General features: G+C 34.7%; 1 protein-coding gene and 2 long non-coding RNA genes across 3 annotated transcripts in view; 2 read left to right on the top strand and 1 right to left on the bottom strand.

Annotated features, from left to right (window-relative positions):
- The first annotated feature begins 25,741 nt into the window (after window positions 1-25,741).
- On the top strand, window positions 25,742-41,811 carry LOC137655121 (uncharacterized). Its single transcript, XR_011046823.1, has 7 exons — window positions 25,742-25,790; window positions 31,653-31,793; window positions 33,339-33,490; window positions 35,034-35,215; window positions 40,231-40,339; window positions 40,937-41,007; window positions 41,660-41,811. It is a non-coding gene; the product is annotated as an uncharacterized lncRNA (long non-coding RNA).
- Window positions 41,812-42,073: 262 nt separating this feature from the next.
- On the bottom strand, window positions 42,074-42,472 carry LOC137655535 (uncharacterized). Its single transcript, XM_068389431.1, has one exon. The coding sequence runs from the start codon at window positions 42,470-42,472 to the stop codon at window positions 42,074-42,076; it is 399 nt and encodes a 132-aa protein (XP_068245532.1).
- A 14,463-nt stretch (window positions 42,473-56,935) lies between these two features.
- LOC137655119 (uncharacterized) overlaps window positions 56,936-72,089 on the top strand; it is a 16,071-nt gene continuing 917 nt past the window's right edge. The window contains exons 1-5 of the long non-coding RNA XR_011046822.1: window positions 56,936-56,984; window positions 62,847-62,987; window positions 64,533-64,684; window positions 66,228-66,409; window positions 71,426-71,534. This is a non-coding gene — a long non-coding RNA (uncharacterized lncRNA). The remainder of the gene's footprint in view (window positions 56,985-62,846; window positions 62,988-64,532; window positions 64,685-66,227; window positions 66,410-71,425; window positions 71,535-72,089) is intronic.

The following is a 72,089-nucleotide window of genomic DNA, read 5'->3' as shown; positions in this document are numbered from 1 at the left end:
CGGCGACATCTCTCCGCCGTGGCTGAATACAATTGGACCTTCCAATACGTCCCTGGAAAAATGAGTCCCGTTGCCGATGCCCTGTCAAGAAACACGTTGGCTGCCGTTCAACTGGGATTGGATTACAACGCCCTGGCTGAAGCCCAACGACAGGATCCAGAGTATCAAGCTTGCAGGACATACTGCACGTCCCTCCGTTGGGAAGATTTTCCCCTCGAAGACTCCAACACCACCCTCCTCTGTGACGTCAGTACTGGTAGACCGCGACCTTGGATTCTTGCTCCCATGCACCGACAGGTGTTTGATTTCATTCACGGCCTTTCACATCCCTCGTGCCATTCTACTACACAGCTGCTGAAGGCAAAGTTCATTTGGCACGGCATTTCTAAGGATGCTAAGGATTGGGTCCACGCCTGTACTTCTTGCCAAACTTCCAAAGTACATCGACACACGGATTCAGGAGTGGGCACCTTTCCTCAACCTCAGCGTTGTTTCACACACATTCACGTCGACGTTGTAGCCCCCCTACCCACATCACAAGGACATCATTATCTGTTTACTGTCATCGACCGCTCCACTCGTTGGCCTGAAGCCATTCCCATGGAAACTGCAACGTCCGCCTCATGTACATCTGCCTTACTCTCTGGATGGATTTCAAGATTCGGTATCCCTGAGCATATCACTTCTGACAGGGGAACCACTTTCACCTCTCAATTGTGGACGTCATTAGCGAATCTCCTGGGCATCACCCTACATCAGACAACGGCCTGCAACCCCGCTGCCAATGGAATGGTTGAACGTTTTCATCGCACCCTCGAAGCAGCTTTGATGTCCCGCTGCAAGGATTGCAACTGGTTTACTCAGCTTGCCTGGGTCCTCCTGGGACTAAGGACCACTCCTAAAGACGTCCTCGACGTCTCGGCAGCTGAAATGGTGTATGGCAACCCGTTGGTCGTCCCTGCCGAATTTTTTCCTTCTACAACCTCCTCCGACGATCTCCAGTGCATACGTCACGTCGTGGGAAAATTTACTCCGTGCTGCCAGACTTACAAGCCCCCAGCGTAGCATCACATACCAACGGATTTGCACTCTGCAACGCACGTCTTCCTGCGCAACGACACTACCAAGCCACCACTAACGCCCCCTTACACGGGCCCTTTCTTTGTGATCCGACGCAGTCCGAAAGCATTCCTACTAAACATTCAGGGCAAAGAAGACTGGGTCTCCATTGATCGTCTAAATCCTGCTTATCTTCTGCCAGATGACCTGCCTACAGTACGCCTCTCCAGATCAGGGCGCCCTATTTAACATGTACAGTATGTCATTTTTAGTGGGGGAGCCATGTACCAACCGTGTCACACAATTGTACATAATTCCTTTTGCATATATTATGCTTGTATCTTTGCTCTTCCCTCGCACTAAACGAACATGAAAATTCATGTCTGCTGTTTCCTCTGTAACATGGTCTGTCTTGTTAACTTGTTATGTCCTGTTGCCTTGAGGTTTTGTATATAAAGGAGAGTGTTCTATAACAATATAACTCAGTTGATTGCATCCTGTCTTTGAGTTCACAGCCCCTCACTCAGCTCGTCACAGTATCTTTACCTTTGTAAGTTTTTTAATATTAAGTCAATAAAGTATAAATAATAATATAACGTACTATGCACACTCCTTACTCTACTCTTCTCTGCTTCTGTTTTCTCAAGGTCTATAGCTCTTACTGTTGAAATATATACTTTTATTTTATCTATTATATTACCACGATAGTTCTTGATTTGTTTCCCCTAACAGCTACGATAATTCCCATAGCAAGATGTGTTTTCATTGCTCCAGAAGTCTCTATGTAATGAAGTGGCTTCTGTATTCCAACCTTGATTATGCAGACCTTTTCGATCCTTACTCCGATGAGATGAAAGATTTCAAGAATGCAATAGATTTGAGGGACAGGAAATATTGAACAAAGAGAACACCACTTTTATATAGCGTAATTCAATGCTTACTCTTAAAAAAAGACTTAAATTTCTATCAATCTATAGGATATTTGGAGCTATTCGATGGCACTAATTCGAATTAGCAGAATAATTATATATTAATATGATATTTTTAATTTCATTGCTAGGTATCTATCCATTTGCTTATGGTTTAGAGATTTCCTTTTCTCTCTATCTAGGTTTGTAAATCCATAATAAGTTGAACTTATTTCCATATATCACTTTGGGTTGTGATGGCCTATATGGTAACGTTCCTGACTGGTAAACACATCTGGGTTCGAGTCACGTTCAATTCATTAGTTTATTTGGTCGCTGCAACCTTACCATCCTTGGGAGCTAAGGATTGGGGGTTTAGAGAAGCCTATAGGTCTATCTGCTGATCCATCAGCAGCCGTTGCCTGGCCATCCTTGGTCATAGCTTACTTGGAGAGGGGGTTTGGGCGCTGATCATTTGTATATGTGGTTAGTATTTAGGGCATTGTCCTGCTTGCTAGGGCAATGTCATTGTCCCTTGCCTCTGCCATTCATGAGTGGACTTTAAACCTTTAAACCGACTCTTTTGAATATGATAGATTCGTAACAAAAAGCGAAACTAATAACTAAATTTTAAAGAAATTGTTGATTCGAATAAATATTGTTTTACCAATTTAGGCTTGAATATCATACAGTAATAATGCTAATAATACCAATAGTAAAAACAAGAAAAATAACAATAATCATAGTAATAATAATTTACTAAAGCAATGAAACTCTACAAATATCTATTTTAGATTGAAGTCATGCATAGTCGTATTCAAATTGAGTAGTGCCGTTATATATCAACAGCGAATAGATAACTATTTTTTCTTTTTGAATTTCATAAATCTCGGGAGATTTGAATGCTAAGCAAAAACCTCTTTGCCAGTAATTCTTTTTTCCACTCCTTCCCCTTGAGTTTTCTTCCCCCGTGCATATTCTATTTCTCCGATGTCACATCTATTATTTCCGAAGTATTATACACTCAAAAGAACTTGACATATAGAAATGTGAAAAACAAAATCAGAAACTAATGGATTTTTATCTATGTGGGAAGGAGATATATTGCCTCATGCTAGCATCTCTCTCTCTCTCTCTCTCTCTCTCTCTCTCTCTCTCTCTCTCTCTCTCTCTCTCTCTCATATATCCTGTACATAAGTATTATGTTTGATATATAGATACAGGCCTAATTTTGTCTATTTTAGTAATTCTTTCTCTAAATTCATAAAAATAAATTTGAGACATGCAGTGAATAACTTAGGAAAGATTGGGTCTCCCTGTTTAACTACTTTCTCAATCGGAATTTTCTCATTATAATAATAAATCTAATAACCATAATAGTATTAATAATTTCAATTCAACCAATAATGATTATTTTACTATCAATAATAATTTAGATAATCACTGTATACACTAGAAAAACTATACTCTTCTAGAATAGATTTTTTATCTTTTTTCTGTACATTTTAGTTTTTTTAAATCATAAATACAAGGGGATTAAACTTTTTTTGCTTTTTAGATTAGACCCACAGCTTTGATAAAGTAATTTTCATCAGAAATTCGTTTTGCAGTATTTTATTATTTTCCATTATACATGTGTTCTTTGATCTTTGCTACATGTATTTGATGCTTTGTACTTAACACAAAGCATCCATGATTTTTTAAAAGTTATTACAGCGTTAAGATCTGAGCGTTTTAATTGTTAATAATATGCGTTATTGCAAATCTCTCTAACACAGTCTATGATTGAATTATATATCAACTGAATCATAAATAATATCAACCAAATCATAAATAATATTCCATTAGTTTTGTCTCTTGCAATATTATATGATTTCTTTCCTCCTTCATCTAAGAGCTTTTGACGGTGAGTTGCAAAGACATTAACAAAGTGTCTTATTAGAATATTGCAATATGCCAATATATCATTATTTAAAGAATAACAAACAGGTAGTATGCTCGCATACACAAAACTACTTTGACTTCTTGGGGAGGCTGAATCAGGCAGAAGATAGGTGAATCTTCCTTAACCGCATAGAAATTAGTTGTAATTACTAAGCCAGTCACTGACGAAAGAAAACTTAGTATCACCCTTTGCTTTATCATTTAATCTTTCAAATTAAGGAAAAACATCACATAGATATCTGGTCTGTAGGCTCCACATGATACTCAAGTGAAATGAGATGTAAACTGGAAGTTTCATTACTAACTGATACAACATCAGACTAATGAGGAAGACTACTATCGCCATAATAGTAAGGCAGCTGCCACTGAACACATTTAGGCTATTGTGATTGTGTAGGAGTGTATGGAACCTTTTTTTCTGCTTGATAGGTACTAATGGTCAGTCAATGGTAGTACAGTAGTATGCAAGACCCAAGTAACCTCTTTTTGTAGTAACTCTTTACTGTTTAGAATTGATAGCTCTCGTCCTCACCTTAGGCTTGTGAACAAACCTCACTGATCTTTATACAACACTAATTAAGTGTAATCTCTTGTGGGACTCCAAATTTGTACTTCTGTGTAATCCACCCCAGAAATGTAAGGAAGCCCATTCAGTAAACCAAGAAAAAGAGGTCATCAAACACGATGTCTTTGCATAGTTTTGAAATATATGCTCAAAAAGAAAAAATCCTGCAAACTTGACTATCCACAGCTTGATGGAAGAGAAATTGATATAAAATTCCCTCTACAAGATATATATCCTAATTGGTTAGAGGAATGGCATTCAGTATAGTAAGCATTGCACGCATTACTGACAATATCTGTTGAGATCCAGAGATTGACTATCAAATTTTGACTTTTCCTCTGTACCAATGATTTGCAAAAGGATATTTGAAGAGTACGTTTAAACAGTGTCTTTGATGGTCAAAAATTTTGTATCCTCGTTTTTTTTTATATATATAATTGTAAGCTCTGCCATAAATGTTTAATTATCAGAGCACTCTTTTACCAACAACTAGACTTTTATTGGCACTCTTTGGACTACACAAGACCAAGGATACACTGATCTGCTGACAATGATGCCTCCAACCTAGCCATCGTTCAATACAATCCTTAATATCTTGTGTTTATTGTAAGGAAGCAGTATGCAATCAGTATTCTTTATCTCTGCTTCATATGTCAATGGATGCAGATAGCTTTTATAACCTTCCATCACATCATGCAGCATCTAAATAGAGTAGACTTTGGTATATAACACTGGCAGATGAAACCATGGACAAGGAATTCGTCTATCTGTTCCCTTAATGGTATGGGAGTAGAAAATAGCCATATTTTCTGTTTTCATCCTTTTTACGCTGTAAAATGTCTGGTCCATTGCCAGACGAAAGATTATATTATTTAGAAGCTTCCTTGTAAACTGAGAAGGCAATTTCGCCAACGCATAAATAAACAGAATTTTCTTATCTCGACCATAGCGACGACTGAAATCAAAACTTCATGAGAGAGCTCGTCAATACTTGTGTTTATTTTCATATTTTATTGCTTTCATTACGATACCTTAGGCAACAATAACATTGTGTATGAGAGTACGTGTTCCGATTAGTAAACAACCTTTTCTGTTCAGTGCATTACATGTTGCAAGCACAATAATATTGCTAGCTCATTGATACCGTACATTATGGACCCTGCATGATATGGGTATAAAATTATCCATAACAAAGAAAAACAGAGAAGAAGGATGTCTGGATATCAGTCAAAAAAAAAAAAAATGAATAAATACATTACGATCAGATAGGGACACTACATACCAGGTGTCTTCTAAAGCAACTGAACCTGGCAACAATGAGTAGTTGGCAACTATGAAATCCCCCCAACCCCCATAAGGTTTTATCATTAATTTTAGCGTGCCATAAGTGGGGATATTATATCTTTAGAAAGATAGGGTACCAGGAGCCTTGTAGCGATCATCTAAGAGCTCTATCAGTGAAGGTAAGTAAAAAGAAAAAAAAATTATGAATGAGCTTTTTTCAAAACATTATGGTTTTTCATTTCAAATTCTATCTACTTCGTTAGTTTTGAAGATATTGTAAGGATTCAAAAACCTTATAATCCCTGATTATGGTGTATTTCAAGCAATAACTTTTGAATTTATTCCTCGGTTTTTTCTCAATTCGTGTATTACTGTGAAATTTTGATTAAAAAAAGAATTCAAAAAATGAAAAATAAAAAATGCATTTCAGTGCTTTGTAAAGTTATTGTTTGAATCCATATATCTTATGCTCGCTAGAGAATAGTGATATATTTATTTATTTACTCATTTTCAAATGCGGAAGATAGATTCAGAAATATGGAATAAAACAAGAAAAAAATTACCGAAAAAAAATCCATTAAAAAAAACTATTCACCCGATTCGAGTAAAATTTGGGAAAATGGCTTATGTTATAAGCACAATCAAACTATGTGAATCGCAAAACTGTAGCTCAAAAAATAATTTCCGTGCAATTTGTGGCAATTGTATCGTCGTTGGGGTGTCAAAGGTACCTTTATTTGGCAAAATTTTCCATTGCCCCATTCGGTATATCAATTAGACTCAGCCATGATGACTTTACTTTATGGGGATGAACGCTATCTGATATTTCATGAAATATAATATCAGTCTCCATAAATCTATTCTTTTCATCTCATTATCATCTGTAATTGTTCAGTGGCTACTTTCCACTTGGTAAGGGTAGAAGAGACTCTTTAGCTATTGTAAGCAGCTCTTCTAGGAGAAGGACTCCAAAATCAAACCATTGTTCTCTAGTCTTGGATGGTGACATAGCCTCTGTACCATGGTCTTCCACTGTCTTGAATTAGAGTTTTCTTGCTTGAGGGTACACTCGGGCACACTACCCTATCTAATTTCTCTTCCTCTTGTTTTGTTAAAGTATTTATAGTTTATATAGGAAATATTCATTTTAATTTTGTTACTATCCTTGAAATATTTAAATTTTCCTTGTTCCCTTTCCTTAATGGGTTATTTTCCCTGTTGGGGCCCCTGGGCTTATAGCATCCTTCTTTTCCAACTAAGCTTGTAGCTTAGCAATTAATAATAATAATAATAATAATAATAATAATATTTTCACGTTCCTTCTGTTTTTTTCCTTCTTGAAATAATTGTTCAGGACCATTTGTTAAATAGCGTGCTATATCTTATTGATTCCATCTCATGACATATTCCACACTATTTCTTTGTATGAATAATGATTACCTATCCAAGTGACTCGGTTTATATTAGCATGAATGGTGTCTTTCTTACCACTTCCATATTGTAATTCCATGTACTTTGAAAGTTTTTATTTTTCTATTATAGCTAATGTGTAAAGTATTGTCATTTTATTTAAAGAACTCCTTTCTTTAATAAAAGGTGATTGATTTTTAAAGTAATGTTTTAAACTACGGTATATGTCCTAAAATACTTTAAAACAGCCAGAGAGATATCAAATTTGAGTCAAGACACCATCTTCCCAATGTAACAATGACAAACTTGAAGTGTTATGAAAAATATTTTCCTGGTGAAAAATCTCATTTTGAAGATTAATAAACCTTCCTATCTTTTTTATCATGGTGTAGAGAGGAAGATTGTTTTTATTAGTGTTCTAATTTAGTCGCTATGGAAGATATTAGTTTTGTAATAGACACGATGCCATAAATTCTACAATGTTCAGTTGAATAATTCTGCTAAATAATTTATATATTCTGAAATATCCATGTTTCAAATGAAAGAAAACGTCATGCTATGAATAATAACTATATGGTAACGAAAGTATTTTTTACAGCAAATAAAGTAAAGAAAAATAATATAGGAAAAACTATAAATATTAATGGTTGAATTCTAAAGAACATAATATCCAGGATACTGCAAGCGACATGCTTTGAGTAATAAATCTTGAATACCCTTTTAACATTTGAATTCATGCATCAATTTCCATCGTCCTTTCTATATATATATATATATATATATATATATATATATATATATATATATATATATATATATATATATATATATATGTGTGTTACGTAGTGTTACAAAAGTGTAGTGTACGGAACGTGTTGCCGTCAAGTCTCTCTCCTCCCCTTTCTCTCTCCCTCCTCCTCCCACACCGCCGTTAGCCGATACAATCTGTCACAAATAAGAACTCCATAATAATGTCACATTTTATTGCAGATCATAACCAGTACATAGGTATTTGTTATTTTGTGAGCGTAGGTTGTGAATTAGAGCGATGAAAAACATGTTTTTCAGAGGGTGGGAACGGATTAATTTTTTTTTTTAGTTTTTTTATATGGGAAAAATTGATCCGAGATACGCGTGAATTGACATACGAGCTCGGGTCCCAGAATGCATCAAGCTCGTATCTCAAGGTATTTCTGTATATATATATATATATATATATATATATATATATATATATATATATATATATATATATATATATATATATATATATATATATATATATACACAGATGGACAGTTAGATAGATAGATAGTACTTTAAGATCTCTCTCAAAACATGCTCATTCACAATATATATTCTTTTTTTAACAATATATTTCTTTTTTTAAAGATCCGGAAATATTTTCTGTTAAACAGTAAACACAATATCTACTGTGTTACCTTTTCAAATTCCTAACTTGCCATATTTCAACATTGTTGCAGTTTTTATCTTTTCCTGAATTATAACTGAAGTTATGCTTATCATCCAATGTATTTTTATCTTTGATTTCCAGAAACAACCAATTCATAGTATCGTAATTGTATTTATCAAATATCATCATCCCAATTATAAACTTTGCATGTATCATATTATCTTTATTTAAAACCATTTTAATACTTGAAAAGGCGATTAACCTTTTTTTGACATCCAAAAACCTATTTTTTGCGTTAACCTTTCCATCGAATCAATGATGTGAAAAAAAATAATCTTTCTTGAGATTTATTGGCAATGATTTGAACTGACTTTGAAATCGTTACAAAAAAAAAAAAAGAAAAAAAATAAATAAAACCACCATCTTTGAAAAAAAAATTCTATAGAGCAAAACTTTATTCATATTATGTTTAATCCCGGAGACATTATAATCATGGATGCTTACAGTTCGTCTCTCCAAACTACCATCTTTAACTCTATGCCCAGCACCAAATTCCTTAAAACCATCACGATCAATATTCGTGCTAATAAAAATGAATGTTGAAATATAATCAGGCCTTCTCCACAATGAGGCTCAATACTATAAAGTATCCTAAAAGTTTTATTTCAGCTATGACCAAGTTGTTGAATTACCTTAATCGGGTAGTAGAATCAGTAGAACTTAAAAAGTTCAAACTTACAGCAAATGTTATCATGTTGAACAGGCTGACATATCTCTTTTTGTAGTTTATATATGAATTATCTGTTTTAATGTTCTTGAAATATTCTATTTTTTTTCAGTGTTGTTACTGTTCTCAAGGAATTTTTTTTTTTTTAATTTGATGCTACTTTTCATATACTTTATTTCCTTACTCCCTTTCCTCACTGGGCTATTTTTCCTTGTTTGAGCCCTTGAGCTCATAGCATCCTGCTTTTTAAACTAGGGTTGTAGCTTAGTAAGCAATAATAAATAACATTAATACAAATAATTGTCATATATCTTTAATAGCTTAATGCAACAGCCACACTTGGCTCTTCTTGTTATAATTATACTTAGTCTCTTCTGAATCATTTGCTGAGATCATCAGCCTCCTTAATTTGTAAGTGGCATATTTTCTCCTGCTCTCTCTCTCTCTCTCTCTCTCTCTCTCTCTCTCTCTCTCTCTCTCTCTCTCTCTCTCTCTCTCTCTCTCTCTCCACGATCTTTCAGAATCAACTTCTTTTTATATTCAAGTTTGGCCTATCATTGATTTACGATGACCGTAGCCGTTACTGATAAGGGAAGTCATTGATGATTTATATATATATATATATATATATATATATATATATATATATATATATATATATATATATATATATATATATATATATATATATATATATATGTGTGTGTGTGTGTGTGTGTGTGTGTGTGTGTATAGATTTACGCATATCTATATACTCTTAATGGATTCGTTTAATCTATAGCGAACCAAGAAACAGCTTTTCTGACATGCATACATTTACTAAGGAAATGATGATAAGGTTTATTTTCTAACGGATTTACACTCTGGAACGCCCTTATCAACAAACACAACTTCGCGGGTGTATGACGCAACAGTCAGGCGTTGGCGAAGACACAGAAATATGACTGTTTTCTTTTTCCTTATTCGATTTGTCTATGTTTATTACGCTGATTATAAGAACCTCAAGTTACATCATAGTCATACATCTTCTGGCATACATTTATTACTCTTTAAATGATTTGAATCTGTTATGAATAAAGATATTCTCCATTCACGGACATTCTATTTGGCACGCTGTCCTAAACTCGTCCCACCAACCATAAATATGCTAATGATTGTTATTTTGGTCACTGGTACAGCAACATGACTTAGAATCCATGTGTTCCGATGACGAAAATAAATACTAAACAAATTCATAAGTAAACTTAGGTTACTTCCGATAGTATATGCAAAATTCACACCATTTCCTAATAAAATTATCCATATCTAATAAGGAAACGATCGTTGGACTATTTACCAACTACCAATTCTCTAGCCTCATCCTTCCTACCACACTTTTTTGACCCACGTGGTCGTCAAATAATTGACTATTTTAGTTAGGACAAGGTGCCTCTGATGCCATATATTGGGGGTAAAGTAAAATTCGTTACGACATGACGACGAGTGTGCGTTATGCCTTTTGAAATGTAACAATGTTGTTATTTTGCGTATTTTATCTAGTAATACATATCATACCATAAACCATATTACTTATATTATGGTTTAATAAAAATTTTATTAAAAATTAGGTCAAATAACTGGGTGATTACCTAATCGTCTTACTGAATTCAGTAAATGTGGCAACAATCTAGCGAACCCGCCCTGACCCCCAAATGTAATTGAACAAACGATTGTTTGCTGGGGAAGTATTTCTGTGACATTTAGTGTGAAATTTGTAATTTTACAAGAATTAGTTTGTGGCCTAACATCAAGGAAAATCATGGTCAAATGCGTCTGTTTTATAGCAATTTTGTGCTCAAATAGCAACAGAAATCTAGTAATGAAAATTATATAATGCGGGGGTGTGGGGATAACTAGCTATTTGATACTTCACTGCTAATACCATCTATTGGCCATGAAAATAAACAATATGTAGAGCTCTTTAATCCTTGCAGACTAGAACCTTCCATGACGTCATTTTGGTTTAAAAGTAGACAAAAATAGCCTACGTAAATGGAGCTAAATATAATTTATACCTGTCATACATACAGAATTTCTACATCTGTCAATCCATCACCAATTTCCAATTGGATAGAATTATTCACATGATTGGATCAAGGGACGTGTGCTGCCATCTATTGATAAAAAGTAGAAACACTCTGATTCTATTCAAATTTGAAGTGTGTGTTTACTCTCTTTTTTTAAATTAATTCATGAAAAATTTATAATTGCAATAATAGGCTCCAAGCTATGGTAATTATATGTAAAATACAGATGTGTATTGCCAAAATATATAGAGCAGATTCCTATATTGGAGCAAAGCGTTGAAACTGAGCCATAGCATTAAAACCCCCAAATTCAATTCAAATATATTCATATCCGCAGCAAATACGATGTTAGCTAATCATAAGTTCAATTATAGATATCAATCCTCTATGAAGTGGGTCTCGTTTCATGTACCAGAGTCGTAGGAGCGTTTTTTTTTTTTTTTTTTTTTTTTTTTTTTTTTTTTTTTTTTTTTTTTTGAAGGGGATAAATTTTGAAGAGGCACTGACGGGGGGGGGGGGGGGGTGTGTGTGTGGGGGGGGGGCCTCCCCGAAATTCATTTTTTAGAGGTAACACCCTTAGATGCAATTTCCTATCACCTAACAGCAGATTGTAGCAACAACAAAATCATATATTTTGGTCGATTTTTATGTGACTAATTACAATCTCTACACATTGCCTATAATGATATACCGGTTTGAAGAGGCACTGACGGTGGGGGGTGTGGGGGGAGCCTCCCCCAAATTCATTTTTTTAGAGGTAACACCCTTAGATGCAATTTCCTATCATCTAACAGCAGATTGTAGTAACAACAGAATCCTATTTTTTGTACGATTTTCATCTGACTAATTACAGTCTGTACACATTGCCTTTAATGATATACCGGTACCCCTACTTAATGAATTTACCAAAAAACATGCTAATAATGTTGATTCTTTCTTATAAACTCATTCCAAATATCGATAAAGTTAGAGCTATTAGTTTTCCAAGCATACTATATTTTTACTTATGATTTATTACATTCATCATTTCTTTTTAGTTCCATCTCTATCTTTAAATATTTAATGGTTTTTATGTTTTTAATTTCGTCTGATTTTTATTTCACATATGATAAATATCTAATGTTTTAATTAATGTTTATGTTAATTGTCTTAGGTTTTAAACGGTGATGATAAGGTATGAAGATAAAAACCTCACAAACAGAAAAGTACTTGATAATACTCCATTGGCCATAAGAAAAAAAAGGTTTTTAAAATGACTCCCTAATGCCAAAACAATATATATATATATATATATATATATATATATATATATATATATATATATATATATATATACATATACATATATATATATATATATATATATATATATATATATATATATATATATATGTATATATATATATATATATATATATATATATATATATATATATATATATATATATATATACACACACATTGTGATTTCACCAAACTTTCAAAAGGACTCCATAAGGCACTAAAAGTGTTAGAAGACCCAGGCCTACATGGCTGAAAACTATGAAACGTAAAGTAGGAGAGGAGGAATGGAGGAGTATTGATTTAAAAGCTTAAGATAGAGACGACTGTCGAAATCTAATTGGGGCCCTTTGCGTCAATAGGTATGAGAGGAGATGATGATGATGATGATGATGATGATGATATGGACTAGAACAGACCCCCTTTGGAAACTGTACTTCCAACGTACATGCCAGAACCCTGTCTAGAGAAGAATAATCTTTCTGTGTTACTAGACAAGGTGAAATAAATAAATTTGGATATGATAGGATTGAGTAAAATTAGAAGAACTGTGAATCTTACATAGTTAAAAAAATGAGTTTCTTGTTGATAAAAAATGTGCAGATAACATAAAAGAATTTTTATAGAATTAGTGATAGAATTTCAGGATCGGTTATCAAACTATATAAAAAGTATAAGACGAAGAGCATTCAAAAGTATACCGTAACAACAGAGTAAGAAAGAGAAACCTTTCAAGGAAGACCTGGAGATATCTTGAAAAACATAGAACTCTTTTTGTATTTATTTATGGCGAAGTAAGTCAAAATAAGTGAGTAAAATCAACTGTAGGCAAATTAGAAGTAGGCTCAAGGAATGACAGAGGAGACATGCTAGTATAATATGCTTAAAAAACAACCTAAAGACCATGAACATCTTTATTTTATAAAAAGAAAAAAAAATATATTAAGATAGAAAATGGGCATGGAGAAGCCCATATGATGAAACAGAAAACGAAATAAGTTTTTTTCTTAGTGAAAAAGTTATTTAGTTGAAGATGTAATAGTGTTAAACAAGTTGAAGTCAAGTGCCCATGGAATATTGCAAAGTCTAGAACTAAGAAAAGAAAGAAAAACTAATATTGAGAAAGAAAACTTAAACTCCTAAATTAAGAGAAAAATATATCTTAGTTCTATTAACTGAATCATGGAAGAATTTGCGAAAGGTAATAAAAGATTTGAATAGAGAAAACAAAAATGTGAGACTGAAAATGAATATGAGCAAATCTAAGATAATACCCAATGAAGATACAGAAAGACAACAAATAAAAAAAAACAGGTACTCTTAGCTACATGACGGAATGGAAGCAAATAAAGACGTGATGAATAGTAATTTAACCAAATTTGTATTGGAATCAGTGCAGAAGATAGGTGGAGAAGTTTCTAAACAAGTTCAAGAAAAACTACCAGAAAGCACCAACAAATCCAATGAAGTAAAAATTGGAAATAAAGGTGAAAGCCAAGTAAGATTAAATAGAATTAGCAGACAATCCAAAACAACTTCTTTTTTTGCCTTCATCTTTCCCCACTTCTATGTGGGGTCGATGTTTCTGGTCAGCTTTCTCCATTTACTTCTGTCCCACAACTCATCACCGGCTAATCCCTTTGATCGAAGGTCATCCTTGATACAGTCCAAAACAACAAACAAACTAAAAACACAAGACATTCGGAAAAAGAAACAGACCAATATTGGGGATGAAGTAAAGAAAGAAAGAAACATCAAGTTAATGAAAATAAGACTTGAAATAGGGTGCCAACAGATATTATCTTTAACGGATGAAAATGGATATAACAGCAAAAGAGACGGAGTGAAAAAAATTGCCCAGAGGATTCTTATACAATGCTATACAATATAAGAAATAACGATTTCCAATAGAAAGAGTGAAACATCTGAGCCGGTACCCATAGTACCATTATAGGTGAAAAATCATTAAAAGGCCCGGCAGGAGAAAAAAAAACAGAAAAAAAAAAACAGAAGAAAATGGACTAACAAAGGATTTAATAATAGATGGATGTATTTCACGATAGTAAATATCGCTGAACTACGTACAAAATGTTTGCAAGACTCCTCTACACTTTCAGCTTGAAAAAAATTTTTTTTATTCTATTTTGGAAAAAGAAAGACACAAACTATCTGAAAAATTTCCGTCCAATAAGTTTACTCTCAGAAATGTATGATTGATTGATTGACGAGGTGTTATATGGCATCCTGACAGCTGTCATTGATGCCAATCAGTAATATATGAAATATTTATAATGATGCGAATATTCAACAACCGACTGTATCAATGTAATTGATCAGCTAATGGAACAAACAAAAGTGTATGACACACCACCATGGATCGCTTTTAAAGATTCAGAAAAGCGTTTGATTCTGTCAAAACTTTAACAGTCATGAAACCCCTTCAATCACAAGGAATAGATGATACTTATGTTAAAACACTTGAAGATATCTATATGGGTAGTACAGCAGTCCTAGCAATACATAAATCTAGTGGGAAAATTATAATTGAGAAGAGGAGTTATACTAAGGGACTATATCTCTCCTAAATTATTCACAGAGTACCTCGAAGTTTTTAAGAATTTAGATTGGGAAAATATAGAAATTTACAATAATGGGGAATGCATTAACAACTTAAGATTTGACTTGGTTCTATTTAGTAAATTATGGAAGGAATTGTAAAAGATGATAGAAGGTTTTAGTAGGTAAAGCATAAATCTATGACTGAAAATGAATATGAGTAAATCTAGGACAATATTCAATGAAAATACAAAGACAATAAATAAGAGTTAAAAATAAACCTACAGAATATTTTAATGAATATATATACTTATGGTAGACAGTAAGTGTTTCCAAAAGACATGAGACCAAAGTTAAAGCATTGATAAGCATGGGAAGAAGAACAGTTGATGAACAATAGATTATGAAATGTAAAATGCTACTTTCTCTGAAAAGAAATGTATTCAATCATATGGTCCTTGAAGTATTAACTTATGTATTCGAAACTTGGAACATTACTAAAGCCTTAAGACATGAGCTACTTACAACTCATGGACCTATGGAAAGATTTGATAATGGGAATAATACTAAGAAACAGAAAAAGAGCTTCATAGATGCAAGAACAAACGAAGTATAGCATATTTTAACTACGAGTAAGAAAAAGAATATGCGTGTGCAGCACATATAAGGAGGACTTAATTATGATATATGGACTAAAAGACTAACACAATTGGTCCCGAGATATTACAAATAAAGAAGGGGAATGATGTGACGACAATGAATTCACGACCTAAGAAAATTTGCTGATATAAACACACACACACACACACACACACACACACACACACACACACACACACACACACACACACACATATATATATATATATATATATATATATATATATATATATATATATATATATATATATATATATATATATATGGACATACATAATATATAAACATACATAGAGTATATACATATATGCATGTGTATACACAAGAATATATACATATATATGTATATATATATATATATATATATATATATATATATATATATATATATATATATATATATATATATGTGTGTGTGTGTGTGTGTGTGTGTGTGTGTCTGTGTCTGTATGTATAATCACACACACATATACATACATATATGTATATATATATATATATATATATATATATATATATATATATATATATATATGGATATAATTTATATAGTATATATATATATATATATATATATATATATATATATATATCTATATATATATATATATATATATATATATATATATATCTATACATATATATATATATATGTTTATATATATTATATATATACATATATATATGAATATATATATATATATATATATATATATATATATATATATATATATGAATATATATATATATATATATATATATATATATATATATATATATATATATGTATATATATATATATGTATAAATATATATATATATATATATATATATATATATATAAATATATATATATATATATATATATATATATATATACATAAATATATATATATATATATATATATATATATATATATATATATATATGTTTATATATTTCTTATAAATGCATATTTACAATTATATACATATATATGTATATGAATAGAATCATATACATATATATGTACATGAATAGAATTATATACATATATATGTACATTGATAATTACTTCAATATTTTTATATATAAAATCATATTCATACATGTATATATAAAATTGTATACTTATATATAATTTATATAAACATGCAGTATATATATACATATATATATATATATATATATATATATATATATATATATATATATATATATATATATATATATATATATATATATATGTGTGTGTGTGTATATAGATACATATATATATATATATATATATATATATATATATATATATATATATATATATATATATATATATATATATATATATATATATATACATATATATATATATGTATATATATATATATATATATATATATATATATATATATATATATATATCTATATATATATATATATATATATATATATATATATATATATATATATATATATATATATATATATATATGTGTGTGTGTGTGTGTGTGTGTGTGTGTGTGTGTGTGTGTGAGAAAAAAAAGGAGACCTGACTGATTGCAATAATTACAGAGGCATCACACTTACGTCAGTTGTTATGAAAATATATTCTATGTTTATTATAAGGAGACTGGAGAGAAAAACTGATGAAAAGCTGAGAGATGAACTAGCAGGATAGGTAAAAGTTTTACCGACCAAATTTCCATTTTAAAACATGATATACAGCAATGAGTAGAATATAGAAATCCAGCTTTGATGGCATTTGTGGACTATGAAAAAGCCTTTGATAGAGTGCACTGGCCAATTTTGTGCGAGGCCTACATTATTATGGAATTCCTCTTTAATATGTGAATTTGATTAAGTCTATTCATAAGCAAAGCAAGAGCAAAGTTAATGTTAATGGAGTCCTATCAAATGAATTTCCATTGAACAACGAGTACTCCAAGGGAATGTATTGTCACCTATGTTGTTTATACTCCTCATGAATTCTGTAATGCACAGAACAGACGGAGATGGTGGAGAAGTATTGGACTGGGTTGGTAATAGAAAATTAGCAGACCTAGAATATGCTGATGATGCTCTCTCTCTCTCTCTCTCTCTCTCTCTCTCTCTCTCTCTCTCTCTCTCTCTCTCTCTCTCTCTCTCTCTCTTTGGTGATAGAAATATGTTCTTTTTGCCATCTTCTTTTTATCGAATACCTTATGATTATACATTATTGCATACTTCTTGTGTCAAAGGAAACAAATGAATAATTTCATTACATTTCTGTATAATGTAAAGTCCACAGTGTTTTACCATTATTTAAAGAAAACAATATAAAACAAATCTCTGAAAAATTATTATATTATCACTTCGCAATGAGCAGAAATATATTTTGGATGTTTAGAGTGAAATAGAATAGAAAATTAAAGCAAACTTTTGAAAATTTTATTCCGTAGTCAGCTGTAAAACAAATAAACATGGAAATGTAGAACTTTGGATGTCACGTAAATGAAGCAGCATTGGATAACCTTCGGCCAGATACTTGCACAATTAACTCGTTGTATCCATTATTTTTTTTTTCTATTGAAAACCCAATTAGTTCTATCAGGCAATCGAGGAAGTGTTTAAAATAGAAGCTGGCTAAAAGGCCAATGGAAAGAGACTACAGAAATTCAGGGTCTGGTGAAAGTCCGTGAATCCGTGAATGAAGACATTTCTTATTTAAAACTCCCATTAAAAAAACGAAGAGCCACTTTTCTGGCTTTCCTACTCCCGATGCTGAGCCACTCTGATACTTTTAAGGCTGCTTTCAAACTGTGATGTTTTTTTTTTTTTTTTTTTTTTTTTTTTTTTTTTTTTTTTTTTTTTTTTTTCGCACTAGAGGCGGTTTCCGCGCGACGTAGTTACCGTGGGGAACACCACTTATTTACGTGGTCTCCACCTACAAAGATCAACGATCCTTTTAAATATGGAAAACAATATGCAGTGTGATACAGGAGGTATCTGTTTTGTCTATATCGATTATATTTTAAAAAAGGAAGAGAAAGAGGCGTTCAAAAATCCATTATGTGCATCCATTAAATGCCCTAAGAGACATGCATGGTGCATATGCTCTTCTGTTTAGGGAACTGATGAAGAATGATAATAATTTTCCTAATAACTTAAGATGTCTAAAATAACATTTAAAGAACATTGGGGTGTATTGGAAAGACTCAGATTCAGCCACTTTCAAAAAATACATCTTTCTAGATACATTATGACCCCCTCTACCCCAACTAAAACCATAAAACGGTTTTCAAAATCCATGTGTGTCTTTTGCATTTTTAGGGGATGAAGCATTTCGCATGCATGAAAACTTAATGCTGCCAGGAGGAATTCTATTAAGCGTAAAAAGGATTGTATTCAGTTATCGTTAAATAGAGGAAGAAGGTACGTTGAAAGTGCATTTGGAATTTTAGGTAACAAATGGAGGGTATTCCATCGTCCCTCCAACTTTTTAGAAATATTATCAAAAAGAACTTTGTTCTTCATAACTTCGTAAGAGAACTTCATGGCTTTTATTTTGAAACCACTTTAACAATATATAGATTATTATTATTATTATTATTATTATTATTATTATTATTATTATTATTATTATTAGTACTCACTAAACTACAACCGTAGTTGGAAAAGCAGGATGCTATAAACCCAGGGGCTCCAACAGGGAAAATAGCCCAGTGAGAAATATTATCAAAAAGAACTTTGTTCTTCATAACTTCGTAAGAGAACTTCATGGCTTTTATTTTGAAAACACTTTAACAATATATAGATTATTATTATTATTATTATTATTATTATTACTCACTAAGCTACAACCGTAGTTGGAAAAGCAGGATGCTATAAACCCAGGGGCTCCAACAGGGAAAATAGCCCAGTGAGGAAAGGAAATTAGGAAAAATGATATATTTCAACAACAGTAACAACAATAAAATAAATATTTCCTATATAAACTATAAAAACTTTAACAAAACATGATGAAGGGAAATAAGATAGAATAGTGAGCTTGAACATTCAATAAATTTACGAGCTGGACCAGCAGCAGATGACATCAGAAACACATTTCTGAACATTTTGTAACTGAAGTAGAGGCTTTGAGTTGGCAGCATATCAAAACATGACCCTGAGAATATAAAGAAACTCTCTCCTATTTTTTGGGCTCAGGCCATGTCGTCCTGATGGAATTTCCTATAAGGTAGCTTTCTAGGCTATATATGACTACAGTGATATTCCCAGAGAATTTTACCATAAGGTATCCAGAATTCTAACTCCTGGAGTGAATATCCCTAAATAATCTCACAGGGATATCGCATAGGATCAGAGGACGTATTCTTGACACGTCACATAGCTATCTTTGCCCCGAACATTATTAACGCTTTGAGGGGGAATAGTGACAAGAATCTGAAACGGGAATGAAAAGAGAGCCGCTGATAATGCATCTCTCCTATTCCGTTTCCAGTGTGTATCTGATGAAGGTGGTAGCGCCCTCTTCATTCCTTTTCGTGTAGCTCAACTACTCGGTGTTTTCCCTTGTGTTCTCTCGTTATTTTGGATTTAATTCAACTTTTTGATGACTTCTCCGGCCTCTTCTGCCTCTGGAAAATTGAGTATTATCTTTACTATGTATAAATGTAAGCTCTTGTCGTTTTGAATTAAATCAAAAGTGATTTTAACGTAAACAAGAGCTGTTGCCTACCGGAGGCATCCTGGATGCTGTCGCTCGCTCTTATGGGTCAGTTAGTTAGCTAGAGCGATGTTCCCGGTTTGTTACGCTTTTATAATTTTGCTATTTAGCTACTCTAGAAATGCTTATATTGTTCGGTCAGTGTTAGCTCGGTGAATTCGACATGGGTCGAGGTACCGATCCTGCCTTTTGCGAGGCTCGTAGCCTAGACGTCTGGCACTAGTACTTTCATGGATGGTGTAAGTTTTTCTGAGTGTTATTTTATTGAAGCAAATATTTTATACATGTAAGATATTGTTGAATGTTTTTTTCCAAGATTATATGCAAGAGAGTTTCGGTGATTTAGGTAATTGATTCTCATCTTACCTTGTCTAGTATTCTAGGTACAGTAGTATATTTTCGCACATCCCCGATTGTTCTTTTTCTCCTCCGGAGGCTAAGTTCAATCCCTCTCTCCCTCTGTAAGCCTTCGGCTTAATCCTAATGGTTCTATCTGTATAATAATTCAGGTATAACTATTCTAGGATATGTCTGTCCTGACCTGATAACCAGAGGGACTGGTTTTTTGGGTTAGGGCAGAACATCAGAGTTTCTAGTCTGTGATCTGCTTCTTCCTAGCATAGAGAAAGAGTCTCCTTTGCCAGGTTAGGGGCGGACACAGGAAGATTTGCTTCCCTAGTCCATGTTGGAAGGAGTCTGTACGAGATGATTCCTTCCTCTAGTGGCCTAGCAGACTGTCCTGTGTTGTTTTTCTTGGGCTGGAGAATGAGTTTTCTCTGTTGCCCGGCGAAATAACTTCACCTAACTTTGTTCTGGTTGGGAGGAGGTTAGCAAGTATTGCCATTCTTCCTCCCTAATAGACAACTCTTGCTTAGGATTAGCTTCCCTAACGGCTGAGTGTGTCTTCTGCTAGAACGAAGTCTATAGGACCCTTATCCCTTCCCCACCTCTTTTTCTTTTATTTTCTTTTAGCCGTAGTCCTACTTCCGTACCTAGTATAGGTTAGGATGGAGGACAGGCTCAGCTCTCTGCCGCAGAGACCCTTTAGTCTTTGCAGAGTGAACCCAGACCTCCCTTGGTCTCCCTTCCATGTCCGTCGGTAGAGCCCGGCAGACTATGGATTCTTTGGAAGCCTGAATGTTACATTCTCCCCTTCCATAAGTTCACTCTTTCTGAATGGAAGGTCGTATGGCATGCCGCCCTATAACCTTACATCCATACTTTTTCTCTGACTATTGTGTTGCACCCGAATCCCGGCCGACAGCCGGGAAGGTAGAGGTTCTCTGATTCTTGGCTACTGTCGGCAGCATGGTTTTATTACCTTTGCCGTCCGGCAGTGGAATCACAGTCCGAATTCGCTGGCCGCTATGATTAGCGGCCGGCAGCCGGGTTTTAGTGGTTTCAGCCGTCGGCTGGCAATGATTGCCGGCCGGCACACAGTCGCGAATCAGTGGGCTGCCGCCTATTAGTTAAAGATAGTATATCTTTGATCTATAAAGGGGTAGTTGCCGGCCGGCACAATAACATGCGATGTACAGTAGTTGCTATATTCGTAGTGTAGTACACACTGCATTAGTAGAAACTGCTGTACAGAGTAACACTAATGTTCTTCATCATACTTGATGTTATCTTGTACAGCCTTTTGTTGAGACAGTTCTTTATATAGAAAGTGAGTTCTTTCCGTATTCTTTCAATCCCCTATATTAAAATTACACATTAAATTTCCGTTTAGGAAATTACATAAGGTATTCTAGTATAGAATTAACTTTAGTTTTAATATTTTGGGAGGTTACAGCAATTGACTGAACAAGAAATATAAGTATGTGTCTTTCCTTCTTACTTTTATAGCTTTTTTATATAAGCTAAATGTTTCAATATAAGTGAAAAGCCTTCACTTGATACTCATGAATTTTTCATCTCTTTACAGGAGGACCATCCGCAGTGCGGCAGTGTGTTCTGTAATGTCCCCAGTAAGAACTTCTGTGGACATCATTATTGCCGGAGGCACGCAGCATGCAGAGCCTCCAGAGGTGTTCTCCGCTATTGGGACGCTCAGGTTTGTACAGTTTGTTTGAACCTGATTACTTAGGCTTTTGCCGACCCTAAGTCAACGGAGTCAAGGGATGCTGCCAGGGAAACGTTACGATCCTGGGTGAGGGGTTTTCAGAAAAACACCTCAGGTCCCTACCTTCCAAATGAGAAGATGAGGGCCTACCTTTTCCCTAAAGCATCGGCTGATGCAATCATCCCCCAGCCTCAGGTGGAGATACCAATTGCCCTGAATCCGGTAGATTCTGAAGTCTCAGCCGCCCTTCAAGACATCCAAATGGACGATAGGATGTCGGAGGTGTCGGATTCTACTGAGAAGGACCTTCTAGGAGAAGGTCAGGAGGAGGAGCTGTTTCAGACTCCTCAAGTAGAAGAGCAAGAAATCGACAAAGTGTCGGTTACGTCGGTTCCGGATCCAGAACCGGTTCCTTCTACATCGCCTGCTATCCCAGATGAACTGGGAAGGACTCTTTCTTCCATTGTTGAGAGGATCCAACAAATTCAAAGGAAGAATGATGAGAAGGAAGCTGCAATGAAACTGGAGTTACGTAGACTTGCAGCATCACGTGGGCCCCAGAAGCGGCTCACCGTGAAGGATCTTTCCTTGTGCTCGAATACCAATCCTTGGAGGTATGCCGAACACATGCCAATGACAACCGGGGAGATCGTGATCTCAGAAAAGTTGGGAGCAATTCTCCTGGAAGAAGTGGAATTTAGCCCAGCAAAGATTTTTATCCGTGCTGCTATGGCCGTCTTAGGAAGGAGCCAGTCTTAAAGGAGGAGACGGAGCCGGAGGTCATAGTTTTTGACCATAGTAAAGCTCAGACGTTACTATCGAGCTCGATGAAAGAGAGGGGCTTCACTAACTCAAAGGTGCCCGCCTTGAGTAGAAGCTTCCCTCCTTTGTGGCCTCTCCTACCAGAGCCTTTCCCTTCTTGGAATAGGGATATAAGGCTGCCGTAAATGCAGTGGAGGCAGGGAAACCATGCCCCTCCTTGGTGGAGTGCAAGCCGTTATCTCTGACCTTGCCCGTGGACCAAGAAGACTGGAAGGACGTACACCTTACCTTCTCAGTCAGGAAACTAGAAGCTGATATTGCTGAACGCCAGTTTGGTGAGGCGCTTCCAAAACTGTCGGAGGTTCTCTTGCGTAGAGAGCAAGAGACAAAGGAAAGACTTGCGGCATCGATGTCGTTGCAAACAACACTAGAAACGATGGCAAGTGACCCCAAGAACCAGGACATATTCATGGTTGTGGCCAAAACCCATCTGGCCACAGATACGAAGGATTTCTATAGCTTTACAGTAAATTTACTTTTGAGAAACATATAAGGTCTGTGTCTTCTTCAATTTCACAAAAAATAGGCTTATTGAGAAAGTCTTTCAAGATTTTCGGTGATCAATCTATTCTGAAGAAGTGTTTTAATTCTTTCATTCTACCTTGTTTTGAGTATTGTTCTCCTGTCTGGTCTTCAGCTGCTGATTCTCATCTTAATTTGTTGGACAGAAACTTACGGTCTATTAAATTTCTTATTCCTGATCTAGATATTAATCTCTGGCACCGTCGTTCAATTAGTTCATTATGCATGTTGCATAAGATTTTTCACAACTCTGACCATCCTTTACATTCAGATCTCCCTGGACAATTCTATCCTGTTCGTAATACTAGGCAGGCAGTTAATTCTCCATCACGAGGCTCAATACTACGCAGTACTCTAGAAGTTTTATTCCAGCTGTGACCAAGTTGTGGAATGATCTTCCTAATCGGCTGGTTGAATCAGTAGAACTTCAAAAGTTCAAAGTTGGAGCAAATGCTTTTTTGTTGACCAGGCGGACATAGTCTTTTTATAGTTTATTTATGACATATTTGTTTTTGATGTTGTTGATAGTTTATTATATGACATGTCTGTTTTGACGTTGTTTCTTATTTTAGAATGATTTATTGTTAATTTGTTCTCTTCATTTATTTATTTCCTTATTTCCTTTCCTCACTGGGCTATTTTTCCCTGTTGGAGCCCCTGGGCTTATAGAATCTTGCTTTTCCAACTAGGGTTGTAGCTTGGATAGTAATAATAATAATAATAATAATAAAGCTAGGAGAGCCTGTAGAGAGTTCGTGTTCGCCTCGGTTGCGGTGAGGCACGAACCGAGGAAACTGATCTCCTCTCGTATTTGGGGTAAGGACCTCTTTCCCAATGAAGTGGTTAAAGAGGTAGGAGACAAAAGGCCTAGGCCATCCTCTCGGCCGGCTAAACCCTACCGACATCAACATCAACAACAACTTCCTGTGACTGTGGTGCCTCAGAAGGTGGCACAACCTCCAACCACGTACCAGCTGGTACCTCAACAAACAGCGACACTGTCGCCAGTTCTTAACCAACCTCCGAAAGGCAGACTTCTTCCTTTCGTTCGAGAGCCAGAGGAACAGCCAGAGGTTCTTCTAGACGCCCTTCAAGAGGAATGGGATCCAGGGGAGGACGCGATCAGTTGTCTGACTGAAAATCGATAATGATTTAAGATAAACATTTATTATTCCCAATCTACAATGCAATTTAGTGTTATCTGGCTATTCACAATACAATGTAGAAAATGCTTAAGATTTGATAATCTTCTGTCACAGGTAGGAAGCAGACATTTTTTTTTAATAATTCAATTAGAGGTGAAATTTTTTTATAAGTTTGATAAAGTCATGTTCTTCAGTATCAATCAAATTGATTTCCAATAAAGTTTAAAAACAAAAATAAGTTAGGATTTGCGTAAGCAATAATGGTCATTAGAGGAGAAATTTTGCTATGATTTTGATAAAACTATGTTCTTCAGTATCAGTCAAATGGATTTCTAATGAACTGTTTAAAAACAAAAACAAAAAAGTTAGGATTTGCGTAAGCAATAATGGCCATTAGAGGAGAAATTTTGTTATAATTTTAATAAAACCATATTCTTCAGTATCTGTCAAATTGATTTCCAATGAACAGTTTAAAAAAAAAAAAAGAAGTTAGGATTTGCGTAAGCAATAATGGTCACGAAGACCAAATACAGATGGAGCCACCAGTCTCCCCAAGGACGACAAAACAAGTATTTCTGCCTCCTTGATTTTCAAAGTTCTACCTTCTCAACTCTCTCACTCTTCAGAGCCATTTATATCTTGTTGCTGAAGAAGTGAACGTCGAATGTTGGATATTACATGTAAGTATTCTTTTTCAAGATGTATTGACTTTATTCATGGTATTTTGTTCCCATATTTCAAGTTTTACGCTAAAATTATAGTACTGGTGTAGCGAATTTGATCATTATGCAGACATCCCCATGTTAAACTAGAATTCAATGCTTTTCACAGTTTCTCATAATTCGTAAATGAGTCATCCATACACAAGTATTTTAAAGTTCTTTTATATTGTACAAATAATTGTTCTCTTGTGTATTGTTCAATTATTCTATGACTGCTTAGCTGGGGTTTGGCTAGATATTTCAGATTGTGTACTTTCACGTGCAGAGCAACAAATTAAATAGTTATAAAACTTTAAATTTTCTATTTTGAAGCTTTGTATATCCGCGAAACTGTATAAAGGTAACAGTCGTTATAGTGGAAAACTTAGGAAAACATTTTCAAGCCATCGGGAGAAGTTTTTGAAGTGAAATTTATTGGACATCTTTGAAAACTAAGTTTAATTTTGCAGCAATTTACTTTGAAGTTTTGGGTAAAGTAATTTTGATGTATCGGTGATGGATTTTTTAAAAGCTTAGTGTCTTTGCTTACACATTTACAAGTCTAATGACTTTGGTTACACGTTTGTTAAAGATTAGTGACTGTTTACTCGTATGTAAAAATTTAGTGACTTTGGTTACACATTTTTAAGTTGTAGTCATTTTGGTTACACTTGTGAAAGTTTAGTGACTGGTTACACATTTGTGAACGTTTAGTGACTATGGTTATACATTTGTGAAAGTTTAGTGACTATGGTTACACATTAGTGGAAGTTTGTTACACACTTGTGAAAGTTTAGTGACTGGTTACACATTTGTGAAAGTTTAGTGACTGGTTACACATTTGTGAAAGTTTAGGGACTGGTTACATTTGTGAAAGATTCATGACCAAGGTTACATATTTGTGAAAGTTTCATGACCACGGTTACATTTTTGTGAAAGTTTAATGACTGTTTACACATTTGTGATACTTTCGTGACCACGGTTACATTTGTGAAAGTTTCGTGACCACGGTTACATTTGTGAAAGTTTCGTGACCACGGTTACATTTGTGAAAGTTTCGTGACCACGGTTACATTTGTGAAAGTTTCGTGACCACGGTTACACTTGTGAAAGTTTCGTGACCACGGTTACACTTGTGAAAGTTTCGTGACCACGGTTACACTTGTGAAAGTTTCGTGACCACGGTTACACTTGTGAAAGTTTCGTGACCACGGTTACACTTGTGAAAGTTTCGTGACCACGGTTACACTTGTGAAAGTTTCGTGACCACGGTTACACATTTGTGAAAGTTTCGTGACCACGGTTACACATTTGTGAAAGTTTCGTGACCACGGTTACACATTTGTGAAAGTTTCGTGACCACGGTTACACATTTGTGAAAGTTTCGTGACCACGGTTACACATTTGTGAAAGTTTCGTGACCACGGTTACACATTTGTGAAAGTTTCGTGACCACGGTTACACATTTATGAAAGTTTAGTGGCTCTGGTTACACAGTTGTTCAAGTTTAGTGGCTCTGGTTACACAATTATTCAAGTTTAGTGGCTTATGTCTCTTGAATGTTTTACCGGGCACTTAACAGATGGAGCCAATCATTCTGGGTTACACAATTGTTCAAGTTTATTGGTTCTGGTTACACAGTTCAAGTTTAGTGGCTCTGGTTCCACAATTGTTCAAGTTTAGTGGCTCTGGTTACACATTGGGAAAGTCTCGTGGCTTATGGCTCTTGAATGTTTAACCGGGCACTTAACACATGGAGCCAATCATTCCAGATGAGTGTCTTGCATCTTTTCATAGGACACTGATTTGAGTGATATTAGGCTCAGCCTTCCTATTTTCTTTCAGTATATAGTCTTTGATTTATTGACGTTGGTTACACACTTGTGAAGGTTTAATGAGTTTGGTTACACTAATGGAAGGTATAAGGAATTTGGTTGCGCTAGTGAAGGTATAATAAATTTGGTTGCACTAGTGAAGGTATAATAAATTTGGTTGCACTAGTGAAGGTTTAATAAATTTGGTTACACTAGTGAAGGCTTTGTGAATTTGGTTACACTAGTGAGGTATTTGTGAAATCGGTTACACTTGTAAAGGTTTAGTGACTTTGGTAACACAATTGTGAGTTGTTACACTTGTATAAGTTTTATGAATTTGGTTAAGCTCTTATGAAGGTTTTTATGAAATTGGTTAAGCTATTGTGAAGGTTTAGTGAATTTTGTTAAACTAGTGAAAGTTTAGTGAATTTGTTACACTAGCAGTGAAGGTTTAGTGAATTTGGTTAAACAGTTGTGAAGGTTTAGTGAATTTGGTTAAACAGTTGTGAAGGTTTAGTGAATTTGGTTAAACAGTTGTGAAGGTTTAGTGAATTTGGTTAAACAGTTGTGAAGGTTTAGTGAATTTGGTTAAACAGTTGTGAAGGTTTAGTGAATTTGGTTAAACAGTTGTGAAGGTTTAGTGAATTTGGTTAAACAGTAGTGAAGGTTTAGTGAATTTGGTCAAACAGTAGTGAAGGTTTAGTGAATTTGGTCAAACAGTAGTGAAGGTTTAGTGAATTTGGTCAAACAGTAGTGAAGGTTTAGTGAATTTGGTCAAACAGTAGTGAAGGTTTAGTGAATTTGGTCAAACAGTAGTGAAGGTTTAGTGAATTTGGTCAAACAGTAGTGAAGGTTTAGTGAATTTGGTCAAACAGTAGTGAAGGTTTAGTGAATTTGGTGACAGTAGTGAAGGTTTAGTGAATTTGGTGACAGTAGTAAAGGTTTAGTTTATTTGACAGTAGTGAAGGTTAAGTGAATTTGGTGACACAGTAGTGAAGGTTAAGTGAATTTGGTGACACAGTAGTGAAGGTTAAGTGAATTTGGTGACACAGTAGTGAAGGTTAAGTGAATTTGGTGACACAGTAGTGAAGGTTAAGTGAATTTGGTAACACAGTAGTGAAGGTATAGTGAATTTGGTTAAGCAGTAGTGAAGGTATAGTGAATTTGGTTAAGCAGTAGAGAAGGTATAGTGAATTTGGTTACGCAGTAGTGAAGGTTTGGTGAATTTGGTTAGGCAGTAGTGAAGGTATAGTGAATTTGGTTACGCATTAGTGTAGGTATAGTGAATTTGGTTACGCATTAGTGAAGGTATAGTGAATTTGGTTATGCAGTCGTGAAGGATCGGTGAATTTGGTTACGCAGTAGTGATGAAGGATCGGTGAATTTGGTTACGCAGTAGTGATGAAGGATCGGTGAATTTGGTTACGCAGTAGCGATGAAGGATCGGTGAATTTGGTTACGCAGTAGTGATGAAGGATCGGTGAATTTGGTTACGCAGTAGTGAAGGGTCGGTGAATTTGGTTACGCAGTAGTGATGAGGGATCAGTGAATTTGGTTGCGCAGTAGTGAAGGGTCGGTGAATTTGGTTGCGCAGTAGTGATGAAGGATCGGTGAATTTGGTTACGCAGTAGTGATGAAGGGTCGGTGAATTTGGTTACGCAGTAGTGATGAAGGGTCGGTGAATTTGGTTACACAGTAGTGATGAAGGGTCGGTGAATTTGGATGCGCAGTAGTGATGAAGGGTCGGTGAATTTGGTTGCGCAGTAGTGAAGGGTCGGTGAATTTGGTTGCGCAGTAGTGATGAAGGGTCGGTGAATTTGGTTGCGCAGTAGTGATGAAGGGTCGGTGAATTTAGTTGCGCAGTAGTGATGAAGGGTCGGTGAATTTGGTTGCGCAGTAGTGATGAAGGGTCGGTGAATTTGATTAAGCAGTAGTGAAGGTATAGTAAATTTGGTTAAGCAGTAGTGAAGGTATAGTGAATTTGGTTACGCAGTAACGAAGGGTCGGTGCATTTGGTTGCGCAGTAACGAAGGGTCGGTGCATTTGGTTACGCAGTAGTGAAGGGTCGGTGAATTTGGTTACTCAGTAGTGAAGGGTCGGTGAATTTGGTTACGCAGTAGTGAATGTTCGGTGAATTTGGTTACACATTTGTGAAGGCTTAGTGACTTTGGTTACATACTAGTGAACCTTTAGTGAATTACACTAGTGAACGTTTAGTGACTTTGGATAAGTGTTAAGGTCTAGTGAATTTTATGGACTTGGAATTAGGTTTCAAGCTTTTGAAGGTTTAGTATATTTGGTCACTTGTGAAGGCTTAGTGAATTTAGTTGCACTTGTGAAGGTTTAGTGATTTTAGTTGCACTTGTGAAGGTTTAGTGAATTTAGTTTCACATTTGTGAAGGTTTAGTGGATTTAGTTACACATTTGTGAAGGGTTAGTGAATTTAGTTACACATTTGTGAAGGTTTAGTGAATTTAGCTACACATATGTGAAGGTTTAGTTAGTTTGGGCACTTGTTTAATGAATTTGGTTACACTCTTGGAGTTTTAGTGAATTTGGGTACATTTGTTAAGGCTTTGTGAATTTGGTTACACACTTGTGAAGGCTTAGCGAAACTGGTTACGCACGTGAAGGTTTAGATACTTTGGTTACACACTTCTGAAGTTCTGAAGGGTTTTTAGGCTTTTGGTACATGTTTGGTCACTCCTGTGAAGGTTTTGACCTAAGTTGCAAATACAAACGTCAGTTAATTTATGATAGTTTTATTGCTTGCAAAAATTAAATTCGCTATAAGAAATGGAAGAGTGCTGGCTAGCTTGTTGTTTTTCTGTTTAATGGGGGCTGGGGCAGAATAACTTACGTATCGGTAGCTTTACATGTGAATTATGCTTTTTACTCAAGTCCATTGTTTACAATTGAGACTGAAGGGAACTAACTACGCATGTTTTTTTAATGGATTGCGTAGCTTTCTGTGCACTTACAATGACTTTTCTGTCAGTGTTTTAAACCAACTAACAGCTTGCAAGTAGTTCCTAAGTTACTGGATGTTCTTTTAAAACCTCTATTCCCACCCCCTTTTCTCTTCACTTTCATCATGGCTTCCATATGTCAAGGTTGTCCTGAGGGAGTGGGCGATACATTCCCTCTTTTTCAGAGAAAATAAACGGCCAAATGAGTTCCTACAGAGCCATGGAGTCATCCCTTCAGACGTTCAATGCCCTTCCTGCCAATAACTGTCTTTAGATCTCAAGTTAATCAGTGGGCTTGTAATTGGTCAGTCAAGGTTTTTAAGAAGGGAGTCGTGCATGCGGTTTTTCCATAACCGCAATTGGGGGCACTTTCTTGGAAAAGGCTCACGTTCAATCATGGGAAATACTGCTGTTCGTGAATTATTTCCTTTCAAAGAGCCTTTTCGCACAGCAATGTCACCTATAACCTTGGCTGGACATTAAAAACTGTTTAACTAGAGGTTTTATTGTTAGGAAGTAGCGGAAAATTACTGCCAGAACTTGCCTGCTATTTTGTGCCTGCCATTGTCGTCGAAGTGGATGAATCAAAGTTTGGGAGGTCGAAATATAAGAGATAGGCCTTTGTCTGGTGGGTGGGTGTTCAGTGGCATGGAGCGGGAAAGCAAAATAATAGTTTGTGGTCCCTTTGGTGGACCAGCCAAGAAATGCAGACACCCTTGAGCCTGTGATACATTATATCGAGGCAGGGAGCGTAATCCACAGTAATTCATGTTAAGGATACAAAGATCTTGCCACTGTGGGGTATGTGCACCTCACTGTGAATCATTCAGAAAATTGTGAATCATTCAGAAAATTTTGTGGATCCGAAGACAGGTGCAGATACTCAAAAATTGAAAGGCTGTGGTGGGATATAGTGTGTTACGTTCTCCGTGGCGTAATTCAAAAAGAATATTTTACTCAATATGAATGTCTTTATTCTCCAGGTAAAAATTATGTATTTTGATGTTCAGTTTTGGTTTTTTAGTAACTAGCAAACTAATGTGTACTTATTTTTCCAGCACAAGAGGTCAGAGCGCTTCATAATTTCCTGCTTCAAGCCTCCAAACTGTATCCCCACCTGTCTACGTCTACGACAGGGCGAGTGAAATTTCTTCCTTTGTCAACGGAAGACCCTCAGCCTTCGACCTCCCAAACTTAAGGTAAGGATTTATTTGTGAATTGTGATTTATCTTTAGTTTGTAAACTGGGAAGGGGGTCTAGTGGTTGTGACCTGGAAATGGGGTCCGGGGTCTTGGCCCCGGCTAGGTGTTGTGACCTGGGAAGGTTTGTGACCTGGGAAGGGGGTCCAGTGGCTTGCCCCCGGCTAGGGGTTGTGACCTTGTAAGGTTTGTGACCTGGAAAATGGGTCTAGGGGTTGGCCCTTGGCTAGATGTTGTGATTTGGGAACTACTAGGTTAGGTTAGGTGGTTTTTTTATGTTCTGTACCCTTTTACAAATCTCAAATGTGTTAAATAATAATGTTTGGCCCATGTTCAGCCACTTACATGATACATGTATTTTTCCCACTGGTTATCTTGTTCTTATTTTGAATTTCTGACAATTATTATTGCTATAAATCACTTTTGACATTTCCCCACTGGGTCCCCCATAATTGTCTTCATATAAAGGGGTCCAGAAACTCATGAACGGGTGGTTTGCTCCAATAATCAAGGTCAGAAATGCATGGAACACAAGATAATGAGTAGGAAAAATTTATGGTTCATTTATTTGGCTAGAAATTAAAGTATATATTTACCCAAACTTGTGAAGGTTTTGACTTTAGGTACAATTTGTGAAGGTTTTTATAATCTAAGTAATCTCGTTCAGGGCAAAATAATCTCATCATTTAAGGGTTAAATTACTAGTGCAACTGGAATTTGGCAAGAAATTGAAGTATCATACATTTAGGCTTATGCGTTTAAGAAAGCAAATTTTCTGCAAAAAGAACTTGACGTTTAGCTCATTTTTTAATCACTTCCTTGAAATGCTAATTTTTTAACCTACATATCTTGGAATTTAAGTCAAATCATTTAACCAGGAATACTTTCTGCTTCAGTTACTGTGAAGTGTTTTAGTTACTTATTGAATTTTTTTTTTCTCTTTTTTTTTTTTTTTTTTTTTTAATAAAATGGCTTCTGGAAAAGTTTAGTTATAATACGTGACGATGTTTACTCAAACTTCTCCGGTCTTATTTTGCTTTCCTGGCGAATTTGACTTCACGTGATGTCATGTTACTGATAATAATTATTTGAATATGTAAAATAGGTTAAATTTGATATGTCTTCAAATTGGGAATAGTTAGGATGTTCTGAAAGAACTTTTTAGAAATTTTATGCAAGAAGTTTATGCAATTGGAATTAATGTACTGTGTTCCTGTTTTAATTTTATAAATATAACTTCTGGCTATTTAGATGCTACAATTTTGTTAGAGAATTATTTCAGCAGCTTTATACACAAGTAGTTAGGTGTTTTTTTACCAGGTGTTTTAGTCATGCAGTTCAAGTTGGTAAGCAAATTAAGATTCTTTCAAAGTGATATAGCCAGCCTAAGTTCTAGTAAAAATGCAGTAAGTTGATACTGCTATTACTTTAAAAGAAACATGTCTCAGTAGACATAATTAGTATATTCTCGCTGGTAATGAATGTATTCAAATTGTCTTATAGTGGCAGAAATATTCGCACACATTAATTAAATGTCTTTTCCAGATTTTTTATGACCATGCTAAGGTGCTGAATCTTAGACGATGAACTCATTGCATACGAACCAGATTTTAAAATTTCATCCATCTGAAGTGGAGTTAATTTAATAAAAGAATATTTACCTTGAAATTTTCTCACAAAAATAACCTTCAGTGCTGGTAGGTGGATAAAACTTTACTTGGCCTTTGCTTAGTTTCATGGTTATTATGCAATAAAAGATTTTGAAAAAAAGGCAGCGCAAATTAATCTTCAAAACATGAAAAAAATAGTCATCGTTTATATTCGGTATCAGAAATGTGCTGGATTTTTTTAAGTAGGATTAGTCATTAATGGTGATATTTTTTCTAATATTTTTAAGCTACTTGACCGCAGCTTTATCAAAAGTGGTGCAGTAAAAGGGAAATTAATACATTCGAAATGGAAAAAAATATCAAACGTTCATTAGCTATCCGGCTCAATTAAAAAGAAATGTTGTAGACTTTTAAAAGCTTTTATGTATTTTTGGTGTTGGTTACCAGTTCGCAATTCTCGAATATAGCAAGTTTTGATGGGCAGACATGTTGCTGATAAATGTAAATGAACCCGAAATCTATACCTAAGTTGTCTACTATTTAAGAGAAAATCATAGAATGTAAACTGAAAATAAGCGACTTGGTGAAACATTTACCATCGATTGGTTTCCTGTTAACGATCAAAATAGTCTCCATCACCAATCCGTACTAGCCAGCATGGTGATGAAAACTGGCCAAACCCCAGATATGAATAAGAACATGTCTGAGGCCTTTGTGTAGCACTGGGCTAGAAAAGGCTGAATTTGTTGTATATTTTAGATTTAATAAGCTACTTTAGTGTTTTATTCTTAATTTTAGAATCTTTAAAAAAAATTTTACCAATTATTCGAGGAAACGTTTATCATATAACTGTCCTTACTGTAAAAGCTAAGATTTAAGTGCTTGCGTAAGATGGTGAATTTGTGCAACTTATATAGTTGTGAATGTGTGACTTGAAAGGTTGTGAATGTGTGACTTGAAAGGTTGTGAATGTGTGACTTGAAAGGTTGTGAACGTGTGACTTGAAAGGTTGTGAATGTGTGACTTGAAAGGTTGTGAATATGTTACTTGAAAGTTTTTGATGTGCTACTTGAAAGGTGGTGAATGTGTATAAATTGTAAGGTTGCAAATGTGTAAATTGTAAGAATGTGTGTTTATAACTTGTAAGGTTGTGACTGTGTATAACTTGTGACTGTGTATAACTTGTGACTGTGTATAACTTGTGACTGTGTATAACTTGCGAGATTATGCATGTGTATAACTTAGGAATGTATATAACTTGCAAAGCTGTGAATTTGTATAACTTAGGAATGTGTATAACTTGCAAAGTTGTGAATTTGTATAACTTAAGATTGCGAAAATATAGAATTTTTTTTTTTTGAGTGTTCAGATGTAAGAAAAATGGAAACTAGTTTCGCAATAAGGCATTTAATTTCAAAGGTAAGAGGAATTAGAAATTTGCTTTTCGTAAAATACATGAGTATTGTTTTTATTAAAATCTTTAATCTGATCCAAAGTGAAATAAGATATTTTGATTTAATACAGTTTAACAAATATTGCTTGTTACTTCCTAGGTAGTAAGCCGCCTACTGACAAAGATATGACTATTCATAACGTTAATATGTACACAATATGCTTTGATTTCTTTCAGGTGTATTTGAAACTCGTGTTTGAAACTAGGAAAGAAAGGAATCTCAAACAGGCTGAACGTTGAAACTCCAACAATAAAACGGATTTAACAAGAATTCAAGAACGAATTGACTGAGGAAAAAAAACAAATCGTGCATATTTTATTAATAAACGACTGTGGCAAAAATACTTTTAATTAACATTGTAAGTTACTGTAGGTGTTAAATATTAGAATGTATTTAATAACCTTTTTCAGATTTTTTTCTATTGGATTTTCTCATACCCAATTCTCTTCAGTTTTTTTTTATAACGATTTTCAAGCAGCGATTTTTATTCTAGTCTCTAATCTGCTATACTTAGGTCTTCTACCTCCTGCGTTGTCTAACGATCTTTTTATTGTTTTTTTTATTGGATTTTCTTAGGTTACTACTTTTACGTTATTAGGTTTCTTCTTGGTTTTAGATGACCCACTTTGATTCCAATTTTTCCTTGGAAAGATATTGGCATCCCAAGTATGAACTTTTGCAGAAAACGATGGTTGAAGGTTTGCAAACCTAAACCATGGCGTTTTATAAGGTGTTTGGAAATTTTTGCATTTTTTCTATACATTTTTATTTTATATTTTCTGTACGTTCGATGTTAATACTAAATTTTTATTTTAAACTTTTATTTCAAACTTATAGTGTGGGAAACCCAAATATTCTGCTTCCAAAGAATAACGAGAACATTTTTAAAGAAAACTTCATTTTTTCAAGTGACAGATGACAAAAAAATATATAGGAATTTTGTACAATGTGCTTCCTATGATGCTACTTTAAAATTTCACTACACAATTAGATAACAAACTTTTCTTGGTTGTCATTCATCTGATTCTGATTGAGAATCTTCGACTTCCGTATGAAGGACGGTGAATTAATTCTCAAATTTGATATGCCTCCTTAGTGTTCTCTAGCCTGAGGGTACACTTGGGCACTCTTGTATGTAATTTCCATTCCTCTTCTTTTGTTAAAGTATTTATAGTTTATATAGAAATTTATTTTAATGTTACTGTTCTTAAATATCTTTTTTTCCTTTCCTCACTGAGCTGTTTTCCCTGTTGGGGCCCCTTGGTCAGTAAATGGGTGCCATCTATTGGATCATCATCTGGAGATCGCTTCCACATACTGTGTAGTTTGTCGTTTTCATTTTGCGTAGACAGTCATGCCAGTGCGGTAACATTGAGCATCTAGGCCACTAATGCTGGAGAGCAGCAACTCATTTTTCTATGGCTTTTAGGTTTCATAAAAAGAAATATACAATGTTGTGGCCTTTGGCATTCCATGAACAGCACAAACAAATTATCCTATGATTTTGCTGCTGCCAAGGCCTGGTGTTTTTTTCTCTTCCCAGAACAGAAAGTCCTTTGAGAAAGTCAAACCTTTCTTCTGTAATCTGCAGTTATCTTACTTTGCCCTTTCTGGATTCATAATCATACCGCTGTATAGCACGTAAGCCATGCAAGCTTTAGCGTACCAGACTAAGTTTGCCACGTTATTAATATGTCTGTATCGCCTTATCTGATGACCAGCTAATTTCTGACCATATCATCAGATCTACCTGTTGAAGGAACAAAAGGATCATGTTTTTGCTTGTGCTCCCAGCAACATTGCTACCACATCTGATTTGGTATAGGTGTGTGTAGATTCTTGTATCTGCTTCTATATGGCCATAACAATATATGGGAACTTTTGCATCATGCACTGTATCCACTTTTTTTTTTTTTTTTTTTTTTTTTTTTTTTTTTTTTTTTTTTTTTTTAGCTCTGCTGCTTTTGAATGGGTCGCTATTACCCTCACCTTTTATCACTTCGGCATATTTGTTATAATTCTTGAATCAACTTTGATTAGGGATGTTTAGTAGGTCTTAAATTTAAGGCTGGTTTTAATGTATTGAAGTCGAATTTGTGCACTTGAAATTACACTACAACCCCTTGATTCTACTTTTAGTCTCTGTTCAATGTCTTTGTTCCTTTCATATGCATAGAAAACTGCATGAACTTCACCGGTATGTCTTGAACATAATGATCAAAATAATCTCTGCCAGGCCATCATATACATTTGGGATTTCTGAAGGTAAAGCTTGCATAATTGCCATCATATCATGACATCAATTTCATCTGGGACATCCAATCATTCAGAAGATTGGCTAAGGGTAACATGAGTGTTTTATTCATTGAACCATCAATACTTGCTAAAGACGGAGGCAAAGATATCAGAAATTATTCAGGAACCCTTGTCAAATCTATGTACTGATTGTAGGTTAGGTATAAAAGTCGACCAAGCAAATCACTGATTTTTCAGTATAAATGCTTTGTCATGTTTCCCCTCAAATTTTCTTGTAACTGTTGCACTGACTAGATTCTTCTCTACTGAGTTTTTCGTATTGCCAGGGTCTTTGTTGCAGACCCACATATCTTAATTAGCATGCCTCACCAGTCTGTATAAACTAAGATTCTCTTATGCATCAGCCTTACTTCAGTTAATATTAACTCAAGACTCAAAAGACAGTGGTACATAATGTAGAAAGCACCAAACACAACAAATGCATAATCACTCAGGATTAAAACTTTTAATCCTGTCTCACAATAGAAGTGCAGGCTTGGCAACGTCTAGAATGTGTCTTAGGGATTTACCTTCTCTCCCACGTTCACCTATAACCTGAGACTTTGGGTTAAGGTTTGACTAAATATATTTTTGGGGTAAGACTGTTTTGCACAAACACCACTGAGGTGGTATGAGGCCTGGTAAAAAGATTTAAATCCTTACCACATTGCCATTTATTGATAATTTCTCAATGACGTATGATTGTGGTCCAATTTCAGTAATGTTAAATTCAAAAGTGCCTAATTTTAACCTTTTAAGCACTGACTCCAAGTCAGGTTCATTTGCTACCAATGTTCTTTCATTTGCCATCTGCGTTTTTCAAGGAAATATTTTGTTCCCCTTGTCAAAAGATGAGGTACAATTTTTTTTTTTTTTTTTTTTTTTTAGTTCTGATATTGATTGTTCTTAGGGTACTTGAGCTTTTTCAAAATTCGAGAATATTTTTGTATCATAACCCTTGTATATCATGGTGAGAACCTTTTACAGGCAACTTGTCAGTGTGTTCATCATGACTGTCCATGCAAGTGATTTTCAACAAAACTAACTGGCAAGGAATTAAGTTTTCCAGGATATTTTTTGCTGATGCTGCTTATTACTTTTCAGCATTATGGTATCCAATGAAATGACCACAATTTTTTATACCACCTTAAATTTTCCTGGATCCTAGCATTGACTTCAGTCCTAGAACCATATGCTTATAGTTTTCACTTGACTCCTGGTGGTTTTGTATATATGTAGTTTCATATGTATGTCATCTTACAAAACTTCCTTTCGCCCCAGTATTGATTGAGTCTTTTGTAAAAGTGAAGCAGCTCTTCAGGATTATTTTTTTTTCCCACAAGGGCAAAAGTAATAATTTTTAAAGATGTTTTATTCAAGCTCAAATATCTAGACTTCAGTACAAAGCAACGTATGTTATTTTTTTGTTATTTTTTTCTTCGCATCTGCATTAAATTTCTTTCTAAAAGGAGAAATAAGGTTTTCCAGCAAATATTAGCATTTTGAAGATGGAATTTACGTCTTTTTTTTTTTTATCCCCCAAGTTCCAATTACTTCTTCCAACAACACAAGGGGGAAAAACGACTTTTGTATGAATATTTTAGGCCCAATAAATCTCTGCAATTCATAAGTTGTATTTTTTTTAAGAACTTCTTGCATCCCATCATCACTAACTTCACTGAAACTTTTCGTCTCAAACATATCTTCTTTTGCTGGAATTATGATGCACTCTTGGTATGGAAATCAACGTGATCATATTCATTTCCGTTTAAGACTTGGATCCCATTGGAAAGGTTTTCCTATGGTTTCTTGTTTTTTTTTTAACCCCTTTTTTTATTAGCATTACTCACACGGCTTTTGAGAGAGAATGCATTTGTTTCAAAACATCAGTACTTGCTACATTTTTTGACGACCTAGTGTTAGCACACCAAACATCAGTCGGTCTTTATATGTATTATCGGGTCTACTCATAGAAAAAACTATCATTGGTTCAGGGTACCATGGTTCATGAAAAACATCTGTGATCAATCTGGAACTTAATTTTCTACCTTTGGCAGCAGACATGACCTGAACAATATAGATTCCTCAATGAGATTACATGAAATGATTACATGAAATAATTTCTCCCAATCTTTCAATATATCTCAACTTTCTTTAATTTTATTTTACTTGTAAGCTGCTAAAGATATCAGTATCGACAGTGCTTGTTACAAAATGTGACGTGCTTACAAATTAAGAAATAAGTGTTGAATTTGTAGGTGGGTTGACTTGAAAATAACTTGCAATTTGAAATCAATAGACCCCAAAAATCCTGCAATATTTCTTTCTACAGATGACAACTGGTATTTGTAGATCTTTAGATTAAAGTTTTGGCTCTAAATTGGTTGATCTCTACATAATCTTGGTTTTCGTGACTTAAGTGTTTAGTTTTTTCTTATTTCCAAAAGTATATTCTTGGGCAAATGGATCTTATGCCTTTGAGGCTGATTTGGGCTTTAACACGTGAGGTTATTTACATAAGACCTTTCGTGGTGTATTTAGATTGCTGGTTAGTTTGATAAGTGCTTTTAATAAAATAAGTAAATAAATCATTCTTGCTAATGACTTCTAAAGGAACGAAATAAATTAATGTTTTGCATTTTAGCTTGCGAGGCTTTAACACGCTTGAAATAGTTTAATAGGTAGCTTAATGTGAATGAAAGTGTACTTTGTGTTCTTTTAAGATTTTATGTAAAACTATTGAAAATCCTTTTCAACCTACCTCATTGTTGTCTATTGATGTGTAAATTTAGGCTAAATAGTTACGAAATAAGTTGGTTTTTATTGGGTACTTTACTAATAAAGTTTAGGAGTGAAAGGAAGTTGAATAGAAATGCTTGAAAGGGGTTAAATTGCAATATTTAGACATGCTAGTAATCGCCATTTAATATTTTAAGTTTAAGACATCTTTGCCAATGTGAAAATTTTATGTAATTTTGCCCTTGCTGGAAATAATCTTAAAAAAAACTAATTTCAATTAAACTTACACGGGAGATTTTTCTTAGTATTCGCACACTCAATGTTAAATTTCGTTTCCAGGTTTTAAGGCGACCTTGATGACAGAGGAGGTTGAAAGGATGTAAGCTCAGTGTTTTGTACCAGATAAATATTTAAGATTTTCATCCAATAAGAGAGGACTATTATTCAGGTATTGTAGAGTGATGTTAAGTATTAATTTGCTGCCATTTCACCGGTGGCAGCGAACATTGGTATTCGATGTCTGTAAAAGCTATTTGCAAATAATTTTATTCCAACGTTCATTCTGTATTACAAAATAGAATACTAAATGTAGCATATGCATATAAATTAGGAAATCAATACATATTCTGTGTACCAATATGTGGGGAGCTGTGTACATTATTTTTGAAAGATTCATTGCTGTAACTTTAAATGTTTAATAATTAGACTATAGCAAATAATACCAAATCTGCAAAAGGAAAATGTTATAGAAACTTAACGTTTTATGTGAATAGGTAGTTACTGAAATATGAAGCATAACCTGTTAAATTCTTTTTGTAAATTTCCTTGAAAAATTAAACTTAGATTGATAGAATTGTTGGATCAGGTTGAGGGGGGAATAGTGTTGTCAAATATTTACTGGTAATTGGCAACTTTTAGGTCCTTTTGGGTGTATAATATGTATGTATGCCAGGTATTTCTAAGATTTTTTTTTCTCTTGAAATTAAACAAGGTAAGCAACGAGATAATCGGAAAATAGCCTTTTAAAAATACTGTATCATTTCAGATTGCAGTTTAGTGCAAGTTAAATTTGGCCTTCAATGGATGAGAAGAAAGGATCTATTTAGTAAAGATAAGGTAAATTTTACTTTTCGATCTTCTTAAATATTTGTATATTTTGTTTTTTAAGATAATTCCCTTACGCAAAATGTAATTTCGAACGAAGATAAGAGGGAATGATAAAATTAGCATTTTATGAAAATTGAGAAAAGGGATTAAAGTTTATTTTAAAAAGAAACGGTGTTGGTTCTATATTAAGTATAAACTCTTAATGCTTATATAATGGGAAAAATGCATAGACCAAGTAGAACCTCAAAACAGTTTAGGATTGTTGATAACCAAGTTTTAATATCATAACAAAAGAGGAACGAAAATAAATATGGTTATATCTAAACCTAAATTTTTATTGTCATGTAGTATCACATATTTTGTGTATCTGTTGAGATACAGATGGGGTTATTCAAAGCAGGTTTTATATTGTCATGTAGTATCACACATTTTGTGTATCTGTTGAGATACAGATGGGGTTATTCAAAGCAGGTTTTATATTGTCATGTAGTATCACACATTTTGTGTATCTGTTGAGATACAGATGGGGTTATTCAAAGCAGGTTTTATATTGTCATGTAGTATAACATATTTTGTGTATCTGTTGAGATACAGATGGGGTTATTCAAAGCAGGGTTTATATATTTAGGTGAAATTTATGCTTGATTTTCTTTACTTTCAGATACTGTGTACACTACTAATTTGGATGGAGGATAAGAGTAATACCAAATTCAACCTTAGTTTTCTAGCAGAAAGTGTGGTTAATCGATGTAAACTAAGTTCATCTTGGTTTATCTATTAGAAAATAATAAAAGACAGTTGGACGATTAGTAAAACAAGAATGAGAAAATTAGGCATAGTGTAGTTAACAAATAAAAGAGAAGTTTAACTTTAAGCTTTTTATTAATACCAAACAGTATACTAAACAGTATATACGTAAAATTAAATAAAGCTCTTTATTTAATACCAAACAGTATATACGTAAAATTAAATAATAATAAGCGCGTTCTCTTCTGCTGCATTCTCCCTTTCTCGTTCTCTTCTGCTGCATTCTCCCTTTCTCGTTCTCTTCTGCTTTTTTTTTTTCCTTTCTCGTTCACTTCTGCTGCATTCTTTTTCTTTTCTCGTTATCTTCTGCTGCATTCTTTTTCCTTTCTCGTTCTCTTCTGCTGCATTCTTTTTCCTTTCTCGTTCTCTTCTGCTGCATTCTTTTTCCTTTCTCATTCTCTTCTGCTGCATTCTTTTTCCTTTCTCGTTCTCTTCTGCTGCATTCTTTTTCCTTTCTCGTTCTCTTCTGCTGCATTCTTTTTCCTTTCTCGTTCTCTTCTGCTGCATTCTTTTTCCTTTCTCGTTCTCTTCTGCTGCATTCTTTTTCCTTTCTCGTTCTCTTCTGCTGCATTCTTTTTCCTTTCTCGTTCTCTTCTGCTGCATTCTTTTTCCTTTCTCGTTCTCTTCTGCTGCATTCTTTTTCCTTTCTCGTTCTCTTCTGCTGCATTCTTTTTCCTTTCTCGTTCTCTTCTGCTGCATTCTTTTTCCTTTCTCGTTCTCTTCTGCTGCATTCTTTTTCCTTTCTCGTTCTCTTCTGCTGCATTCTCCCTTTCTCGTTCTCTTCTGCTGCATTCTCCCTTTCTCGTTCTCTTCTGCTGCATTCTCCCTTTCTCGTTCTCTTCTGCTAGATCTTAAGTCATCTGGATTCGTAGCCGGAGCAAATAAATCTTATCTCCAGAATCATAGAATCATGGGTATGAATAACACGCAACATACTTAGAGATCTCCAGATAAGTTCTCATAACTTTCTTAATTAAAGAACAAAAGAACGTAGGATGCAAGAACCTAAAGATCTTTTCTGTGCTTCGTTATTAAAAAGCTGAGAACTTATTGGAGATCTATGTAGAAGAGTTGCGATTAATTCACTACACCCTGAAAAGAAATAAAAAAATAGTTTTGTACCATGTGTGTGTGATTTCATTAACATTTCAAAAGGTATTGAACATTTTACAAGCTAAAAAATAATGAGTTACACCTAAAGAGGATTTGACTGATTTTTAACGAGGTTAATTTAAAAATAACGAATAAAATATTGAAAGTTTTAGCAACATACAAAATTATCACCATTGTAATAAGCAAATTTGACTTTAAAAAGTTGAATTTCAAAATGAACAATATCCGACTTTTGAAGAAAGTAATTTCAAAATGCACAATCTGACTTTAGAAGAAAGTTTAATTTCAAAAGGTAAAATTTCCAAATGTTCAAAGATGACAAGACTCAAATTTATTTAAATCGGAGAGACTAGTGAAAAACAATGGTTTGAAAAACTTGCTAAAACCCGGCCAATATAACTCAAAGCTGAGAAAACACTTTACTAAAGAACACTATCCAAAACGTTCAATCAACACTATCCAAAACGTTCAATCATCAGTATACAACGTAGCTACGCTTAAATCATGTCACAGTAGCATTAAAAAAAAAAAACTTTTAGAAGTTATATTAGAATATACTGCTAAGTCTTATATCCAATCACTTGCTAATGCAATGTGGTAGAGACCATGAAAAACTAACTTAATCAGCTTGACTTTAAGGCTCAACTTTTCATTCAAGTTTAATGAAACTCAGGACAATATTCCACAAAAGCTCAAACTCAATAGCTTCAGACTTGTTAACTTCATGCTTCATAAGTTTTGAATATTAAATTTTTTGACTAGCAACCGCAATTTTATAACAGTTTATCCAGACTAAGTTTCTGTTTTTTTCCTGTAAACCTTACAGCTTAAAAAGACACTAGAAATTTAGAGAGACTTGCCTATGAAAGACTACCGAATTCATGCTAAATTTACTTTGACCCAAGTGTTTTAAAACTTAGACATCAAAATATTCCAGAGAAAAAACCAATAGCTGTAAAACTGACGAGACACCGGCATAAATGAGATCTAAATAACACTATCACGCTATTCTTTCAAGCACCATTGTTAAAACTGTTAGCTTTAACATCTCAACTTTATATACTTAAACTTATTAATTCATTTATATATCTATTCTACTCATCAAATACGCTTTCATTGGAGTACATATGAAACTAAATACACCCTAACCAGCTTACTATCAGGGAAAACTTACTTATCAACTAAAGTTATATGTATCAACTAGTTACATAAAAAATTAAAGTATCCTGAAAACTTTGCAACCAAAGTCGAAACGTTACCTATTTACATTATGTAACTAATTCAAGAAAGATGTCTTTGTACTCGCTAGATTTGCCTGTTATCCAGAAAAATTATAAACCAAAATCAGACTTATGACTGATCACTACACATCAGGTATGATAGAAAACCTACCAAAATTTAACTTAAAATCTCTAAATTACACAGTTGCTAAAGTTTTGATATAAATTCACTATTAAAAAAAACCGAAATATCGTTGAAATTTACGGTAAAAATGCAAGACACTAAATTACTACAAAAGAAAAATACTTATGGGTTATATGGAAGCTTAAAAACTAATCCAATTTATTCCAGTTCTGAAAATCCTATCAATGGAAACAAAATTAAGTTTTGGAGCGCACCGAATGAAAATTTCCAGGATATACTACAACTCTTTGAAATAATAAAAATTTTCAATTTTTTTTTTCTTTGCACGTACGTAACCAAAAACTTGGATTTAGTTAAACCCCTACAAGATAAGCAGTTTCTAATTTATTACCCCTAAGTAATATGATTACTTTACTAGATGAAAGACACGTTCACAACCTAACTTATAACCAAGGGTTCAGCCATCAAGAATGGCAGGTTCAAGACAAAAGCCGGTTAAAAAGGTCATAGTTGAATTTTTTTTTTAATTTTGAAAAATTGACACTACGGTATCACTTTGATTAATAAAAATCAAAACCAAAACGTTTGATGCTAAACACTACTGATGAGGTAACCGGCATTTTCCAGCAATTAAGAACACTGGCTATCTCTTCCAGACATATAAAAATGAAAAGATCCCTACACAAAACTGCAACTCAATTTGAAATCATTCCAAAACATAGAAATTCTAACTCTCAAACCCTGAAAACAAATTTGTAAAAAAAAAAAAAGCTTACCTTCAAAGCCCATAAAATGGCGACGATTACTGGAACCACAGATCTAAGAGAAAAGATACAAACACGATATGCAAGTGCCTTGAGCAGCTAGGTAAAGGTGTGAATATGTCTGACTCGCAACACGCACTGACATTGCTTCCTGATTTCTTACCGTTTACAGTTCCCACTTTGCCGGCTTTCTTTCCAGTTTCAACCAATCAGAAGGATCCGTGTTACTATTTCGAGACAAAGAATGAGGAAACGACTCCTGATTGGTCGAGGGACTAACAAGGAATCTTTAAGAAAACAGTTACTTTCGAATGACGTTACGTCACCACTTACAAACCCAGTGGCATCTGTTGGCTACAACTTTAACCATCAGTGAAAAAATCATATATTCAACATTTAATAAGGAATCAACTCTTTATCTTCAGGGAAATATTGTTGCGTAAAAAAATTAATAAAGGTTGTTGATCTAAATAGTGCATTGGGGACCATGTACAATATCTTAGTCAAATTTTCCTTTTTTGTTTAAAGTGACACAAATATTCCACTAATAGTTCTTTGGTGTTCCCCCAAAAATGTTTAAGTTTCCTATTGGGTTACAACAATTTCAGATTCCCTCGTCCCTATTATCATGTTCATAATATTTCATTATTTCTAATTTTTAATTAATTCCTCTTGTGTACCACAAGCTGCTTTCCCTATATTAGATCCCTTAGACTTGGAGAATTTTGGTTCTCAAATTATGTTTGAACTTTGAAGTCTGCATTGTAATAATAATAATAATAATAATAATAATAATAATAATAATAATAATAATAATAATAATAATAATAATAATAATAATAATAATAATAATAAACGATGAAGAAAATTTTCACGTGCACAATCATGTGAGTTCTCTCTCTCTCTCTCTCTCTCTCTCTCTCTCTCTCTCTCTCTCTCTCTCTCTCTCTCTCTCTCTCTCTCCTAAACCCTAAGATCTTATGTAAGTTGTATAATGCTATTAACAGATTAATCATATTTATTGTAAAAAAACGGAGACAGAAAAGACATGTTTGTTGTTATTATCCAGTGGAAGGTACTGAGTTGAAGTGAAAATAAGCATTAAAGATTTACTTATTTTTTTGAGCCTTTTGATCACTTCTGTTCTTTCGTACTGATGGAGATATTATTACAGAGTTCATCTGGAGCAGGGACTTGGTAGAGCGCATACCTTTGCAAACGCCACATTTGTGACCATGGTTAAGCAAACAAATCGGATGCTAATGGCTTAGTAGTAACGAAATCTGTACTTTTTGCAAGTTCATTAGCCCTGCTGACCTTTGAACTGAAACCGCTAACAGGGGTACTGACTTAACCATATCATATTGTATATCTCAAGTTAGGCAATTAAATCATGCAACTTTTGGCACTAGTTTCAGAGACGTTCTTAACCTTTTTGTTACCTCGACCTCGACCTTTAACCCAATCATTCCCAAAATATAATCAATTGGTAGTTGCTGCTGGTTAGGCTTTTATATAACCAAATTGCGTCTGTAGCAAGAGTTATTCAGTTATTTTGGGATGTTTCTTAGTTAACCATTAAAAATAACTGGTTAATTAGATGAAATATCTTATATACGGGAACTAATTCTATATATTACCATCGTATCGTTCATATATTCTTATATTATCATCACTAAAATCTAGTAGCCGTGGTGGAATTTACTTAAATGTTGATACAATTGATAACTTAAAAAGGCAACCCTTCGTACTTTAACTTCATTATCCTTAGCCTTTCAATTTCTCTCATGAAATATTTATTTTTAGCATACCATTCTTCGTCGATGATAATTTTTTTTTTTTATCCAATCCTCTTCTTCAGCATACTTCTCGTCGAAGGCTTGTATACAGACTAAGGTATGCTATAGTCAGGGTTTAAACTTTCAAGGCAATTACCTTAGTTTCAGGTAATTTGCATGGTTTCAAAGTAATTTTTAAGTAATGATATTTGTAAGGTAATTTTGGTTTCATAGCGTGACCCCCCCCCCAAAAAAAAAAAAACGGTCATCACCAAAAATCGAATAACTTCCAAAACTTTATTTAGATTGACACATAACTTCAGCTACATTAGGTCAAGCCTGTGTAGCAGACATCATCAAAGTTTCAAGTCTGTACAGCAAAAACTCTTTGTTTCACTTGCTCTCCAATATGTGCTCCAAATGAGCTCCCCAGCGCTGCAGGCAAATTTGGATCCGGTGGGCAAAGTTCTCGATAACCCTATCCCATTCCTCCCTTGGGATCACTCTTATTGCTCCTGTGATTGCTGCCTTCAGGTCAAGGATAGTCTGGGGGTTGTTTCCATATACCCTGTCCTTAAGGTATCCCCAGAGATAAAAATCTGGGGGGTTCAAGTCCGGTGAATGCAACGACCACTCCGGGTCACACCTGCCGCTGATCAGTCGGTCAGGGAAACGCTGCTATAGCCATGCCATTGATTCGTTTGGAGTGTGGGGGTGGCACCATCCAGCTGGAATCACTGGAGGACCCTGACGACTCCTCTCCATTGAACAAGTGTTGTCCAGAACTTGCCAGGCACCTGGACATATCGCTGGGTGTTGATTGTCACAGACCGCTCGTTGTTGTCCACGAACCAGAATGGTCCAATGATGCCATGTTTGGAGATGGTGACCCAGGCAGTGCACTTCACCGAGTGTAATGGCCTTTGTAGACAGTGCTCAGGGGCTGTACTACCCCAGAAGATATTGTTTTTCGAGTTCACGTGACCTGACAACATAAAATGTGCCTCGTCCTAAAACCAGACATATGCCTTTAACCGAAAATATGCCTCAACTATAAATTTCTTTTCCTCAGTAGTTCATCGCATCTCGAAGGTCGAATTTAGTAGACTCCTAGAACATTATTTTTTCTTGATAAATCTGAAAAATAAAAGGAATTCATTATTTATTGCAAAAGTTATTCAAGTTTAGGCGATGACCATTTTTTGGTGTCACCCTGTACTAGGTTCAAATTTAAGGAAACTTCCTTGAATTTGAACCTAGTGCAGGGAAGAGTTTTAAGGTAATCTAGGGTGAAAAGCAGGAGCATCTAAGGTAATAGCTACATGTTCAAGTTTAAACCCTGTCTATAGTAACCATCTGCGTCTCCATAAAACCAAGAATATGTTTATGTAAGTCACTTCTACACTAAATGTGTACTGATAACGCTGTGACTTAATTAAGCTCGACTCACACATACCAGTTATGGGAGTCGTTTAGCAATATGGCGACGATTAAAAATTTTTTTGATAAAACGACACGTTTTATGGGACTTTTTTTGGTATGGCTCTCCAAGTCAAATCCTTGAATTATCTTTTTAATGATCCATGCAATAAAAATAATATATATATATATATGTATATTATATATATATATATATATATATATATATATATATATATATATATATATATATATATATATATATATATATATATATTAATTATAGAGGGCGTTTTGCATTGAAAATTTACTTATTAAATTGTTGGTGGGATGTATTTGAATGGAGTCTTGCTCTTGAAAAAAATTCAAGGTTTTTTCTAACTTTAGATTTTTTTTTTGCCTGTCATCAAAGGAAACATTAATATTAAAGGTAAAAATCTCACGTAATATTGTCTGGTCTATTAATAAACTACCGTTTTATTTGCTAAAACCAGGTTGTTTTGATAATGCTTTTATTGGACAAAAATATCAAACAAAATTGACCATTTGCAATCTAAAAATGATTTAAAACCTCATGTTCAAAGAAGTTATTGAAAACCATGACTTTATGAGATCTTTTCTTTGTAAAGTATTGATTACTCAACTTTCTTGCATATCCGGAATTTTAATTCAAAACATTTGTTCCAGAACTGAAAAAATTCATTCACTACATACGTAGCATCCATTCTATGGAATTTTAAGTAAATTCTTTATATTTTCTCTGTTAAATAATGTCCCAATTTTAGAACCTGATGCTGACTAAAACAATACCTTTTTTTTAGTATTCAAGCCTAGAGTATATCAACGTAATTTTTAGGAATATATTTCTCATTAAAATGTAATTAGATTGATCATTACACTGTTAAAAAAAAACATAATCTTAAACGAAAATTCTCCGTAAAAATATACAGTTCTCAGTCGTATTTCAGTAAAATACAGGAGACCGTCATTTTTACCCTACTTTGTTATTAACTTTCAGGGGTTGGTGACCTTAATATCACTCCTTTATATCAAAATATTATTTTCTAAAACGGTAAATGCCTGGCAACATTTATACCAGGATTTTCACTGTTTTTTAAGCAAATTTTTAACACTATAATACTAACATCTTAATGAGCAAATTGTTGCCCTAATCAACATTTCTCTTGGTGGCAATGAGACAATTGTTATTTAAGTAGGATTTTGATTTGCACTAAACGAAAATTTAATGATCAACGAACAGATTTTTTAATATATATGTTCACGTATGTTTTTAGGCTCCTCACATTTCTGTATAAGTATATTTTCTCTTTTCTTGTCTATGGTATATTTGTTTGTTTCATCTGAATGTTTTCGTGTCACCACGTCTACTTACATAACAAAACATTTTCCAATACTTTTTAAAAGTTTGCTAGATTGAGAAAAGAAACTATTTTCCCTTTTCATCTTACTCCTTTTATGGAGTCTCACTTTTTCCCCCTTTTCTCAGAAATTTTTCTTTTCAACATTGTGCCATTGTCCCTTTTATGACGTGTATTACTCCGAGAAAAAGTTTTACGGGTCGTAAAGTTCCAGGGACGTCCACTCTATTCGCTAACTTTCTCTAAGGAGACAAAACCACAGACTTCACTCCGTTTTCCCTCCTTTTCTCTCTCTCTCTCTCTCTCTCTCTCTCTCTCTCTCTCTCTCTCTCTCTCTCTCTCTCTCTCAATATGAGTTTATGGAACTAAACCACATACTTCAACCTAGCTCTCTCTCTCTCTCTCTCTCTCTCTCTCTCTCTCTCTCTCTCTCTCTCCTCTCTCTCTCTCTCTCTCTCTCTCTCTCCAGTATGAAATTATAGAACTAACACAGACTTCACCATAGTTCTCTCTCTCTCTCTCTCTCCTCTCTCTCTCTCTCTCTCTCTCTCTCTCTCTCTCTCTCTCTTTATTTAATGAGTTCATAGAACTAAACCACAGACTTCATCTCTCTCTCTCTCTCTCTCTCTCTCTCTCTCTCTCTCTCTCTCTCTCTCTCTCTCCCCAGTGTGAGTTTACAGAACTAACCTAAGAGTTCTTTAATAAGTCATAGACTTCACCCTAGTTCTCTCTCTCTCTCTCTCTCTCTCTCTCTCTCTCTCTCTCTCTCTCTCTCTCTCTCTCTCTCTTCGATGTTTATGGAACTAAAGCGTTCATAATATACTTATAAACCACAGTCTTCTCCTCAGTTCTCTCTCTCTCTCTCTCTCTCTCTCTCTCTCTCTCTCTCTCTCTCTCTCTCTCTCTCTCTCTCTCTCTCTCTCTTCGATGTTTATGGAACTAAAGCGTTCATAATATACTTATAAACCACAGTCTTCTCCCCAGTTCTCTCTCTCTCTCTCTCTCTCTCTCTCTCTCTCTCTCTCTCTCTCTCTCTCTCTCTTATCGATATGAGTTTATGGAACTAAAACGTTTATAATCTACTTAAAACCCACAAACTTCATCCCAGCTCTCTCTCTCTCTCTCTCTCTCTCTCTCTCTCTCTCTCTCTCTCTCTCTCTCTCTCTCTCTCTCTCTCCAGTATGAGTTGATAGAACTAAAACATTTACAATTTACTTAAAAATGTCAATTAAAATGAAATAAGATCACCACAGAAGAAACCGTATTGTATTCGAAATAAAATTGCCTTTAGGCAAAAAAGATTTATTAATTGGACATATTTATCAAATCATACCAAAAGAGGTAAGGGTATCGGGTATAGAAAAAAAAAAGAAAAAAAAAAACTCATCTGAAAGTCTATTGCCTAATGGCTCAAAGAGATGAATGCAAAAAAAAAAAAGAAAGAAATTTTTAGGAATAAGTTTTTACCAAAGGTGGACTTTCAACTATCTCTTTCATATATAAACTATGAATGCTTTTAAAGATAGTTTTTCATTATAATTTATGGAGATGTAGTTTTAAAACATAAGAAATACTTTCATGATATTGTTATTTCCTATAATGAACTGCGTCATGACGGCCTTATTCTAACGAAAATTTTTTGAGTTAGGATACCATTATGGTAAAATTACTTTCAGTTCCGTTTTGTATGTATACCCATATTGTTTTAATTATCATTATTGTTATTGTTATAATTTTCATCATAGCTATATTTGTAGATATAAATAGTATTTTATTACTATTGTTGTGGGTTAATCTAAAAAAAACACACATAACTGTACACGACCCTCAGACACATTGTAAAAAGCAACCAAGTATGAAACAGAAATTCAAAATAGGACACTAAAACTATAAAATAACCCAACAAAGAAAAATTAGTCAACAATAGAATAAAATATGAATGAAACCATTATTTACTTATCCAATAAAGCGCGTTTGCTCAAGGTTTGGTCTGAACAAGTTCAAATAACATGAATATGGAGATACATACACACTCCGTTTACATAAAAATTATACTTCCTGTATGCCAATAGGAATTGAGCCCTGTAAAGAAAAAAAAACAGGGATATCCAAATAAGAAGTTTATTTTAGGATATGATGGAGGTCAGAGTCCAAGGATTGGTCCAACTTCTGGAAATTCTTTATGCCAACTAAATGACATTCAAATAGATCAGAAACTAGACAAGAGTTAGAAATATATCGAGCTTCAAGGCTTTTCAAGACACTAGTGGAGATTCAGATGAAGATATGACAAAAAAAAAAAAAAAAAAAAAAAAAAGGACAAAAATTTAGACTAAAATATTGTCTATGGATCAAGAGATTTCTTAACCTCTTCAAATACACAATACTGTATATCAAGGCTGGTTACAAATACTAATGTTCTTGTTGGTTACAAATACTAATGTTCTTGTTGGTTACAAATACTAATGTTCTTGTGACGACAATGATGGTTGTTTTTGTAGTAATCGAAACATAAATAATGAAAGGATCTTGATAGGTGATACAATGTCTAAGACCTTCTAAAAGTTATAATTCACGTTTCATTTCATTAACCCACGTTATCTATACACAAATACTCCTTTTACTTTCATAATCAAAATGTTACAATACTTCTCCCTATGTACAGTAACTGTTTTCAACTAAAAATAAAACGTTTTTTTTTTCATCATTTTCAACTTCATGTAAAACTAAAAAAAAAAAAACTGACTTAATAGTTTAGTTTAGGAATTGTTATCATTAGTAGAATGATGATAATTGTACTATTATTATTATTATTATTATTATTATTATTATTATTATTATTATTATTATTATTATTATTATTATTATTATTACTATTATTATTATTATTATTATTATTATTATTATTATTATTATTATTATTAAAAGCCAAGCTAAAATTCTAGTTGGAAAGGCAAGATGCTATAAGCCTAAGGCCTCCAACAGGGAAAAATAGCCCAGTGGGGAATGAAAACAAGGAAATAGATAAACTGCAAGAGAATAAATAATCAAAATTTAATATTTCAAGAACAGTAACAGCATTGAATTAGATCTTTTATATATAAACTAAAAATTTCAACAAAACAAGAGGAAGAGAAATAAGATAGCACAGTGTGCCCAAGTCTACCGTCAAGCAAGAGAACTCTAACCCAAGACAGTGGAAGGCTATGATACAGAGGCTATGGCACTACCCAAAACCAGAGAACAATGGTTTGATTCTAGAGTGTCCTTCTCCTAGAATAGCTCCTTACCATAGCTAAAGAGTCTCTTCTACCCTTATCAGAGGGAAAGTAGCCACTAAACAATGACATTGCAGTAGTTAACCCCTTGTGCAAAGAAAAATGTTTGGTATTCCCAGTGCTATTAGGTGTTTGAGGGCAGAGGAGAATGTGGAGAGAATCGGCCAGACTATTCTGTGTATGTGTAGGTAAAGACAAACTGAGCTGTAACCAGAGGGAAGGATCTAATGTAGTACTGTCTGGCCAGATAATGGACCAAATAATTCTCTAGCGGTAGTATTTCAAAGGGTAGCTAGTACCCTGGTCAACCTACTACCTCTAAAAACTGTTTATCCAAAGTTGTTGTCAGTAAGTTCAGCTCTGAGACTTTGAGGTAGGAGTTTTCGAATAGGTTCTAGCCTAGATTATTCAAATACCTTTCATGTTAAATTCTAAAAACATTGCATTAAATACAGAGATTCATATTATAGGATAATAAGCCAAGTAGCATGACCTGTTTTACCTTTAAACAATCAAGCTGGCTTTATTTCACTGCATTTACCGTATGTAGTCTATAGACATGGTTCAATTTGGATTTCTTTGGTGGACCGAATTCTCTACTCTTCAAATGAAAAATTGGCTTCACATCATTAGTTTACTGCATTTTTTCTTTTCTATCTCATGGGAAAATTCTTTTGACGTTAACTACTTCTGCAAGTATACAAGGTAGATACCTGCTTCATGTTTGTATATTTAATGACTTATCTAAAAAGTCACTATTTTTCATCTCTTTACAGGAGGACCATCCGCAGTGCGGCAGTGTGTTCTGTAATGTCCCCAGTAAGAACTTCTGTGGACATCATTATTGCCGGAGGCACGCAGCATGCAGAGCCTCCAGAGGTGTTCTCCGCTATTGGGACGCTCAGGTTTGTACAGTTTGTTTGAACCTGATTACTTAGGCTTTTGCCGACCCTAAGTCAACGGAGTCAAGGGATGCTGCCAGGGAAACGTTACGATCCTGGGTGAGGGGTTTTCAGAAAAACACCTCAGGTCCCTACCTTCCAAATGAGAAGATGAGGGCCTACCTTTTCCCTAAAGCATCGGCTGATGCAATCATCCCCCAGCCTCAGGTGGAGATACCAATTGCCCTGAATCCGGTAGATTCTGAAGTCTCAGCCGCCCTTCAAGACATCCAAATGGACGATAGGATGTCGGAGGTGTCGGATTCTACTGAGAAGGACCTTCTAGGAGAAGGTCAGGAGGAGGAGCTGTTTCAGACTCCTCAAGTAGAAGAGCAAGAAATCGACAAAGTGTCGGTTACGTCGGTTCCGGATCCAGAACCGGTTCCTTCTACATCGCCTGCTATCCCAGATGAACTGGGAAGGACTCTTTCTTCCATTGTTGAGAGGATCCAACAAATTCAAAGGAAGAATGATGAGAAGGAAGCTGCAATGAAACTGGAGTTACGTAGACTTGCAGCATCACGTGGGCCCCAGAAGCGGCTCACCGTGAAGGATCTTTCCTTGTGCTCGAATACCAATCCTTGGAGGTATGCCGAACACATGCCAATGACAACCGGGGAGATCGTGATCTCAGAAAAGTTGGGAGCAATTCTCCTGGAAGAAGTGGAATTTAGCCCAGCAAAGATTTTTATCCGTGCTGCTATGGCCGTCTTAGGAAGGAGCCAGTCTTAAAGGAGGAGACGGAGCCGGAGGTCATAGTTTTTGACCATAGTAAAGCTCAGACGTTACTATCGAGCTCGATGAAAGAGAGGGGCTTCACTAACTCAAAGGTGCCCGCCTTGAGTAGAAGCTTCCCTCCTTTGTGGCCTCTCCTACCAGAGCCTTTCCCTTCTTGGAATAGGGATATAAGGCTGCCGTAAATGCAGTGGAGGCAGGGAAACCATGCCCCTCCTTGGTGGAGTGCAAGCCGTTATCTCTGACCTTGCCCGTGGACCAAGAAGACTGGAAGGACGTACACCTTACCTTCTCAGTCAGGAAACTAGAAGCTGATATTGCTGAACGCCAGTTTGGTGAGGCGCTTCCAAAACTGTCGGAGGTTCTCTTGCGTAGAGAGCAAGAGACAAAGGAAAGACTTGCGGCATCGATGTCGTTGCAAACAACACTAGAAACGATGGCAAGTGACCCCAAGAACCAGGACATATTCATGGTTGTGGCCAAAACCCATCTGGCCACAGATACGAAGGATTTCTATAGCTTTACAGTAAATTTACTTTTGAGAAACATATAAGGTCTGTGTCTTCTTCAATTTCACAAAAAATAGGCTTATTGAGAAAGTCTTTCAAGATTTTCGGTGATCAATCTATTCTGAAGAAGTGTTTTAATTCTTTCATTCTACCTTGTTTTGAGTATTGTTCTCCTGTCTGGTCTTCAGCTGCTGATTCTCATCTTAATTTGTTGGACAGAAACTTACGGTCTATTAAATTTCTTATTCCTGATCTAGATATTAATCTCTGGCACCGTCGTTCAATTAGTTCATTATGCATGTTGCATAAGATTTTTCACAACTCTGACCATCCTTTACATTCAGATCTCCCTGGACAATTCTATCCTGTTCGTAATACTAGGCAGGCAGTTAATTCTCCATCACGAGGCTCAATACTACGCAGTACTCTAGAAGTTTTATTCCAGCTGTGACCAAGTTGTGGAATGATCTTCCTAATCGGCTGGTTGAATCAGTAGAACTTCAAAAGTTCAAAGTTGGAGCAAATGCTTTTTTGTTGACCAGGCGGACATAGTCTTTTTATAGTTTATTTATGACATATTTGTTTTTGATGTTGTTGATAGTTTATTATATGACATGTCTGTTTTGACGTTGTTTCTTATTTTAGAATGATTTATTGTTAATTTGTTCTCTTCATTTATTTATTTCCTTATTTCCTTTCCTCACTGGGCTATTTTTCCCTGTTGGAGCCCCTGGGCTTATAGAATCTTGCTTTTCCAACTAGGGTTGTAGCTTGGATAGTAATAATAATAATAATAATAATAAAGCTAGGAGAGCCTGTAGAGAGTTCGTGTTCGCCTCGGTTGCGGTGAGGCACGAACCGAGGAAACTGATCTCCTCTCGTATTTGGGGTAAGGACCTCTTTCCCAATGAAGTGGTTAAAGAGGTAGGAGACAAAAGGCCTAGGCCATCCTCTCGGCCGGCTAAACCCTACCGACATCAACATCAACAACAACTTCCTGTGACTGTGGTGCCTCAGAAGGTGGCACAACCTCCAACCACGTACCAGCTGGTACCTCAACAAACAGCGACACTGTCGCCAGTTCTTAACCAACCTCCGAAAGGCAGACTTCTTCCTTTCGTTCGAGAGCCAGAGGAACAGCCAGAGGTTCTTCTAGACGCCCTTCAAGAGGAATGGGATCCAGGGGAGGACGCGATCAGTTGTCTGACTGAAAATCGATAATGATTTAAGATAAACATTTATTATTCCCAATCTACAATGCAATTTAGTGTTATCTGGCTATTCACAATACAATGTAGAAAATGCTTAAGATTTGATAATCTTCTGTCACAGGTAGGAAGCAGACATTTTTTTTTAATAATTCAATTAGAGGTGAAATTTTTTTATAAGTTTGATAAAGTCATGTTCTTCAGTATCAATCAAATTGATTTCCAATAAAGTTTAAAAACAAAAATAAGTTAGGATTTGCGTAAGCAATAATGGTCATTAGAGGAGAAATTTTGCTATGATTTTGATAAAACTATGTTCTTCAGTATCAGTCAAATGGATTTCTAATGAACTGTTTAAAAACAAAAACAAAAAAGTTAGGATTTGCGTAAGCAATAATGGCCATTAGAGGAGAAATTTTGTTATAATTTTAATAAAACCATATTCTTCAGTATCTGTCAAATTGATTTCCAATGAACAGTTTAAAAAAAAAAAAAGAAGTTAGGATTTGCGTAAGCAATAATGGTCACGAAGACCAAATACAGATGGAGCCACCAGTCTCCCCAAGGACGACAAAACAAGTATTTCTGCCTCCTTGATTTTCAAAGTTCTACCTTCTCAACTCTCTCACTCTTCAGAGCCATTTATATCTTGTTGCTGAAGAAGTGAACGTCGAATGTTGGATATTACATGTAAGTATTCTTTTTCAAGATGTATTGACTTTATTCATGGTATTTTGTTCCCATATTTCAAGTTTTACGCTAAAATTATAGTACTGGTGTAGCGAATTTGATCATTATGCAGACATCCCCATGTTAAACTAGAATTCAATGCTTTTCACAGTTTCTCATAATTCGTAAATGAGTCATCCATACACAAGTATTTTAAAGTTCTTTTATATTGTACAAATAATTGTTCTCTTGTGTATTGTTCAATTATTCTATGACTGCTTAGCTGGGGTTTGGCTAGATATTTCAGATTGTGTACTTTCACGTGCAGAGCAACAAATTAAATAGTTATAAAACTTTAAATTTTCTATTTTGAAGCTTTGTATATCCGCGAAACTGTATAAAGGTAACAGTCGTTATAGTGGAAAACTTAGGAAAACATTTTCAAGCCATCGGGAGAAGTTTTTGAAGTGAAATTTATTGGACATCTTTGAAAACTAAGTTTAATTTTGCAGCAATTTACTTTGAAGTTTTGGGTAAAGTAATTTTGATGTATCGGTGATGGATTTTTTAAAAGCTTAGTGTCTTTGCTTACACATTTACAAGTCTAATGACTTTGGTTACACGTTTGTTAAAGATTAGTGACTGTTTACTCGTATGTAAAAATTTAGTGACTTTGGTTACACATTTTTAAGTTGTAGTCATTTTGGTTACACTTGTGAAAGTTTAGTGACTGGTTACACATTTGTGAACGTTTAGTGACTATGGTTATACATTTGTGAAAGTTTAGTGACTATGGTTACACATTAGTGGAAGTTTGTTACACACTTGTGAAAGTTTAGTGACTGGTTACACATTTGTGAAAGTTTAGTGACTGGTTACACATTTGTGAAAGTTTAGGGACTGGTTACATTTGTGAAAGATTCATGACCAAGGTTACATATTTGTGAAAGTTTCATGACCACGGTTACATTTTTGTGAAAGTTTAATGACTGTTTACACATTTGTGATACTTTCGTGACCACGGTTACATTTGTGAAAGTTTCGTGACCACGGTTACATTTGTGAAAGTTTCGTGACCACGGTTACATTTGTGAAAGTTTCGTGACCACGGTTACATTTGTGAAAGTTTCGTGACCACGGTTACACTTGTGAAAGTTTCGTGACCACGGTTACACTTGTGAAAGTTTCGTGACCACGGTTACACTTGTGAAAGTTTCGTGACCACGGTTACACTTGTGAAAGTTTCGTGACCACGGTTACACTTGTGAAAGTTTCGTGACCACGGTTACACTTGTGAAAGTTTCGTGACCACGGTTACACATTTGTGAAAGTTTCGTGACCACGGTTACACATTTGTGAAAGTTTCGTGACCACGGTTACACATTTGTGAAAGTTTCGTGACCACGGTTACACATTTGTGAAAGTTTCGTGACCACGGTTACACATTTGTGAAAGTTTCGTGACCACGGTTACACATTTGTGAAAGTTTCGTGACCACGGTTACACATTTATGAAAGTTTAGTGGCTCTGGTTACACAGTTGTTCAAGTTTAGTGGCTCTGGTTACACAATTATTCAAGTTTAGTGGCTTATGTCTCTTGAATGTTTTACCGGGCACTTAACAGATGGAGCCAATCATTCTGGGTTACACAATTGTTCAAGTTTATTGGTTCTGGTTACACAGTTCAAGTTTAGTGGCTCTGGTTCCACAATTGTTCAAGTTTAGTGGCTCTGGTTACACATTGGGAAAGTCTCGTGGCTTATGGCTCTTGAATGTTTAACCGGGCACTTAACACATGGAGCCAATCATTCCAGATGAGTGTCTTGCATCTTTTCATAGGACACTGATTTGAGTGATATTAGGCTCAGCCTTCCTATTTTCTTTCAGTATATAGTCTTTGATTTATTGACGTTGGTTACACACTTGTGAAGGTTTAATGAGTTTGGTTACACTAATGGAAGGTATAAGGAATTTGGTTGCGCTAGTGAAGGTATAATAAATTTGGTTGCACTAGTGAAGGTATAATAAATTTGGTTGCACTAGTGAAGGTTTAATAAATTTGGTTACACTAGTGAAGGCTTTGTGAATTTGGTTACACTAGTGAGGTATTTGTGAAATCGGTTACACTTGTAAAGGTTTAGTGACTTTGGTAACACAATTGTGAGTTGTTACACTTGTATAAGTTTTATGAATTTGGTTAAGCTCTTATGAAGGTTTTTATGAAATTGGTTAAGCTATTGTGAAGGTTTAGTGAATTTTGTTAAACTAGTGAAAGTTTAGTGAATTTGTTACACTAGCAGTGAAGGTTTAGTGAATTTGGTTAAACAGTTGTGAAGGTTTAGTGAATTTGGTTAAACAGTTGTGAAGGTTTAGTGAATTTGGTTAAACAGTTGTGAAGGTTTAGTGAATTTGGTTAAACAGTTGTGAAGGTTTAGTGAATTTGGTTAAACAGTTGTGAAGGTTTAGTGAATTTGGTTAAACAGTTGTGAAGGTTTAGTGAATTTGGTTAAACAGTAGTGAAGGTTTAGTGAATTTGGTCAAACAGTAGTGAAGGTTTAGTGAATTTGGTCAAACAGTAGTGAAGGTTTAGTGAATTTGGTCAAACAGTAGTGAAGGTTTAGTGAATTTGGTCAAACAGTAGTGAAGGTTTAGTGAATTTGGTCAAACAGTAGTGAAGGTTTAGTGAATTTGGTCAAACAGTAGTGAAGGTTTAGTGAATTTGGTCAAACAGTAGTGAAGGTTTAGTGAATTTGGTGACAGTAGTGAAGGTTTAGTGAATTTGGTGACAGTAGTAAAGGTTTAGTTTATTTGACAGTAGTGAAGGTTAAGTGAATTTGGTGACACAGTAGTGAAGGTTAAGTGAATTTGGTGACACAGTAGTGAAGGTTAAGTGAATTTGGTGACACAGTAGTGAAGGTTAAGTGAATTTGGTGACACAGTAGTGAAGGTTAAGTGAATTTGGTAACACAGTAGTGAAGGTATAGTGAATTTGGTTAAGCAGTAGTGAAGGTATAGTGAATTTGGTTAAGCAGTAGAGAAGGTATAGTGAATTTGGTTACGCAGTAGTGAAGGTTTGGTGAATTTGGTTAGGCAGTAGTGAAGGTATAGTGAATTTGGTTACGCATTAGTGTAGGTATAGTGAATTTGGTTACGCATTAGTGAAGGTATAGTGAATTTGGTTATGCAGTCGTGAAGGATCGGTGAATTTGGTTACGCAGTAGTGATGAAGGATCGGTGAATTTGGTTACGCAGTAGTGATGAAGGATCGGTGAATTTGGTTACGCAGTAGCGATGAAGGATCGGTGAATTTGGTTACGCAGTAGTGATGAAGGATCGGTGAATTTGGTTACGCAGTAGTGAAGGGTCGGTGAATTTGGTTACGCAGTAGTGATGAGGGATCAGTGAATTTGGTTGCGCAGTAGTGAAGGGTCGGTGAATTTGGTTGCGCAGTAGTGATGAAGGATCGGTGAATTTGGTTACGCAGTAGTGATGAAGGGTCGGTGAATTTGGTTACGCAGTAGTGATGAAGGGTCGGTGAATTTGGTTACACAGTAGTGATGAAGGGTCGGTGAATTTGGATGCGCAGTAGTGATGAAGGGTCGGTGAATTTGGTTGCGCAGTAGTGAAGGGTCGGTGAATTTGGTTGCGCAGTAGTGATGAAGGGTCGGTGAATTTGGTTGCGCAGTAGTGATGAAGGGTCGGTGAATTTAGTTGCGCAGTAGTGATGAAGGGTCGGTGAATTTGGTTGCGCAGTAGTGATGAAGGGTCGGTGAATTTGATTAAGCAGTAGTGAAGGTATAGTAAATTTGGTTAAGCAGTAGTGAAGGTATAGTGAATTTGGTTACGCAGTAACGAAGGGTCGGTGCATTTGGTTGCGCAGTAACGAAGGGTCGGTGCATTTGGTTACGCAGTAGTGAAGGGTCGGTGAATTTGGTTACTCAGTAGTGAAGGGTCGGTGAATTTGGTTACGCAGTAGTGAATGTTCGGTGAATTTGGTTACACATTTGTGAAGGCTTAGTGACTTTGGTTACATACTAGTGAACCTTTAGTGAATTACACTAGTGAACGTTTAGTGACTTTGGATAAGTGTTAAGGTCTAGTGAATTTTATGGACTTGGAATTAGGTTTCAAGCTTTTGAAGGTTTAGTATATTTGGTCACTTGTGAAGGCTTAGTGAATTTAGTTGCACTTGTGAAGGTTTAGTGATTTTAGTTGCACTTGTGAAGGTTTAGTGAATTTAGTTTCACATTTGTGAAGGTTTAGTGGATTTAGTTACACATTTGTGAAGGGTTAGTGAATTTAGTTACACATTTGTGAAGGTTTAGTGAATTTAGCTACACATATGTGAAGGTTTAGTTAGTTTGGGCACTTGTTTAATGAATTTGGTTACACTCTTGGAGTTTTAGTGAATTTGGGTACATTTGTTAAGGCTTTGTGAATTTGGTTACACACTTGTGAAGGCTTAGCGAAACTGGTTACGCACGTGAAGGTTTAGATACTTTGGTTACACACTTCTGAAGTTCTGAAGGGTTTTTAGGCTTTTGGTACATGTTTGGTCACTCCTGTGAAGGTTTTGACCTAAGTTGCAAATACAAACGTCAGTTAATTTATGATAGTTTTATTGCTTGCAAAAATTAAATTCGCTATAAGAAATGGAAGAGTGCTGGCTAGCTTGTTGTTTTTCTGTTTAATGGGGGCTGGGGCAGAATAACTTACGTATCGGTAGCTTTACATGTGAATTATGCTTTTTACTCAAGTCCATTGTTTACAATTGAGACTGAAGGGAACTAACTACGCATGTTTTTTTAATGGATTGCGTAGCTTTCTGTGCACTTACAATGACTTTTCTGTCAGTGTTTTAAACCAACTAACAGCTTGCAAGTAGTTCCTAAGTTACTGGATGTTCTTTTAAAACCTCTATTCCCACCCCCTTTTCTCTTCACTTTCATCATGGCTTCCATATGTCAAGGTTGTCCTGAGGGAGTGGGCGATACATTCCCTCTTTTTCAGAGAAAATAAACGGCCAAATGAGTTCCTACAGAGCCATGGAGTCATCCCTTCAGACGTTCAATGCCCTTCCTGCCAATAACTGTCTTTAGATCTCAAGTTAATCAGTGGGCTTGTAATTGGTCAGTCAAGGTTTTTAAGAAGGGAGTCGTGCATGCGGTTTTTCCATAACCGCAATTGGGGGCACTTTCTTGGAAAAGGCTCACGTTCAATCATGGGAAATACTGCTGTTCGTGAATTATTTCCTTTCAAAGAGCCTTTTCGCACAGCAATGTCACCTATAACCTTGGCTGGACATTAAAAACTGTTTAACTAGAGGTTTTATTGTTAGGAAGTAGCGGAAAATTACTGCCAGAACTTGCCTGCTATTTTGTGCCTGCCATTGTCGTCGAAGTGGATGAATCAAAGTTTGGGAGGTCGAAATATAAGAGATAGGCCTTTGTCTGGTGGGTGGGTGTTCAGTGGCATGGAGCGGGAAAGCAAAATAATAGTTTGTGGTCCCTTTGGTGGACCAGCCAAGAAATGCAGACACCCTTGAGCCTGTGATACATTATATCGAGGCAGGGAGCGTAATCCACAGTAATTCATGTTAAGGATACAAAGATCTTGCCACTGTGGGGTATGTGCACCTCACTGTGAATCATTCAGAAAATTGTGAATCATTCAGAAAATTTTGTGGATCCGAAGACAGGTGCAGATACTCAAAAATTGAAAGGCTGTGGTGGGATATAGTGTGTTACGTTCTCCGTGGCGTAATTCAAAAAGAATATTTTACTCAATATGAATGTCTTTATTCTCCAGGTAAAAATTATGTATTTTGATGTTCAGTTTTGGTTTTTTAGTAACTAGCAAACTAATGTGTACTTATTTTTCCAGCACAAGAGGTCAGAGCGCTTCATAATTTCCTGCTTCAAGCCTCCAAACTGTATCCCCACCTGTCTACGTCTACGACAGGGCGAGTGAAATTTCTTCCTTTGTCAACGGAAGACCCTCAGCCTTCGACCTCCCAAACTTAAGGTAAGGATTTATTTGTGAATTGTGATTTATCTTTAGTTTGTAAACTGGGAAGGGGGTCTAGTGGTTGTGACCTGGAAATGGGGTCCGGGGTCTTGGCCCCGGCTAGGTGTTGTGACCTGGGAAGGTTTGTGACCTGGGAAGGGGGTCCAGTGGCTTGCCCCCGGCTAGGGGTTGTGACCTTGTAAGGTTTGTGACCTGGAAAATGGGTCTAGGGGTTGGCCCTTGGCTAGATGTTGTGATTTGGGAACTACTAGGTTAGGTTAGGTGGTTTTTTTATGTTCTGTACCCTTTTACAAATCTCAAATGTGTTAAATAATAATGTTTGGCCCATGTTCAGCCACTTACATGATACATGTATTTTTCCCACTGGTTATCTTGTTCTTATTTTGAATTTCTGACAATTATTATTGCTATAAATCACTTTTGACATTTCCCCACTGGGTCCCCCATAATTGTCTTCATATAAAGGGGTCCAGAAACTCATGAACGGGTGGTTTGCTCCAATAATCAAGGTCAGAAATGCATGGAACACAAGATAATGAGTAGGAAAAATTTATGGTTCATTTATTTGGCTAGAAATTAAAGTATATATTTACCCAAACTTGTGAAGGTTTTGACTTTAGGTACAATTTGTGAAGGTTTTTATAATCTAAGTAATCTCGTTCAGGGCAAAATAATCTCATCATTTAAGGGTTAAATTACTAGTGCAACTGGAATTTGGCAAGAAATTGAAGTATCATACATTTAGGCTTATGCGTTTAAGAAAGCAAATTTTCTGCAAAAAGAACTTGACGTTTAGCTCATTTTTTAATCACTTCCTTGAAATGCTAATTTTTTAACCTACATATCTTGGAATTTAAGTCAAATCATTTAACCAGGAATACTTTCTGCTTCAGTTACTGTGAAGTGTTTTAGTTACTTATTGAATTTTTTTTTTCTCTTTTTTTTTTTTTTTTTTTTTTAATAAAATGGCTTCTGGAAAAGTTTAGTTATAATACGTGACGATGTTTACTCAAACTTCTCCGGTCTTATTTTGCTTTCCTGGCGAATTTGACTTCACGTGATGTCATGTTACTGATAATAATTATTTGAATATGTAAAATAGGTTAAATTTGATATGTCTTCAAATTGGGAATAGTTAGGATGTTCTGAAAGAACTTTTTAGAAATTTTATGCAAGAAGTTTATGCAATTGGAATTAATGTACTGTGTTCCTGTTTTAATTTTATAAATATAACTTCTGGCTATTTAGATGCTACAATTTTGTTAGAGAATTATTTCAGCAGCTTTATACACAAGTAGTTAGGTGTTTTTTTACCAGGTGTTTTAGTCATGCAGTTCAAGTTGGTAAGCAAATTAAGATTCTTTCAAAGTGATATAGCCAGCCTAAGTTCTAGTAAAAATGCAGTAAGTTGATACTGCTATTACTTTAAAAGAAACATGTCTCAGTAGACATAATTAGTATATTCTCGCTGGTAATGAATGTATTCAAATTGTCTTATAGTGGCAGAAATATTCGCACACATTAATTAAATGTCTTTTCCAGATTTTTTATGACCATGCTAAGGTGCTGAATCTTAGACGATGAACTCATTGCATACGAACCAGATTTTAAAATTTCATCCATCTGAAGTGGAGTTAATTTAATAAAAGAATATTTACCTTGAAATTTTCTCACAAAAATAACCTTCAGTGCTGGTAGGTGGATAAAACTTTACTTGGCCTTTGCTTAGTTTCATGGTTATTATGCAATAAAAGATTTTGAAAAAAAGGCAGCGCAAATTAATCTTCAAAACATGAAAAAAATAGTCATCGTTTATATTCGGTATCAGAAATGTGCTGGATTTTTTTAAGTAGGATTAGTCATTAATGGTGATATTTTTTCTAATATTTTTAAGCTACTTGACCGCAGCTTTATCAAAAGTGGTGCAGTAAAAGGGAAATTAATACATTCGAAATGGAAAAAAATATCAAACGTTCATTAGCTATCCGGCTCAATTAAAAAGAAATGTTGTAGACTTTTAAAAGCTTTTATGTATTTTTGGTGTTGGTTACCAGTTCGCAATTCTCGAATATAGCAAGTTTTGATGGGCAGACATGTTGCTGATAAATGTAAATGAACCCGAAATCTATACCTAAGTTGTCTACTATTTAAGAGAAAATCATAGAATGTAAACTGAAAATAAGCGACTTGGTGAAACATTTACCATCGATTGGTTTCCTGTTAACGATCAAAATAGTCTCCATCACCAATCCGTACTAGCCAGCATGGTGATGAAAACTGGCCAAACCCCAGATATGAATAAGAACATGTCTGAGGCCTTTGTGTAGCACTGGGCTAGAAAAGGCTGAATTTGTTGTATATTTTAGATTTAATAAGCTACTTTAGTGTTTTATTCTTAATTTTAGAATCTTTAAAAAAAATTTTACCAATTATTCGAGGAAACGTTTATCATATAACTGTCCTTACTGTAAAAGCTAAGATTTAAGTGCTTGCGTAAGATGGTGAATTTGTGCAACTTATATAGTTGTGAATGTGTGACTTGAAAGGTTGTGAATGTGTGACTTGAAAGGTTGTGAATGTGTGACTTGAAAGGTTGTGAACGTGTGACTTGAAAGGTTGTGAATGTGTGACTTGAAAGGTTGTGAATATGTTACTTGAAAGTTTTTGATGTGCTACTTGAAAGGTGGTGAATGTGTATAAATTGTAAGGTTGCAAATGTGTAAATTGTAAGAATGTGTGTTTATAACTTGTAAGGTTGTGACTGTGTATAACTTGTGACTGTGTATAACTTGTGACTGTGTATAACTTGTGACTGTGTATAACTTGCGAGATTATGCATGTGTATAACTTAGGAATGTATATAACTTGCAAAGCTGTGAATTTGTATAACTTAGGAATGTGTATAACTTGCAAAGTTGTGAATTTGTATAACTTAAGATTGCGAAAATATAGAATTTTTTTTTTTTGAGTGTTCAGATGTAAGAAAAATGGAAACTAGTTTCGCAATAAGGCATTTAATTTCAAAGGTAAGAGGAATTAGAAATTTGCTTTTCGTAAAATACATGAGTATTGTTTTTATTAAAATCTTTAATCTGATCCAAAGTGAAATAAGATATTTTGATTTAATACAGTTTAACAAATATTGCTTGTTACTTCCTAGGTAGTAAGCCGCCTACTGACAAAGATATGACTATTCATAACGTTAATATGTACACAATATGCTTTGATTTCTTTCAGGTGTATTTGAAACTCGTGTTTGAAACTAGGAAAGAAAGGAATCTCAAACAGGCTGAACGTTGAAACTCCAACAATAAAACGGATTTAACAAGAATTCAAGAACGAATTGACTGAGGAAAAAAAACAAATCGTGCATATTTTATTAATAAACGACTGTGGCAAAAATACTTTTAATTAACATTGTAAGTTACTGTAGGTGTTAAATATTAGAATGTATTTAATAACCTTTTTCAGATTTTTTTCTATTGGATTTTCTCATACCCAATTCTCTTCAGTTTTTTTTTATAACGATTTTCAAGCAGCGATTTTTATTCTAGTCTCTAATCTGCTATACTTAGGTCTTCTACCTCCTGCGTTGTCTAACGATCTTTTTATTGTTTTTTTTATTGGATTTTCTTAGGTTACTACTTTTACGTTATTAGGTTTCTTCTTGGTTTTAGATGACCCACTTTGATTCCAATTTTTCCTTGGAAAGATATTGGCATCCCAAGTATGAACTTTTGCAGAAAACGATGGTTGAAGGTTTGCAAACCTAAACCATGGCGTTTTATAAGGTGTTTGGAAATTTTTGCATTTTTTCTATACATTTTTATTTTATATTTTCTGTACGTTCGATGTTAATACTAAATTTTTATTTTAAACTTTTATTTCAAACTTATAGTGTGGGAAACCCAAATATTCTGCTTCCAAAGAATAACGAGAACATTTTTAAAGAAAACTTCATTTTTTCAAGTGACAGATGACAAAAAAATATATAGGAATTTTGTACAATGTGCTTCCTATGATGCTACTTTAAAATTTCACTACACAATTAGATAACAAACTTTTCTTGGTTGTCATTCATCTGATTCTGATTGAGAATCTTCGACTTCCGTATGAAGGACGGTGAATTAATTCTCAAATTTGATATGCCTCCTTAGTGTTCTCTAGCCTGAGGGTACACTTGGGCACTCTTGTATGTAATTTCCATTCCTCTTCTTTTGTTAAAGTATTTATAGTTTATATAGAAATTTATTTTAATGTTACTGTTCTTAAATATCTTTTTTTCCTTTCCTCACTGAGCTGTTTTCCCTGTTGGGGCCCCTTGGTCAGTAAATGGGTGCCATCTATTGGATCATCATCTGGAGATCGCTTCCACATACTGTGTAGTTTGTCGTTTTCATTTTGCGTAGACAGTCATGCCAGTGCGGTAACATTGAGCATCTAGGCCACTAATGCTGGAGAGCAGCAACTCATTTTTCTATGGCTTTTAGGTTTCATAAAAAGAAATATACAATGTTGTGGCCTTTGGCATTCCATGAACAGCACAAACAAATTATCCTATGATTTTGCTGCTGCCAAGGCCTGGTGTTTTTTTCTCTTCCCAGAACAGAAAGTCCTTTGAGAAAGTCAAACCTTTCTTCTGTAATCTGCAGTTATCTTACTTTGCCCTTTCTGGATTCATAATCATACCGCTGTATAGCACGTAAGCCATGCAAGCTTTAGCGTACCAGACTAAGTTTGCCACGTTATTAATATGTCTGTATCGCCTTATCTGATGACCAGCTAATTTCTGACCATATCATCAGATCTACCTGTTGAAGGAACAAAAGGATCATGTTTTTGCTTGTGCTCCCAGCAACATTGCTACCACATCTGATTTGGTATAGGTGTGTGTAGATTCTTGTATCTGCTTCTATATGGCCATAACAATATATGGGAACTTTTGCATCATGCACTGTATCCACTTTTTTTTTTTTTTTTTTTTTTTTTTTTTTTTTTTTTTTTTTTTTTTTTAGCTCTGCTGCTTTTGAATGGGTCGCTATTACCCTCACCTTTTATCACTTCGGCATATTTGTTATAATTCTTGAATCAACTTTGATTAGGGATGTTTAGTAGGTCTTAAATTTAAGGCTGGTTTTAATGTATTGAAGTCGAATTTGTGCACTTGAAATTACACTACAACCCCTTGATTCTACTTTTAGTCTCTGTTCAATGTCTTTGTTCCTTTCATATGCATAGAAAACTGCATGAACTTCACCGGTATGTCTTGAACATAATGATCAAAATAATCTCTGCCAGGCCATCATATACATTTGGGATTTCTGAAGGTAAAGCTTGCATAATTGCCATCATATCATGACATCAATTTCATCTGGGACATCCAATCATTCAGAAGATTGGCTAAGGGTAACATGAGTGTTTTATTCATTGAACCATCAATACTTGCTAAAGACGGAGGCAAAGATATCAGAAATTATTCAGGAACCCTTGTCAAATCTATGTACTGATTGTAGGTTAGGTATAAAAGTCGACCAAGCAAATCACTGATTTTTCAGTATAAATGCTTTGTCATGTTTCCCCTCAAATTTTCTTGTAACTGTTGCACTGACTAGATTCTTCTCTACTGAGTTTTTCGTATTGCCAGGGTCTTTGTTGCAGACCCACATATCTTAATTAGCATGCCTCACCAGTCTGTATAAACTAAGATTCTCTTATGCATCAGCCTTACTTCAGTTAATATTAACTCAAGACTCAAAAGACAGTGGTACATAATGTAGAAAGCACCAAACACAACAAATGCATAATCACTCAGGATTAAAACTTTTAATCCTGTCTCACAATAGAAGTGCAGGCTTGGCAACGTCTAGAATGTGTCTTAGGGATTTACCTTCTCTCCCACGTTCACCTATAACCTGAGACTTTGGGTTAAGGTTTGACTAAATATATTTTTGGGGTAAGACTGTTTTGCACAAACACCACTGAGGTGGTATGAGGCCTGGTAAAAAGATTTAAATCCTTACCACATTGCCATTTATTGATAATTTCTCAATGACGTATGATTGTGGTCCAATTTCAGTAATGTTAAATTCAAAAGTGCCTAATTTTAACCTTTTAAGCACTGACTCCAAGTCAGGTTCATTTGCTACCAATGTTCTTTCATTTGCCATCTGCGTTTTTCAAGGAAATATTTTGTTCCCCTTGTCAAAAGATGAGGTACAATTTTTTTTTTTTTTTTTTTTTTTTAGTTCTGATATTGATTGTTCTTAGGGTACTTGAGCTTTTTCAAAATTCGAGAATATTTTTGTATCATAACCCTTGTATATCATGGTGAGAACCTTTTACAGGCAACTTGTCAGTGTGTTCATCATGACTGTCCATGCAAGTGATTTTCAACAAAACTAACTGGCAAGGAATTAAGTTTTCCAGGATATTTTTTGCTGATGCTGCTTATTACTTTTCAGCATTATGGTATCCAATGAAATGACCACAATTTTTTATACCACCTTAAATTTTCCTGGATCCTAGCATTGACTTCAGTCCTAGAACCATATGCTTATAGTTTTCACTTGACTCCTGGTGGTTTTGTATATATGTAGTTTCATATGTATGTCATCTTACAAAACTTCCTTTCGCCCCAGTATTGATTGAGTCTTTTGTAAAAGTGAAGCAGCTCTTCAGGATTATTTTTTTTTCCCACAAGGGCAAAAGTAATAATTTTTAAAGATGTTTTATTCAAGCTCAAATATCTAGACTTCAGTACAAAGCAACGTATGTTATTTTTTTGTTATTTTTTTCTTCGCATCTGCATTAAATTTCTTTCTAAAAGGAGAAATAAGGTTTTCCAGCAAATATTAGCATTTTGAAGATGGAATTTACGTCTTTTTTTTTTTTATCCCCCAAGTTCCAATTACTTCTTCCAACAACACAAGGGGGAAAAACGACTTTTGTATGAATATTTTAGGCCCAATAAATCTCTGCAATTCATAAGTTGTATTTTTTTTAAGAACTTCTTGCATCCCATCATCACTAACTTCACTGAAACTTTTCGTCTCAAACATATCTTCTTTTGCTGGAATTATGATGCACTCTTGGTATGGAAATCAACGTGATCATATTCATTTCCGTTTAAGACTTGGATCCCATTGGAAAGGTTTTCCTATGGTTTCTTGTTTTTTTTTTAACCCCTTTTTTTATTAGCATTACTCACACGGCTTTTGAGAGAGAATGCATTTGTTTCAAAACATCAGTACTTGCTACATTTTTTGACGACCTAGTGTTAGCACACCAAACATCAGTCGGTCTTTATATGTATTATCGGGTCTACTCATAGAAAAAACTATCATTGGTTCAGGGTACCATGGTTCATGAAAAACATCTGTGATCAATCTGGAACTTAATTTTCTACCTTTGGCAGCAGACATGACCTGAACAATATAGATTCCTCAATGAGATTACATGAAATGATTACATGAAATAATTTCTCCCAATCTTTCAATATATCTCAACTTTCTTTAATTTTATTTTACTTGTAAGCTGCTAAAGATATCAGTATCGACAGTGCTTGTTACAAAATGTGACGTGCTTACAAATTAAGAAATAAGTGTTGAATTTGTAGGTGGGTTGACTTGAAAATAACTTGCAATTTGAAATCAATAGACCCCAAAAATCCTGCAATATTTCTTTCTACAGATGACAACTGGTATTTGTAGATCTTTAGATTAAAGTTTTGGCTCTAAATTGGTTGATCTCTACATAATCTTGGTTTTCGTGACTTAAGTGTTTAGTTTTTTCTTATTTCCAAAAGTATATTCTTGGGCAAATGGATCTTATGCCTTTGAGGCTGATTTGGGCTTTAACACGTGAGGTTATTTACATAAGACCTTTCGTGGTGTATTTAGATTGCTGGTTAGTTTGATAAGTGCTTTTAATAAAATAAGTAAATAAATCATTCTTGCTAATGACTTCTAAAGGAACGAAATAAATTAATGTTTTGCATTTTAGCTTGCGAGGCTTTAACACGCTTGAAATAGTTTAATAGGTAGCTTAATGTGAATGAAAGTGTACTTTGTGTTCTTTTAAGATTTTATGTAAAACTATTGAAAATCCTTTTCAACCTACCTCATTGTTGTCTATTGATGTGTAAATTTAGGCTAAATAGTTACGAAATAAGTTGGTTTTTATTGGGTACTTTACTAATAAAGTTTAGGAGTGAAAGGAAGTTGAATAGAAATGCTTGAAAGGGGTTAAATTGCAATATTTAGACATGCTAGTAATCGCCATTTAATATTTTAAGTTTAAGACATCTTTGCCAATGTGAAAATTTTATGTAATTTTGCCCTTGCTGGAAATAATCTTAAAAAAAACTAATTTCAATTAAACTTACACGGGAGATTTTTCTTAGTATTCGCACACTCAATGTTAAATTTCGTTTCCAGGTTTTAAGGCGACCTTGATGACAGAGGAGGTTGAAAGGATGTAAGCTCAGTGTTTTGTACCAGATAAATATTTAAGATTTTCATCCAATAAGAGAGGACTATTATTCAGGTATTGTAGAGTGATGTTAAGTATTAATTTGCTGCCATTTCACCGGTGGCAGCGAACATTGGTATTCGATGTCTGTAAAAGCTATTTGCAAATAATTTTATTCCAACGTTCATTCTGTATTACAAAATAGAATACTAAATGTAGCATATGCATATAAATTAGGAAATCAATACATATTCTGTGTACCAATATGTGGGGAGCTGTGTACATTATTTTTGAAAGATTCATTGCTGTAACTTTAAATGTTTAATAATTAGACTATAGCAAATAATACCAAATCTGCAAAAGGAAAATGTTATAGAAACTTAACGTTTTATGTGAATAGGTAGTTACTGAAATATGAAGCATAACCTGTTAAATTCTTTTTGTAAATTTCCTTGAAAAATTAAACTTAGATTGATAGAATTGTTGGATCAGGTTGAGGGGGGAATAGTGTTGTCAAATATTTACTGGTAATTGGCAACTTTTAGGTCCTTTTGGGTGTATAATATGTATGTATGCCAGGTATTTCTAAGATTTTTTTTTCTCTTGAAATTAAACAAGGTAAGCAACGAG

Source organism: Palaemon carinicauda, chromosome 16 (assembly GCF_036898095.1).
Source record: "Palaemon carinicauda isolate YSFRI2023 chromosome 16, ASM3689809v2, whole genome shotgun sequence".
NCBI lineage: Eukaryota > Metazoa > Arthropoda > Malacostraca > Decapoda > Palaemonidae > Palaemon > Palaemon carinicauda.
This window is presented reverse-complemented; position numbering and strand designations above follow the sequence as displayed.

Coding starts and splice junctions, on each gene's coding strand:
- LOC137655535 (XM_068389431.1), bottom strand. CDS start 42,472: ATGCAGCAGAAGAGAACGAGAAAGGAAAAAGAATGCAGCAGAAGAGAA.